At 54.9% G+C, this 69286-nt stretch overlaps 2 protein-coding genes and 1 long non-coding RNA gene across 3 annotated transcripts in view; 1 reads left to right on the forward strand and 2 right to left on the reverse strand.

The window, feature by feature from the left end:
- The first annotated feature begins 22184 nt into the window (after nt 1-22184).
- LOC132334840 (bolA-like protein 3) lies at nt 22185-24273 on the forward strand. The gene is given in 5 exon segments (XM_059861024.1): nt 22185-22253; nt 22714-22736; nt 22738-22814; nt 23019-23107; nt 23384-24273. Coding segments are annotated over 5 exon segments (285 nt in total). The 5' UTR covers nt 22185-22223; the 3' UTR covers nt 23450-24273.
- A 19093-nt stretch (nt 24274-43366) lies between these two features.
- On the reverse strand, nt 43367-44372 carry LOC132334762 (olfactory receptor 14A16-like). Its single transcript, XM_059860876.1, has one exon. The coding sequence runs from the start codon at nt 44357-44359 to the stop codon at nt 43427-43429; it is 933 nt and encodes a 310-aa protein (XP_059716859.1). The 5' UTR covers nt 44360-44372; the 3' UTR covers nt 43367-43426.
- Nucleotides 44373-68700: 24328 nt separating this feature from the next.
- The window catches only part of LOC132334896 (uncharacterized), an 819-nt gene continuing 233 nt past the window's right edge, over nt 68701-69286 (reverse strand). The window contains exon 2 of the long non-coding RNA XR_009488543.1: nt 68701-69009. This is a non-coding gene — a long non-coding RNA (uncharacterized LOC132334896). The remainder of the gene's footprint in view (nt 69010-69286) is intronic.

The following is a 69286-nucleotide window of genomic DNA, read 5'->3' on the forward strand; positions in this document are numbered from 1 at the left end:
GTACCTCCCCTGCTCAGCTTCACCCCAAAGCAAACTGAGAACTCCTTGGTCTTTAGGGGCTTGAGAAAGTGAATCCCCTCTAACAGGCAGAGATTTTGGACTCCTGTTGTGCTGGGAGTTGCTGAGTGGAGGAAGGAGGATCCCTGATTCTCCACTCCCATGTGGCTATGCCTGGCTGAAGTTTTATTTGATTCCTGGGCAGTGCTGTAGGTGAGGTCTCCATCAGACTCTCTCCAATGCAGTGGATTTCTTGCACACCTCTGTCCCATGTGTGTCTTCTCCCCTGGCTTGCCACAGACCCTTTTTCTCTGTGGCCCTTACACATAGATGTAGTTTCTGTCTAACAACATTTTCAGGTGCTCTAGTTCTTTTTTTTGTGACAAACCCAAACAAACTTCTCCCTGTCCCCATTTCCCAGGCTGTTCCTGCTGTTGCAAACCTCTCACATCTGTCTCCCATTTGATTTCTAGACTGAGGAATCCCATTCTGTCTTAATGGAGAAGCTGCTCTGTACTTACTCATCTTTCCTTTGTCCCTTTTTTATTTCATTTGCAATGCTGCAGCTTGGTTTTTCAGATCAGAACAATATCAAATATTTCAAGACTGATGAGGCTTTGGCTTTGGCCAGGGAGATGATGATGATGATGATGATGATTTTCATGGTGTTCATTTTGCAGTGGTTTGTCACATTGCAGAGCCAGGCTGGTTGTGTTTCCTCCCCTGTATCCCCTCCTGCTGGGGGCTGTCACTTCACTTGTTCCTCTGGGCCTCCTTTTGCTGCCCACCTGCCCCCAGGCATATTTGCTGGTCAGCAACAAGGGATCCAAGGGATCAGGAGAGACAGAGTCTGGTGGGATGCCCAGGGAGAGTCTGGGCAAGGCAGGACTGAGCAGGGCTCCTCAGCCCTGTCACCTGAAGGACTTGGATGCAGAAATTCTGATGATCTGAGTGGTCACCAGAGCACATGGACCAATCTCCCTGTCCATACTGTCACCTTGGGGCCAAATCTCCACAAACACCCTCAGAAATAAGGTGTTTAAGGAGCTGCCCAGGACATCCCCACACTCTAACACAGAGCTGTCAGGATGGGATAAATGCACTGATTCACAGAACTGCTCATTCAGCTCAAAACTGGGACACTTTCTTCTGTGCCCTGTGGTTTGCTCTGTTCCTTGTGCTTCCATCAGGCAGTGAGCTGAGCAAAGACTCCCCTTTGCTTTGTTCCAGGGGAAGAAATTATCCACACAAAGCTCCACGGAGAAGCTGTGGATGTCAACGTTGGGCTGAGCACAAGTTCCATGGAGCTTGACAAGACTTTCATCACCATGTCAAGCCACAGAACTGTGTTCATTGAGAACAGGAGTAACATCACAGCCCACTTCCAGTGGAAGGCTTTTCCTAGTGAGGAAGAAGAGAATGAAGAGAAGAGGAGGTTGGTTTGAAAGATGCATTTCAGTGAGATCCATGGCCCAAGAGTGAAACTAACGTTTGGCCTCAGGGGGGCGTTGGTGCTTTTGAAGGGTTAAGGCCAAGCAAACCATCCCTGGCACTGGGGTGTGTGTCCCTGGCCTTCAGGAGCTCAGCACTCAGCATTCCAGTTCCATTGATACTCCAGCCAGGGATGGCATTTTGGGAAGGAAAGGTCGATTGTGATGACTGGATTTCCTCAGGTTCTCATTGGGCTCTTGTCTCTCTAATCTTCTTCCTACATGACCTGGCAACATCCCTAAACATTTCCTGAATTGCCAGCCCCTCTTTCCAAAGGTGATACACCCTCTTCTTTCCCTTAGTTCCTTCAAAAGCATGGTCCAGGAGAAGGTGGCAAAGGTGCCAGAAGACCCCATGCTGTTCTCCCATGACATTTTTTCCATCGAGCCAATGGTAAGTGATAGCTGAGAACCTCATTTTCCTCCTCCTCCTCCTCTTCCACTTGCTCCTCCCAAGCACCCTGCCCCCGTCCCCCTTCCCCCGGCTGCAGTCACTGGGCAGATCCTCAGCTGGCCCCATGTGGTGGGAGGGAGGACATGGAGTTTCTGGAGTGGCTGCAGAGCTCCCTGCTCAAAGCATTTGTGCCCTGCAGGCTCAAGGCAGGGCTGGGAGCCTGACAAAGCCGAGCTCTGCTGTCAGGCTCGAGCTGCTCAAGGCACTGTGTGCGTGTCCCTGCAGTGTCACAGGGAGCAGTTATTGCAGGCAGGGGCTCCCCCAACACGTGGGGTTCAGCAGAGGCTGTTGGAGCACTGCCAGCTCACACACTGACCTGCAGCTTGCCATGGTTCCCTGGCAAAAGGAGGTCAAATTCAGCCCAAGGGTAATGCCAGAAATGCCAATCCCCTCCTGTAAGCATGCCTTGCACTATTTCTGAGTCTGCCTTCCAGTGTCATCTGTGAGCCTGGACACCAGGGTGCAAGGTTGAAATGGGCCTTTGGAGTTCTCCTGCACACAGGGACACAAAACCTTTTCCTTTTCTGGTGATGCAAGCAAACTGCCACGTGCTCCCATCAAGCAGAGCCCTGATTCTGAGTGCTGGCATTGTGAGAGATGATGAGTACCTGGTGTGTGCACAGTGCAAAATCCCTTCTCATCTTGGAGTAAAGCCCAGAATAATCCCAACCTCTGCTTTCTTTCAAAACAGCTTAACTAATATTTGCATTTCAAGGAAGGGCATCATGTTCTCTTCTTGATCACTCCTATGGCCCATCTAAGGCCAAGAGCCACCAGTGCACAGGGGCAGTTGCATCCCACTGTGGCTGCCAGCAGCATGATGTGAGCAAGAGCTTGTGTCAGAGCAGCAGGAATCTTGTGGAGAGTGGGAGCTGATCAGCTGAGCATTGAGAGCTTCCAGCGCTGGGTTGAGCTGGGTTTGGAGGGTTTCCTTGGCTCCTTGGGTGGTTCACTCATCACTGATGCTCTAAACAAAGGCTTACAGGAGTGTGGTTGCAAACAAGCAGTGTGAAGTGTGCAGAGCAATGTTTTGCTGTCTCTCTCTGTTGTAGGAGGGAGAAATCGGGCCGAATTGTTCGGCCGAAATCAAGGTGACCTTCAAACCCCTGGAAGCACTGGAGTATGGAGGTGTGGCTTACTGCAGCATCTCAGGTGCAGCTCCTTTGCCCTGCTTCTCTGCCCCTCAGTAAAGCCATGGTGCAAGCCTGAGCCCACTGGGCTCCCATGGAACTGCTGGGAAGAGTCCCTGGTCAGCAGGGACACCTCCCCCTAGACCAGGAAGCTCCAAGCCCCATCCAGCCTAGCTTGGAGCACTTGCAGGGCTGGAACCTCCACAGCTTCCCTGGGGAACCTGCTCCAATCACTCACAGTAAAAAATTCCTTCCCTGATATCTAACCTCAATTTGCTTTCTTTCAATTTCTACCCATTACTCCTTGGCCTGCCACTCCAGGACACCAGAGATGTTTTAAACTCAGCAAAGTGGTGGCTCAAATTGGAAAGCAGCCTGAGGAATGGGTTAGAAATTAGAAGTCAGCCCCAAGGGACACCTCCTGAGGGGAGCGAAGGGTCCAGATCTTCTCCTGCAGCATCAGGAGCTGGTTGCATCCAGCTCATTCAGGCACTAGCACTGAGGCAGCCTGGAAAATGCAGTGTAACAGAGGGAATGATTGCACTGCAATGGACATCTCTCCCCAGGCCGTGAGAGCAGGCTGCCCCTGCAGCTCCGAGGGGAAGGCCAAGGACCCTTGGTTGAACTCAGCTCTCAGACTCTGGACCTTGGGAACGTTTTTGTCAACACCCCCCACGTCTATGAGGTGAGCAGCAGGACTTGGGATGGATCCTGATGGCTCCTGAGGCAGCAGCAAGCATGCTGGAGCTGTGGAATTCCTGCCACCCTGGGCACTTGTGAGCAGGGAATATTTGATGTCCTGCTCAAATCTGGGGGGGGTCAGAAAGGTGTGTCTGTTGTTCCTGAAGCCCCAGTCCCTGCTTTTGGGCAGCCTTCCTTAGGGATCAGCTGGGAGGCTTCCTGCACCACAACCCCTTGGCCCATGAACCCAGCACTGGCTCCAAAAGCTGCATATTCAGAGGCTTTTGTGGCAGTGCAGACACAAGGTTCCTTTGGCCTGGGCTCTGCAGAAGCAGCTGACACAAACTGGCTGCCTTTGAGCTTCAGCCCACTGCAACAGCTTCCAGGCAAGTGTCTCCTGCTGATTGCTGCAAGGCACAGGAAAGCCTTGGGAGTTCTCTCCCTTGCTGACCAGTCCCTCAGCACACTTCAGCCTTGGTGCATCTCTGGCTCTAGAAAGAGAAAAGTGTCCCTGGGAATAAAGCAAAGCATTTTTCTACCTATTTGCCTCTCGCACAATAGTATCAAGCTTGCCAAAAAAAACCATGAGAGATCAACTCTCATGGGTAGAAAGTGAGGCACTGCATCATGCCAGACATTTTCAAAAGCTTGGCTGGGGAAGAGAAAGACACCCTGAGTTTTCTTACCAAAAGATGGTGCTATCTGTACATTTTGATGCTGATGCCTCATTCCCAATGTATTGTTTTCATGGTGTGGGGAAAGGTGAATGAGCAGATGGTGCTGGTGGAGCTGTGCTAACTGGGGCAGCAGCAGCTCTGGGGTGATTCCTTAGGCAGCTGCAATCAGCTCACGTTGCTCTCAGGGCCAGCTCTCAGTGAGCTTGGTGATGCTGAGCAGAGGTGCACAGCTCTGTGTCCATGGGATCACCCCAGGGTGAGTGCAGTTCTGTGGAGTTACCTCTGCTCTGCAGGAAAACCCAAAGGCAGAACTTGTCTTGTTGTATCTTTTGACTTCTGCCACTCAGCAGCACAAAGCATCTTCTGCCTTTTCTGGCTGTTCTTGGCATCATGAGACAATAACTCCCAAGAAGGGAAGGTTCCACATGTATTTCCACTTTGCTTTCTTGCTGCTGCAGGTGAAACTGATGAACCGAGGAGCTCTTGATGCTCCCTTCACCTGCATCCCTTCAGCCACCAAGGTGGGCTCCTGCTTCAAGTTTGCACCCGAGGAGGGCATCATTGCAGCAGGAGGGAGCCAGACTGTGCAGATCTCCTTCAGTGCCACCGTGTTGGGCAGCTTTGAGGAAGAGTTCCAGCTCAGAGTGGCTGGATCTCCTATGCCTGCCATCCTGACCATCAAGTAAGGACCCTAGGAGCTGGGTGGGCACATCTGTAGCTGTCTCTGGGACATCCCCCACCTACCTCATGTTGGGCTGGAGCAGAGAAAAAAGGTGTTTCCTGAGGTCTGAATCTGTGCTCTGATGCTGGCACTGCTTTAGTGTGAGGATGCCTCCTGCCCTTGGTGGTGCCTGGGAGCTGGAATGACTCCTCCCTGCAGAGATCTCCCTGTGCCTTGGGCCATGGCAGGCAGTGGGATGGATCAGACTTGGGCAGCAGCTGCTCTGGGATGTCCCACCTGAATGGGCCAGCCTGGCTGATTCTGCAGCAGCAGCAGTGTTTGTAAAAACTTGTGTTAATAATCCATGCCAGGTGGGCAGCAGCAGCCTCAGCTCACCTCTGCCAGCCCTGCTGGGAGGGACAAGCTGTGCTCCCAGCTGCTGTGCACAGAGTGCTCTGGTGCCTCCTTGGCACAGCCAGGAAAGGGCTGAGGTGGGAGTCAGGGAACTGCAGCAGGAACTGTCCCAAGGACTTGGGCATCCTCCCGTGGGCTGGGGCCATGGCAAGAGATAATCCTGGCCCAGCACAAGGGAGAAGGGCTGATCACAGGGGAAGCAGAGCTCAGTCCTCAGAAGCACAGCAGCATGAGGCCTTGTCCCTGCCAGCCTGAGCCATGTGCTGCTGGGATAATGTAGTGGGAGCAGGAGAGCTGTTCTGGCTGCTCTGCAGCTTTGGAGCTGGGCTGCTGCTGTTGGCAGGCACTGGCTCAAGGCAGTAAAGAAATGGAAGCAATCTGCACTGGATCACACCAATAAGATAAGGGAGAGGGATAAAAAAGAGCAAGGAAGTTCTTACCTAGCAAGAGAAAAGTGGCAAGTAGGTGTGCCCACAGTGGAGAAACAATGATGCTGGCTTTGTTTTTGGAGGAAAAGTGCTGCTTTTGTATTTTGGAAATCAAGAGGGAACCTTTCACCATCAAATAATTGATTCTCCTCTGTCCCTCCCCAAAAGTGATCAGGGGTGTTTCTGCATAAGCAGCTTTCTCCTTGGGCAAGGGCAGGTGTCTCTTGTTGAGATGTGCAGAGCAGAGCCAGGGGCAGTCCTGTGAACACAACACAAGGCCCAGGTCACTGCTCCTTGAGTTTGAACCAAAAGGCAGAGTGGGCATTGATTGGCAGCAATCATGAAATCAACTGGTGAGTGTTGTGCAGCTTCAAGTGCTGATTTCAGTGGATGTTGGTGACTTTTGGAGTTTGTCTGCTGAGTTCAAGAACAGCTGAGGTGCTGTGCTGGATTCAGGACACCCTGGTTTGGTTGCTGAAGCTGTTGCTCTTGGCTGTGCCAGCTGGTGCACTGCTGACAAGCTGGTCCTTTCCTCTAGGATCCATCTGTCCCCGGCTAGAACTGTTGCTGCTCCTTTCAGAGGATGATTGGGCATGGCCTGGATTGATGTCTCAGAATTCTGTCTGTAATGATTGTGTGGGTCAAACTCTGCTGAGAAAGCTCCTCCATGGGAACAGCAGTTCCATCTAAGAAGGAGCAAAGCAGGGAACCTGTGGCTGCAAGGGCTGCTTACAGAAGTGTGTGGGGACACCTTTATGTCCATCCCCTTGCAGACGGGGAAACTGAGGCACAGAGCCATGTCTGGATGTGTGTTCAGGGTCCTTCATGGGACCAGCAACAACCTGGGGGCTTCTCCTGCCTGCCCTGTGCCCAGAGCCCATCAGTGGCTGTTGGCTGCTGGCCACTTGGCTTTAGCTGCCTCCTGTGCACGGGGCCCTGTGCTGAGCACATGGGGCTGTGTTGGTTGGAAACCCAGGGTGCCCTGAGCCCAGGTTTTGTGCCCCCGAGCCAGGACAGCCAGACCTTTGCAATTCCTTTAACCGAGCCATTTCCTCCTCTGTCCTCGCCCTCCAGGGGCAGCGTCAGTGCACTGAGTTTACACTTCGACCTCCCTGAGCTCGACTTCGGGGACATCTCCTTTGGTGAGTGTTCCCTGGGCTGGGACACAGCCTCAGGAATCTGTGCCTTCCAACAGAACAGCATCCCTCACTCACGCTCTGCCCCAGCAGCCTCTCCAGGCTGTGAACTGCAGGGCTGCTGCTGCCTCAGGTGGCATTTTGCCATTGGGAGATCCAACAGAAGCAAGGAATATAAAGTCAGTGTTTTCTGGTGTCTCTGTGCTGCTTTAAAAGACAGATGTCTGTCAAGGAAGGTGGGAATCTTCCTGCAATGGAAAGATGAGCCCATCCCTCCAAATAATTCTACCTTTGAAATGAGAGGGCTCCCAGGCAAAACTATGGGAAAAGGAATAACAGTTCTTTCCTAGACTCGATCAGGAGAGCACAGATAAGAAGGCAAGAACAGACGTTTCCCAGGCGCCAAGTCCCGTTTTTCCCCTTGAGTGGAGTTCGGGTCCCAGCAGGAGGAGCTGTGGGATCCGGCAGGGCAGTGATCCCCTCCCAGCCGGTGCAGGGAGGGAAGGAGGGAAGGGAAGGGAGGAAGGAAGGAAATGCTCCTTTTGCAAACTGCCAAAGGGCAGGGGGATGTCGGCAGTGCGGAGCAGCAGCAGGCAGGAGCAGGGCAGGCAGGCAGGGTCGATGGCAGCGCTGAGCTGCAGCCAGGGCAGTCCCGGGGCCAAGCACACAACCTCCCGCAGCAGCAGCGGCCGAGCTTCGATCCCCGAGCGGGAGGAAGGGAAGCTCCGCTCCCTGCCCGAGCTCAGCTCCGACTGCACAGCCGCCCCCAGTATCACGCCCGAAATCCCAAAAAACCCCGAAGGGAAAAGCCCAGCCCCAGGGCCAAAACACCCCAAAACCCCTCTGCCCCTTCCCAGACCAAGGGCAACATTCACTGCCAAGCCTAAACCCAGAACAATGAAGTTCCTGAACTTTGGAAGGAAACTCATTGCCTTTCCTGAGCTGCTTCTTGCCCAGCCTGCATCGGCATGGAGGCACTTGTCAAGTTGCCTTGTGAAGAAATGAAACAAGCAAGGCAACAGATAGAAATATGGTTCTGAACCAGGAGATTGATCCTGCTGAATCCAATTTCATTCCTAAGGTCTCTCCAGCTGAAGGCAGCTGTTGTATCTTTGCTTCTTTGTGACTGTTGACTGTTGTCTGCATGTGCTGAGCTCAGTCTCATTTGAGGTTTTGACATCTGGGTTTGTCCTTTTTGTGCCTCTCCTACCTCCCTGCTGGAGTCACTGCTGGAGCTGGCAGTGGTCATTTGGATGGGCCCAGAGAAGCTCTGGGCTGCAGCTGCAGTCCCCATCTGTGTTCCAGGGACTCTTGGTGAGCAGGCCTGGGGAGAAGTCTCCTCCCCACAGAGCTGGCCAGCCCAGCCAGGTGTGCCCTGCAGAGCAGGTTGTGGCTGCTCTGCGGGCTCGGCAGGACATCCCCACCATGAGTGGCTGTATCTCTGGCTTTCCAGGATGGAAAGCAAATCTCAGAGCTAAAGTGGGCTAAACCCTTGCAGGCAGCAATCCCAGTGAGCAGCATGGCTGTGATGTCCCTGTTTGTTGGGTGAGGTGGGACCTGATTCCTAATTGCTAATCTCAAAGCAAGGCTTGGGTGTGCCCCCAGCTGAGTGGGCTCTGAGCTGTCCCGTGCTCAGTCTGTTTGGCCCAAACCAAGAGATGCCTCAAGGATGCTGCAGAGAGAAGCTGCATTAGGGTGCTTTGCACCACGTTCTAGTTCCTGATTCCATCCTCACTTTCTTTTGCTGTAGCTTCTTCTCAATGACGACTCCCTGTTTATATCTCTTGAAAACAGTGGGAGTGTTGGCAGGCTTCCCAGGGAATTTGACAGCTTGAATTCTCAGAGTAAATGCTGGGTCTGGATGCACACCCATCACTGAGAGATAAGTGGTGCTGGTTTGGGGCAGGTGAGGGAGCTCCTCCCCATCCCAAAGAGAGAAGCTTGCAGTGTTGAGCAGGGCTAGGAGTGGGCATTTTCAGGGCTGCAGTCTGGAATCTGGAAACTGTGTCAAAGGGAACTAAGTGACGATTAATTCCTCACGCACCTTCTCGGTGAGCTGTAGTTCAGATAATAAAGAGCTGAACTCCAATCCCACTTTGATCCTGCCAGGATATTCACCCCAGGATCATGCCATCATGGGTGCCTGACTGGATATTTGTGTCCTTTGCCAGGCTTTCCCTACACCCAGCGCTGTCGCCTCACCAACAGCTCCGCGGTGCCGCTGACGTTCCAGCTCCGCATGTCGGACGATGGCACGCAGCCGGCTGTTGACAGCGTGGATCAGATCCGCAGGCACAGCGACCCAGCCTGGAGGAAGGGAATCCATTTCTATGTTGAGCCCAGGGAGTTCACCATGAATCCCAGCCGAGGGACCATCCTCCCCCAGGGACACCAGGACATCGAGGTACAGCCAGAGTCCAGCCACAGACGCTGCAGCACCAGGGCTGAAGCTGCACTGGAGTGTGGGAGGGCTTTAGCTCTGGTGCCAGCTTTGAGCATGGTGGGAGGGAGAGATCTGCACTGCTGGGAGGCCTCTGCTAGCTGGCTTACTCGGGATGTTCCTCCAGCAGCACTGTTTGGTTTCCAAAATCATCTGCTGAGGTCACATACCTTATGGTCAAGGCCTGAAGCCATTCTTGTGTTTTTGAGAGCAATTGATTTGATTGCAAGTGGGCAGAGCAAGGATGATGGCAGAAGGTGGCTGTTAGAGAGATGTCATTGTATAAAGCAGTTAGCTTTTCTTCTTGGTCTCATTTCCCCCCTCCTGGGGAGCAGAATGATTTGTGTTCACTGCAGGAATCTCTAGAGGGGACAGAAAACTTTGCAGCCATGTGTAGTGGTTCAAATTTATTTTATTGATTTCTTCTTAAGTGGTTTGTTCTGTTGTACCCCCATGTTCTCCCCGAGTTGTTTTACCCCTGGGTTTCACCCTCCCTCAAAGCTGTCCCTCATGCCATTCCTTGCCCCTTGTTCCAGCTCTTTCCCTGCCTTTCAAGGCAACCCACCCCCTTTTGTTCCCCAGCCTTCTTTGCCAATTTGACCTCGAGCCATTCCCTGTCTGCAACACTCCTTTGGAATTCCCCTATTCCTGGAGGTCCCATTGGCCCTTGTGAGCCATCCTCTCCACCCTCCTACCCCAAGTGGCCCCAGATGTACACTTGATGTAATCCCCTCCCTGCTCCCCTGAGGATTCCCTCTTGGTTTGCTGTTTGTATCCCCCCCCCCCATTTGTGTCTGTACAAAAGCCATTTCACAGGAGTGCCCAGGGCTCTTTTGCCTCTGATCCCCTTGCTTGGAATAAACCCTTCCTTGTGGAACTTCAAGACAGGGAGCCTCCTCCTTTCTTCTCTGCCTGCTCCCTGTCATGGCTTGTCTCTTGCACCATAGAGCAAGTGGCTCTGAGGGTTCTGCCTCTGGTAAGTGCCCATCCTGAGGCAGTTCCCCACTCCTGGCATGGGGCCAGAGTTCTGAGAGCCAGCCCGGGCTCCGGGTCCCACGGCAGCCATGAAGTGCCCAGCACCTGCTGGGCCACGCTTTGCCCTCAGCTTGCTGCTGTAAAGCTGAACTCATTTTGTTCAAGTCAGATTTCCTCTGCATGGATGTCATTGTAGTCAGATGAGAAATTGGACCCCTAATTTGAATTCAGTATTGCAAAGAGCTTTAGTCTAATGTCTGAATGTAGCTGACCTATGCCCTGATAGCAAGGTGTGTTTAACAATCTGGTATTGCCAGAAGGCTTTTGTTCCTCTGAGACTGTGCTCTACACATGGAGCTGCAGAAGAATGAAGGCCAAATCCTCCTCAAGAACTGGAGGATATCACAGGTGGGTAATGAGCTTTTGTAAGGAAGAATTTCCTGTTCTTCTCTTCCACCAGGTGACCCTGTGTTCCAACACGGTGATGGAGTTCCGCCGGAGGATGCTGGTGGACCTGGAGGGCATTGGCAAGGGAGTGACAAAACTGTTCATCACAGCCAGGTACCAGCCCTTGCCTGGCCTCCCCCAGGCACTGCCTTGCACAGGCTTTGCTGGCTGCAGCTGCCAAGGAGAAGTGCTGCTTAATGGCCTCATGTTGTGCCAGCTGGACATGAGAACAGCAGGGCTTGGGCAGCAGCCTGTGGTGAAAAGCAGCCCTGCTCACAGCCCAGCACGGTCCTGGGCCCTCTTCTAAAGGGACCAGGAATGATATCATTTCTTGGCCTGGGTTTTGGTGCTTGAGGTGGAACAAATTTCCCGAGGGCCTCCTCTCCTTCTTGCTGCAAGAGGTGGAGTTGTGCTGGTTGTGACCAGCGTGCATTGGTTTGGGCCACAGCAAGCAGCCTGCTGAGAGTCAGGCTCTGCTTCTGTTCATGAGGGCACCTGGCAGGGGGGAAGTGGCTCTCAGCAAGAGTGGCGAGGGCAAGGTCTTAGGAGGGGAAAGCAGCCCTGGATGTGGCAGCTCAGTCCAGTTTTTCTCCTTCCCTCTCCTTCCCATTTTGAGCTTTAATATTCTCAGAGTTGAGACTAAAGGCCGTTGTTGCTGCAGCAGAATTGCATCCTGCAGTGCTGCTGTGGGTGCCAGTTGAATGCCCAGAGGGATGCAGCTCCCTGGTGCTGTTCCCTGTCCCAGGCAGAGCCATCCAGTCAGTGCCTGGGCTGCCATTCTGTAAAGCAGGTGGAGCTGGGGCCATTCAGTGCCTGGAGCTGTGCAGGGAAGGAGGGAGGGAGCTGCAGGGCCTGGGAGGGGGTGATCAGCCACTCTGGAGGGCAGCTGGTGTCTCGTGCCCTCCAGGGCTGGGGCAAAGAGCTGAGTTCTCAGGCAGGGCAACAGCACCATGGCAGAGAAGGGAGTCATTTTTCCTGAGACACTGGAGCTGTGTGTTCCTTGAGCCTTAGTGAGCCCTGATCCTTGTTGGGAAGGCTCCCCCAGAGCTCGTGGATCACTGGGACTGTGACAGGAGTCCTTGCAAGGCTTCTTGGGCAAAGGAGGGGCTGAGGCAGCTGTGGCACAAAGTGCTCTGCCTGGGGCACTTGGCAGCCTCTGGGTGCTGCCTCAGGGTTTGCCCCTCCTTGACAGGACCTGTTTGGGTGGGAAGAGGCAGAAGGCAATTTATCCCTGTAGGGCTGTTAAATGTCCATTTGACAGTGACCAATGTGTTCTGCTCCATTGCACAATCTTTGGGGGTAAACGTTCTCCATTCTCTCAGTATCTCTGATTCCCCTGGGGTCATCTCTTTGCCCAGATGTCTCGTTCCTGAGCTCCAAGTGTCCCCCTATGTGCTCCAGTACGATGAGTGCCACCTGAAGGTGCCCTATGAGAAGAAGCTCGTCATCAGGAATCCCAGCCACCTCCCTGGCTGCTACGGGCTTATTCCCCAGGTTTGGCATCACATCCACCTCCTCCTGTCAAATATTATTGAGGAGATTATTAGGGGAAAAAAATGGTTTGGATAAGACTTTGCTGCTTTCTATTCAGTCTTAAAGATCGTCTGAGAACAGGATCCTACCCGAATGTAAACTTGAGGAGGCAGTGTAAGCTGCTGAGGGAACAGTTGATGTTCTAGTCTTCAGGGTGTTTTCTTGTGGGAGATCTTAGAGGGTTGTGAAAAGCTGCTGCATCCAGAGACACCAGTGCCTGTGCTGGCAGCCTCCTTGCAGGATCCCCTGCGAATGTTAAGCCTCCAATTCTTGCATCTTGTTTGTGCCTTTTACCTTTGTCCTGGGGAGTTTTAAACGTGTGTGTAAGTTGCTGTTGCGGTGGATGTTAAGGAGTCTAAAGTTTCTTCAGAGGTGCCTCTGAAGCTGCATTTCATTCTGTCCCTTCCAGAAACGCAAGGAGGACTCTGCTGTGTTCTACTGCAGCCCCCAGCCCTGTGGGATTGTCCAGCCCCAGAGCACAGCAGAGATCCCAGTTGTGGTGGAGGTGCAGGCGCTGGGCGAGCATCGCACCAACGTTCTCATCGGCGTGTTCGGGGATGAGAGAAACCCCCTGGTGAGGGCAAGGGGAGCTGTGTGCCTGTGGGCAACTGCTCCTGGCAGGGGCACAGGGACAGGGATTCTTCTGGGGAAAACAGGCACAGGCTGCTGTGGAGAAGGACAGGAGGGATGGGTGGCACAAACAGTTCGTGCCTTAGAGGTGGGAATCTCAGTGTCTGACACAGAATGGAGTTGGGCTAAGCTGGGATCCAGGGTCATTTTAGTTCATTGTTCTTTAAAATGCTGTTCACTTTGGAAACATCTGGTTTAAATGCCATCTCTCTGAGCACAAAAGAGGAGGTCGGAAGACTTCTAAGAACCTTGAGCTTTCTATAAAAGAAAGGAAAGCTGGCATTTGAAGTGTGGATGCAAAGATTGAAACTTATCTTAAGACATATGGAAATGGTGATGCCAAATTCCCTGGATGGCAGCAAACATCTGAACCTGGGCCATTGTGGCACTGCCTGTAAATCAGTGAACAGGAAGGACAGGCAGTGCAGGCTGTGCCAGGGAGCCTGAAGTTTGACAAAACAGTTGCTTTCAACTCTCAGGCTGCTTCCCTTAAAGAGGAGGGTTTCTCCCCACCAGAACCAGTTGTTAACTGTCAGCATGGTCTTAACTAGAGATTTCTGGCAAATCTTTTACCTTTGGGCCAATAATTTGTACTTTGAAAGGTTCTCTTACCTTAATCCTTTTCAATTTGGAGGTGAACATGTAATTTTCTTTTTCCCCAAAAGCCCAGCATTTCAGCTGGAGAGTGCTAGGTGTCCCTAAAGAAATAACGTGAGCAGGGTTGAGCTGTTGAAGGTTTTTTAGGTTTCCCTGTTGTAGTTTGGTTTGGGTTTTTTTAAAAATCTTTCTTGCTTGCTTCCTGGCACAGAGAGCACAGTTACGGAGCTCAGGACGGCTGGCAGAAACCTCCCCAAGCCCAAGGCTGACAGAGCTTGGCAGGATCCCAGCACCACAGCCTGTGTATGTATGGATGGGGAATGTGACCTGAGTCACCTGGGAGTGCTGGAAAATGTCAACCAAGGCCCCAGCAGTGTCAGGGGAACATTCCTGATAAATCCCTGGTGGAGCTGCAGAGTTTCTGGCCTTGGGCACTGGGGGGGGCTGTGCTGGCTGGGCACTGGCTGGGTCTGCCCCTGGGTGCCTCAGATCTCACCTTTTTGCTTGCCTTCTCTGTCCTTTCCTCTCCCACTGTGCTTTTGGCATCCCCACAAGGTGTTCATGCCTGTCCTCTGGAGCTGCTCAGTGCAAGCAGTTGCAGCTGCTGCAGCAGCTCAGTGTCATCCCTGGGCTGCCTTTAGAGCAGAGCTGCTCCAGCCTGGATTGGGAAGGGCTGGATCAAACCATTTCTCAGTTCAAGGTGCCAGCACCCAGCCAGGGGCTGCATCCTGACCAGGAGCTGCTGGTGCAGGTGTCCCTCCCTCCCACTGCAGGTCCCTGTTCATAGTTCTCTTATTTTCCAGAGATGAGCTTCACCCACCTAAATTCAAGCCCCAACCACCCAAGGAGAAGAGAACCGGCTTGGACTCCTCAGCATCTCGATGGCGGAACTTCAAGATCAGAAGGGAGGAGCCAGTCCCAGCCCTGAGAGAAGTGCAGGATCTTGCCCAGTCTTCAGGAGCAGAGGTAGATTTTCTTGTCCACCCAGTGCTTGTGTTGCCTCCCCAGCCTGCCAGCACCAAGTCATGCTCGTGCTGACCTCCCTTTTTGCTGCCCTGCTGTCCTGTGCCCTGGCAGTGGGCTGGGCAGCAGGGCCAGTGGCTGGACATGGGGTGAGTGGGAGGGAGAAAGAGGAGAGTTTTCCTTGGAGAAGCTGACTCAGATCCTACAGGCCTGTGCTGAGTGTGGGGTGTTTTGCCTTGTTTCCTTCCCAATGTAAGATGAGACTTTTATCTGCATCATCATGCTCAGAGCTCCAGCTTCCTTCCCAGAGCAAGCTGGGATGAGTCCTGATCTCCATGGAGCCTCTTCCCAAGCCAGCCAGACTCCCTGTGTGCAGGGCTCTGCTTTCACCCCAGAGCTGCTGTTGCACTGCTGGCCCTGAAGCTCTCTTACAAAGGGAGACTTTGCAGAGTGGCTGTCTCTTCCTCCCAGCACAGAAAATGGCTTGTTTTTCAGGTGCCAGCACAAACTCCTGAAAACCCTCCCCTCCCACGAGGCTTGGAGGGATTCAGGTGCTCCCTGGACGTAGTGCACACTCCCCTGGAAGGCAAGAGGGAATCTGTCTCACTTGCCCATTGTCAGTGTGGCCAGCAGGGCTGGAGCTCCCAGTGCCACTGGGGGCCCTCAGCATTGGCCACAGAGGGGCCTCCCCTCCCTCCAGGCCCAGCACAAAGTGCTGCTGAAGCAGCTGCTTGTTGGAGAGGCCGTGCAGGACACGTTGTGGGGCTGCCCAAGGACGCTGTGCAGCACCTGTGGAGGGCACTGCTCCCCCTGGAACTCCTCAGGTGGTCCATAGGAAATTTTTGCAGGAGCTTTTGCTGTAGCACCTTGAGAAAGCAGCATTTCAATCAGAGAGGGAGGGGAGGAGCCTCAGGAGTCAGATGAGCTGGGCTGGACTCCTTCCCTCAGCTGCAAGAGCTTTCACTCTGAGTCTTCTCCTTCTCTAAAAGCAGGAAGTTTTTAAACTTTTTCAAGGCAAGTTGTGCATCAGAGAGAATTTCTACTGCCGGGAGACATCCCAGTTCCCTTTCATGTAATGTACTAATTAATGCATTGACCCGTGAGCATGGGAGAAGATTTTCCCCATGGTCCCTGCCCTGGTCAGTGGCATGGATGCAGGATGAGGTGAGGGTGATTCTGGCAGTGTTTGGAGAATAGGCCCCTCCAGGTCCAGCTGCACTTTGCTCCAAGATGCTCTTCTGCATCCATTTCCATGCTCAACACCTCAATCTCTCCTGTCTTCCATCCAGGCTTTCAGTATCCTGCCACTCTCAGGTGTGCTGCAGCCAGGACAGAGCCAGCAGGTCTCCTCCACCTTCTCTGGCCACCTCAGCAGCACCTCCAATGTCACGGAGCTGTGCCACATGGAGGGAGGCCCCACCTGCGAGGTGCTGGTGACCGGGGAGGCCTCAGGTGTCAGCTCCTCCCTGAGCCCCCGGGAGATCAACTGTGGCTCTCAGGCACCTCTCAGGGACAGGTGAGTGAGCCTTGCATGGGTTACTGCTCTGCCATGGGTTCTTGTCCCTGCAGGGCTTCCCTGCTCCAAGGACTCTGAGCTCAGAGGTGCTGCATGGCAAAGGCCAGAAGCAACACAGGGATGGCCACTCTGAGCTCCCTGGCTCCCAAGAGAGGAAGGACCTTCTTCTGTTGAGAGAGAACATCATCTGCTCTATTGGAGTGCTGAGCCCTCCTGGCTTAGCTGCTGCCTGCAGGGAGCTGGGCTCTGGGCTTGCCTTGGCACTGCCTCTGGAGGTGTCTTGAAGTCCATGGTGTTGAGTGGCATCTTCTTCATCATCTCCCTTCTTCACCAAAGCAGTGGGATTGTGGGATGGGCAGGCATGGGGCACAGACCAAACCTTGCTTTGGGTCCTGCTCCTGCCCCAGATGAAGTCCTTGCAATGCTGATCTGCCAGGTTCTCCTTGTGGTGGGACAGCACCCAGAAAAGCTCATGTCCTTGAGGCTCCCCTTCAGCTGCAGCAGTAGGCAAGCACAGGAGAAGCTCAGCTCCAGCAAGGCAGCCCAGCTCAGGACACACAGGCCAAGTGTGGAGCTGGGAGGGGAGGCTGCTCAAAGCAAGCCTGTGCATCAGGACTTCTTCAGGCCAGGCTGAAGTTGGTTTCATGGGGAGGAGATGGATGAGGCTGCTTCCAATGGTTTCCACGGCAGCCAGCCCTGGTTTGCTTGGTCACAGCTGGGTTCCAGCAGGAAATCTGGCTGCCAAGAGCCTGTCTGGCAGGAGAGGAGTTCCTGCAGCCTTTGCTTTCTGACTGACAGGATTGTTCTCATTAAGGAGCAGGCTAGGAGTCCTTAAAACCGAAGATGAGGGACAGAGACTCTCTAACTAATTGAAGTCAGACAGTGGTGTGTTTATTAACACCGGCGGGCGGCACCAGAGCCGTCCCTAAAAGGCGTGACCACGCTGCCCAAGGTTCTTTGCCCTCTCTTTATTTCCCAAGATCTTACATACAATACATCTGCACAGCCCCAGCCCCTCCCATCCCTGCTCTGTATTCAAATGAGGCCATTGGTCCTTCACACCTGTGCAATTCTTCTCTTGAATTGGGTCGGTGGTCTGAAATTGGTCAGTGGTTTTAAGGGATGAAGTCAGGAATGTCTTCATCAGGTCTCTGTGACCCTCTGGCATGATCCAAGGTCCCCTGCTTAGTGATTGATTGACATCAAGCCCAGGTGCTAACCATTGTTCTACTGGTTTCAATTTGTTCTTGGAACAGTTCACTTACTCCCCTTCCTTCTAGAAAGAAGCTCCTAATGGTAAACAATGGAACAATCAGCTCCAGCTTAAGCATCTCATAATCATTAACCTATGGTCTGCCTATCTACCTTACATCCTGATCCATGGGAATTGCTTCTAACCCTCAGCTGAAATCTTAACCCTTTAAAATCATGCTTCAGCTGTGCCCGGGGAGAAGGGGCTGAATGAGCTGAGTAAGAATGGTAGGAGAGAGAAGCAGATGTGAGCAATCTGTGCTCTGCTCTAACCTGGGAAGCCAAGAGACAAAGGGCGTTTTCAGCACCAGCACAGAGAGCTGGTGGATCAGCCTTTGGCACTGGGCTGGAGGGCTCTGGCTGAGCCTTAAGAGGGAGCTTGCACAGTCAAGAGCTGATGATGGCAAAGCTCAGGTTTGGCTGGTCCTGGAGGTCCCCTTCCACCAGTGCCCTCACTTGGGATGTTCCCAGCCTCTGTGGGTTGAGGAGAATTCACGGAAATGGCCTCAGGGTGAAGGAATGAAGTGCAGGGCCAGCCAGGACTGGTGAGCCCAAGTTTCTGGTGGGACTCTCAGCCATGTTTTCTGTTTTGTCTGCAGAAGGGAACTGAAGCAGCCCGCTCAAAAGCTTCAGGAGGAGGCCAAAACCTTAGAGGAAGAAAAGAGGCAGAAGGAGGAAGAGAGGTGGAAGAAGGGAAAGAAGGGAGTTTGTGTGGGGAAGCAGCCTCCAAAAGCAGAGAAGGGGAAAAGCAAACCACCAGAGATGAAGGAAACCAAAATCCCAAAAAAAAAAACAAAATCCCCTGAGAAGAAGGAAAAGAAAGGCCCAGAGAAGAAAGAAACCAACGCCCCAGAGAAGAAGGTCACCAAAGCCCCACAGAAGGGGAAAGCCAAAGTCCAAAAGAAGGGGGGGAACTGAAATTCCAGAAAAACCACATGGGATGGAGAAGGACTCCTAATTTTTTTATTCACACAACTAATTATACTCAGTTTATTAGACATCTTGTTTAATTTTAGCTAGTTAACAAATTTCTTAGCAGTTTTTCTATTATTGTTTAATAAATAGATTTTAGTTGTGCATCAAATCTCTCTATTGTATTGTTTTTCTGTTCTCTTCACTGATTCTCATGGCACAAATCCCTTGTTCTTGCAGGTGCATTTGTTTCTCACCCTCAGAATAGATTGTTCACAAAGTCTCATTCTCAAAATCGCTTCACTTGGGAACTTGTAACTGCTTAGCTGCACTCAGAGGAGATGACAGGCCAGCTGTTAATAGAGCAGAGCAAGGCCTGATTTCATAGGGCCTTTCTTTTATCAATTTTCTACCTGTCTATGGCATCTCCCCCTTTTTGTTCATTTAAAAAAGGCTCCTCTGTTCTGACGTTGAAACTGCTCACTCTTGTGAGGGTATTATCAAGGTTATCACTGGTTATCTATTAGATATGGGATAAGATAGATAAAGAGCAATTACAATCAACAAAACTGACCAAATTCTATCAAGTCATTGACACAGGGTTTGGCAGCCTGAGAAAACAGAAGAATAATGTCCAGTGTCTCTTGGGGAAATGGAAAGAAAGGACCATTGTTTCCAATTAGTTGAGAAGGATGAGAAAGTCCATTAGCTGGAAATGTTGATCTTTGCCATCCCTGAATGTCCTCCTGGGAGCTGGAACAGAGAATAACTGGAGAAGGTCAGTAGGAGCACTGTACCATGAGGGTGCCATGAGGCTTTTGTTGGCAAAGTGCCTCTGTCAGTTTCCAGACCCAGCCATGTCTTGGCAGTCCTCCTCCTGCTCCTACTCTGGCCACAGAGGCTGCAAGGTGATGAGGTTATTTCTCTTTGCACTGGGCCTCATTTTTTCAGAGCTGATCAGTGTCTGATGGAATGAACAGGTGACAGCTTTGAGCTGCTGATGATAAAACACAGGCACATCTTCTCCTGAAGGTAATGAATCAATTGGGCTTCACTGTGGTGCACTCAGTTGGGATTTAGATGTGGTGAGCTTTTTTCCAAATTTCTCATGTAAATATTGCATTATTAAGAATGATTAGTTGTCCAAATTTCTCATGTCCATATTGCAATATTTGAACGTTCTTAAGGCGTTCATTCCTCTTCTTTTTTGTTTTCAAGAATGAGATGCATGTCTTTTGTTATGAGTATGAAGCAACATCACAGTAAAATAATACATGCAGTGGACAAGAAACTTACAGCAATTAGGAATAATTTGGATACAACAATCAGGAATATTTCAAATAGCAGGCAAAGCTAACAACATAGGTGGAATTAGGTAAATAGCAATCTCTGAAATAATGTACCATCATCCCAGAGTCTGCAAACAGCTGACAAACCTCCATGCAGGGGGGACTTGGATCATTATTTCCAGACAATAATTCCCAAGCTCCCTTTAAAAATAGTTCAACAGTCATGTCTAGAGGGTCAGATTGCCAAGTGCAAGCCACTCAAATCTAGTTTTGATGCAGAAAACATCTGGCTCTGTTGGCAAATTCCTGTCCAGGCAGAGCTGAGGCCTGGCCACCACCCAAGCTCTAAGTGGGAGAGAATTCCCTAAAGGTAATTTAAAACAAGGCTCTAGAGAATGGCACTTAGGAGTGAAGGTCTGGGGGTGACAGACTAATGAACCATCCAATAGCTGTCTCCTCCAAAATTCCCCCAGCACAGAGATGCTTTAAACCCAGCAAACTGTTGGAGTGGTTCTGTAATAATAATTGGGGCTGCATCTGATTCCTTAGAGGAGATCTCACAACACCATCAGTTTAGAGGAGGCTTCCCACAGAGCTGAGAGATCATTTCTTGGAACTCTGAAAAATCCTTAAAAATGCTGAGACAGCCCTGGGTCAAACCATGGAGGATTTTGGTGGGATTTGGGGCAGATTGTTTGCTGTGTATCCAGAGTGACTTTGGGCAGATTTGGGGCCTGCTTGGGGCAGGTTTGGGGCAGGTTTGTTGCTGATGTTGGGGTTTTTCTCCCGTTTGCCCAGCTGTGGGCAAAGCCCTGAAGCACATCCTGTTCCTGCCCCAGCTCCTGAGGAGCCCAAGGAGCTGATGCTCTCCATGCTCTGCCCCCAGGGAGATCTGTTTGGTGGGTATTCTGGTGTTATTTGGGATTTATTTTGGGTTTTTTTGGGGGGGATTTTTCTTGGGGTATTCCAGCGTGATTTGGGATTTATTTATGGATTTTTTTTTTTGTGTGTGATTTATTTTGGGATTTTTTGGGACTGTTCCGGCGTTATTTGGGATTTTTTTGGGGTTTTTTTAGGGATTTTTTTTGGGTGTTCTGGCACATTTTGGGATTTAGTTTGGGATTTTTTTGGGATTTTTTTGGGTTGTTCCAGATTTTTTTGGGATTTGTTTTGGCATTTTTTGATTGATTTTTTTTTGGCGGTGTTCTGGCACTTTCTGGGATTTATTTTGGGATTTTTTTGGGGATTTTTTCTGAGGTGTTCCAGCATTATTTGAAAATCCCAAATAATGGGATTTTTATTTTGGGAATTCTTTGGGGCTGTTCCTGCGCTTTTTGGCATGTTCTGGGGATGGCGGCAGCTGCGGGGGAGGCACCAGGGGGTCCCAAATCCTTTGGGGTTCCTGGCTGGGCTCGGCTCTGGGGTTACTTGAAATGAAGTTTCGGGGTGGATCAAGGAGCGGTAGAATTTTTTCCCACGTCTCAAGGCAATAAGAATAATTAATTAAAGAATTAATTAACATGTAATCAAACTGTAGATACTCCTAGGACAGGAAATCTATGCCGATAATTTTATTTTGTATCATTTTCCCTTTCTCTCTGTGTTGTTTTTCACCCTTTTCCCTCTTTTTCTTTCCACCCATGTTTCAATAAATTTATTTTTTAGGATTCCTAAAAATTGCAAGTTTGGATCCTCCCCTCCGGTTTTGGTTTTGTTTTTTGTTTTTTTTTTTTGTTCTGTTGTTGTTTATTTTTAATTTGTATTTTATTCTGAGTTGGGCTGTGTTATTATTCCCGATACCTTTAAAATATTGTGGGTGTTTTAATAAATTTTATATTTATTTTTTGCACTCAACACCAGGCTCGGCTGCAATTCCTGAGGGATTGGGGTTTTGGGATGGGAGTTTTTGGGGTTGGGGGGGTCTGGGAGTGGGAATTTGGGACAGGATTGGGGTTTTTGTGGTTGGGGTTTTTGGAGTTGGGATTTTTAGGATTGGGGGTCTGGTAGTGGGAATTGGGGGCAGGATTGGGGTTTTGGGATTGGGATTTTTGGGGTATTTGGGATTGGGGTTTGTGGGGTTTTTGGGGTTGGGGATTTTGGGGTTGGGGTTTTTAGGATTGGGGGTCTGGTAGCGGGAATTTGAGGCAGGATTGGGGTTTTGGGATTGGGATTTTTGGGGTTTTTGGGATAGGGATTTGTGGGGTTTTTGGGGTTGGGGTTTTTTGGACTGGGGGGTCTGGATGGAGTTCTGGGCATGGGAATTGGGGGTCCTTTGGGGGGGAGATCAGGATGAGGGCCCATCTATGGGATGAGAGGGGGGATGGGATCATTTTGGGATCCTTTTGGGGGTCGGGATGGGACCCTGGATATGGGAATGGAGTGGGGGGAGGATGGAACTTTTGTGGGGTCAGGAGGGGAACCTTTATGGGGGCAGGAGGGGACCCTTGGTGGGGACCCTTTGGGGGGCGTCGGGGGGGCGGGCCCTCTCCTGGTCCTCCGAACCACCAGGGGGCGCTCGTGGGGTGCAGCGCTGGCCCCGCCCCTTTTGTCACCGGCGCGCTCTGATTGGCTGAGCCGGAGGTGACCCCGGCGCGCCCCCGGGATGGCGGCGGCGGGGCTGAGCCGGGGCCCGGTGAGTGTCCGTCAGTCCCCTGTCCCTCTGTCCTTGTCCCCGTCTCCCTCCCCCTGCTCGTGCTGCCCTCCCGGCCCGTTTCCCCCTGTGTCCCCCCGGTGCCGGTAACCGCGGCCCGCGCTCCCTCCTGGTGTCCGTCCCCGGGCCCCGTTCCCCACCGTCTCCCGGTGTTCCCCCGTTCCTTGTACCGCTCCCGGTGCTGCCGCTCCTCACAATGTCCCCCCAGCACAGGTAACCCCCCCGCCCCTCCGCAGGCCCCGTTCCCACCGCCCGATCCTCCGGTGATGGCAGCTCCCATTCCCACCCCTCCTTCTCCCGGTTCGCCCGCATCTCCCGGGGTTCCGCAGCTTCTTGTGCCCCTCTCCGGTGCCGGCAGCTTCTATTTCCCTTTCCCCTCCCCTCCGCTCCCGGGGCTGTTTTTAGGGGTCCCCCCGGGGCTCTCAGGACCGTTTCCCCCCAGCTGTTCCTGCGCTGCCGCTCCTGGCGGGGAGTCGCGCCTGGCGCGGCTGCTGCGGGAGAAATTCCCGCGGGCTTCGGCCATCAAGGTGGTGGGCATCTCAGGTAGGGACCCGCTCCTGCTGGGCCTAAACCCGCTCTTGGTTACCCCAAACCCAGTTTTTTTTAAACCCAGTCAGTCTCCATCCCCCCCAGGCTGCGGGGACCCCCAGACAGGGCAGGAGTGTGAGGGTGCTCAAGCCTTGACTTGAACTGACTTTAATTGATTTTAATTGACGTTAATTGGTGTTAATTGTCCCGGGTTCCCAGGAGGCTGCGGTGACATGTATGAGATCCACGTGGAGTCGGAGTTGTTCCGGGAGAAGCGCCCGGTGCAGCAGCACAGGATGGTGACCCAGGTGTGGGGAAGGGGGAGAGGGAATGGGAGAGAACAGGGGAGCGAGGATGAAGAGAGGGAAAGGGAACAGCTGGAATTGGGGAGAGGGAATGGGGAGAGGGGATGGGAAAGAGGGAACGGGGGAGAGGGAATGGGAGAGGGAGCAGAGGAGAGGGAATGGGTGTGAGGGAATGGGAGAGAGGGGCTGAGGGTGCAGCAGCCCTGGCTGTGGGGCTGTGGCTGCCGGCTGAGGCTGCTCCAAGGCCAGAGCCGGCCCTGAACCGCGCTTGCCCCGCAGACGCTGAGCGAGGAGATCACGCACGTGCACGGCCTGCGCATCTTCACCTCGGCCCCCAAGGGCTGAGCCTGCCCCGAGCTCCAGGAGGGGCCCAGGGCTGCACTCCTGGGCGTGAACCCCACCCCGTGCTGTGTGCTCAGTCCTGGGGACGGTTGTTGTTATTATTATTATTAGCCTTGGAGCCCAAAAGGGCCCTTGAAGGAGGGTTTTGGAGCCCACGTTCTCAGAAGGGTCCTTGCAGAGGGCTTTATTCCCCAGCGGGAAGGGCTGAGGGGAGTGGAGAGACCTGAGGGAAAGGACTGAGGGGAGCATACAGGGCTGAGGGAACGGGAAGGAATAAGGGAGAGGACTGAGGGAGCGGGGAGGGCTGAGGGGAGCAGGAGATTGAGGGAACGGACTGAGGGAGCAGGGAGGGCTGAGGGGAGCAGGAGATTGAGGGAGTGGGGAGGGCTGAGGGGAGCGCGGCCAGGCCGAGCCGGGCTGCTCTGAGGGAGCCCCACCCGCGCCGCCAAGTCTCGCGAGAGCTGCGGGAAATGGCGGGAATTTTGTGAAGGGGGCGTGGCCCTGTATTGGGCGTTGCTGCACTGCCACGCCCACTCGGGGGCGGGGCAAGAAATGAGCGCGGGAACCCCAAAAGTGGGAGTGGGACCCCAAAAAAATGAGCCCAGGCAGACCAGAAGTGGGGCTGAGACCCCCAGGGACCCCTCCCCATGGGCCTGGGAGCCCCAAAAGTGGGGCTGGCTTAGGGTTAACCCCGACCTCAAACCCAGCCCCAACTGCAGCCCCTTCCTAAACCCACAGCCCTAAACCAAACCCCACCTTTAAGCCTGACCTTACATTCAGCCCCCAATTTTTATTATTATTAGCCATTAAACAAAATCCATAATAAATGTCACATTTTTATATAAGGAATAGTAATTAATATAAATAGTATATATCATGTATATAAAGTTAATATAAATTATAAATACTATAAAAATAATAAATGATATAATAAATTGTAATAAATAATCAGTCCACGCCTGGTTTGTGCTGTCAGATTTTACTGAATTTTATTTATTTCAGAGCCTGGGGGCACTCGAGAGGTCTCCATCCATGTCACACTGGGGGCACTGAGAGGGACTGGGGGGGGCCTGTGCCTCTAAATCCACAGAACAATTAAATAATTAAATAATTAATCACTTGGAAAGCCCCTGGGTGTGACAAGGATGGAATCTCTGGCTGCCCTGTGCTCCCAAGCCCAGGGGTTTGGGATTTGTTTGCATTTTTATCTCAAGTGCTACTTGGGAGAGCAAATAGCAGCTAAATAAGTAGCTAAAGTATCAGCCAAACTAACAGTCAGCCAGATAAACAGCCAAATAATCAGCCAAAATATAAATCAAATTATCAGCCAAATTACGAGCTGTTAGAATTCATTTCTGCCCTTTTTCTTTGCCTGGTGCCCCCAGACGCTCCAGGTCCATCCCCTCTGCCTCTGGGGGGTCGGAGGGGGCCCGGGGGGTTCCCCTCCCTAAATTCACTTTTCATTTCTGTCCCCTCCCTTAAGTAGGGGGGGGTCCAATGGTCCCCCAGTTCAGGGGTGGGGACCCCCAGCAGCCCCCAGGTGTGACAAGGATGGGCACAGCCCCGGGGGGGGGGCTGGGGCTTTGTGATTTGTTCGTGTTTTCACCTCAAGTGACTCCTTGGGGGCGTCAATATCAGCCAAAACTTCCCACAACTTGTAAAATTTGATTTTTGTAAAATTGGATTTTTTTTTTCCATGCGTTGTAAAATTGATTTTTGTAAATTCTAGTTTGGTTTTTTTTTTCCCCATCTGTTGTAAAATTTGATTTCTGTAAATTCTGGTTTCCATTGCCCAGAGCCTGGGGGATGCTCAGGGGCTCTCTCTGGGCCCAGGGCTGCCTGGAGGGGCTCTGGGGATGCTGCCCTGCCCCTCTCACCCCGCAGGATGCTCGGGGGGGTCTCCACCCTTCTCACCCTTGAAGGACACCGGGGGGGGGGGGGTCTCCATCCTCCCGCCATTTACAGGGGGTGGGGGTCTCTGGCTGTCTTTTTTGGGGTCTCCATTTCTACATTTAGGGGCACTGGGGGTCTCAGCCCTCCTCACCTCCCTCAGGTGGGACAGGCTTGTCTCTGGCTCCGGTCTCAGTCCTCTCCCGTTGAGGAGAGCCCGGTGGGCTTGGTCCTCCCCCATGATGGAGGGCCCGGTGGTCCCGGTTCTCCTCTGTTAAGGAAGGGCCCGGTTGGTCTCGGTTGTCCCCCGTTTAGGAGGGCCTGGTTCGGGGTTCAGCTCCACCCCGGTCCCGTGCGGGGATGAACGGGGGGGGGTCAGATCATCTCCGTCCTTCCCCATTACCGGGAGGGGCCGGCTCGTCTCAGTTTGTGTTTAATTTAATGAGGGGGGGGAAGGGGGGTGGGGGTCTCCGCAGCCCCGCTGCTCCCCAGTTCCCGGGACTGTCTGTGCCCACTGTGGAGATAAGAGGGAGTCAGGTTATATCCAGCCGCTTCCCGTTACCGGGAGGGGGCCGGATCCTCTCCGTTCGTGCTTACCGTGATGTGATGTGGGCGGGGGGTGGTCTCTGGAGCGGAGTGTCCGGTGGGGTCTCCGGACCCTTATCGCTCCTCCGCTGTTGGGGGGTGGGGTGGGTGTCAGATCATTTCCGTCCTCCTTCCCTTACTGGGAGGGAGTCGGATCCTCTCCGCTCGTGTTTACCGTAATGTGTGCGGAGGTGGTCTCTGGAGCGGAGTGCCCGGTGGGGTCTCCGGACCCTTGCTGCTCCTCCGCTGTGGGGGGCCGGGACCGTCTTCACCTGAGCAGGGGGGTGAGTCAGATCATCTCCGTCCTCCTTCCCGTTACTGGGAGGGGGCGGATCGGCTCCGTTCGTGCTCACCGTAATGTGCGTGGGGGCGGTCTGTGGACCAGTGTTCATCGCTGTGGTTCCCCCGACGTCCAACGCCGCGATCCTCCGGTGTTCGGCCGCCCCAGTGTCCACCGCTGCGATCCTCCGGTGTCCGGCCGCTCCGGTCCAGGGGCTCTGGCCGTTCCAGTGTCCACCGCTGGGATCCTCCAGGCTCTGGCCACTGCAGTGTCCACCGCTGGGATCCTCCGCTGTCCGCCTGCCCTGCTCCAGGGGTCTCCGCCCACTCCGGTCCGCCGCCGATCCTGATCCCGAACTCAGCCCCCTGCTCCCGCCACCCGTTTTATATACCCAGCCTGAGCCACGCCCCCACACAGGACAGCCAATGGGAATTGAGAAAACAGCATGGGGGCGGAGCAACCAACAGTCCGCATTGTGAGCAAACAGAGGGGAGGCGTGACCAAAATGCAGACGAGCGATCTGATTGGTCGAGAGGCGGAGGGTTCCAAAGGGGCGTGGCCCAGGGGCAGGGGTGAAGGCGGGGTGGGGGCGGGGCCACGCTAAATTCGGGATTTTGGGAGCATTTCCTGCTTGTTAATAAAAGATATTGGTATTTTTTCGCTTTCAGATCTTCATTTCTTCCCGATGAAAAGTGGAATTATTGGAAACTGGAATTGGTTTATTGGAAATTGGGATAACCGGAATCCTAAAGGAGGATTCCAGGACATTAAATTCAATTTTTAAATTTCTCTGACACCCGAATGAGGACAGATTCCATTAATTCCATAAAATTCCAATAAATTCTTTACTTCTTTTTTCTACATGTTGCGTCCCTGCTTGTTAATAAAAGACTGTTATTTTTTCACTTTCATCTCTTCATTTCTTCCCAGTGGAAATTGGAATTGGGAAATTGGGATTATTGGAAGTTGGAATTGGATCCTTGGAAATGGGGATAATTGGAATCCTAGCGGAGGGTAACTCACGCCATTAAGTCCAATTTTCATTTCAGTTTTCTCTGACACCAGGACGAGGACAGACTCCATAAATTCCATGACGTCACAGCACCAGGAATGACGAAACCGAGGCTCTATTGTGACACGGCAGGCGTTCCACACCTGGTGGCACCCAGGGCAGAGTCGTGACAACGGAACCTCATGGGACTGAGGGGTCCCAGCCCCATGGGAAGGGTCTCTGGGGGTCCCAGCCCCATTTTGGGGGAGCTTGGGTTTATGAGGAGGAGTCTCTGGGGGTCCCTCTCCCATTTCTGGTGGTCCCAGGCCCACAGGGAGGGGTCTTTGGGGGTCCCAGCCCCATTTCTGGGGTGCCCAGGTTTATGGGGAGGGGTCTATGAGTGTCCCATGGCCACAGGGAGGGGTCTCTGGGGATCCCAAGCCCATTTTTGGGGTGGTTGGGTTTATGGGGTGGGGGTCTTTGGTGGTTGCTACCCCATTTCTGGTGGTCCCAGGCCCACGGGGAGGGATCTCTGAGGGTCCCAGCCCCACTCTTGGGGGTCCAAGCCCCACTCCTGGGAGTGCTCTGTGATTTGTGCGAGTGGCGAGTGACGCATGGAGCTATCAAAGAACAGCCACGGCACGTAATGTGTTTTTTGCCAATTTTATTTTGTCCCTTACCTTTGGCAGGCCGGGGTGGTGGCCAGACCCCTCCGGTTTGGGGGGCCCGGCGTGGTCCCTCGGTGCCCCGGGTTGTTGGTCCTTACCTTTGCTGAGCCGGGGTTGCTGTCTGACCCCCCCCAGTTTGGGGGCGCTGCCGCGTTCTCCATCCCCTTACCTTGGGCAGGCCGGGGCGGTGGCCGAGCCCCCGATCTGGGAGCCCGGCGTGGTCCCTCGGTGCCCCGGCGGTTCTCGGCCCTTACCTTTGCTGAGCCGGGGTGGTGCCGCTGCTGGTGCCGCTCCCATTCGGAGGGGCTGGTACCGAGAAGGCGGCAGTGAGAAGAGGCGCAAGGACGGCGAGAGCGGCGCATCGGTGGGTCCCCGTCCCTCCCAGCCTCCCCCCAACGACCACCCCGTGCTGGAGCTCCGGGCTGGCAACACCGAGGGTCCGGCCAGTGCCAAAGCTCCAGGGCTGCTGGTTCTGCGGGCTCGGCTGGTGCTGCGGCTCTGGTGTTGGCAGCTCCGCTCTCCTCTGCCTCCTCTGCTTCCTCTGCTCTGCTGCCTCCGCTGAACCCGAACTGATCCCACAGCACCTGCTCCTGCTTTATATAGGCAGGTTTAGCTCCGCCCCCTCACCCGCAGCCAATGGGAGCAGAGTGCAAACAATGGGGGGTGGGGAATAGAGCAGGACAGAGCAATGTGATTGGCTAAGAGGGTCCCGGGAGGGGCAGGGCCTGGGTGCACTGGGCCTGGTCACCAGGAGCCTTCACATTGCCTTGGGGCAGGGCCAGGCCAGGGCATCTCGGCCCTCCTGGCCCCGGGGGATGCTCCGGCCGGTGCCCTCCTTCCCCAGGGTCCGGCGCGGAGTGGGCATGGCTGCCAGTGTCCGTTGTCGTTGCCCTGGGGGATGATCCGGCCAGTGTCTGTCCCTCCTCCTTCCCTGAGCTGGGCCCCACGGTCAGGGCACCCGGCTGGCTCTCTCCTTCCACATCCCACCGTGATCCGGGACCAGGCACAGAGGAGCCCGTGCTGCTCCCACCTCCCTCGCAGCCACACTCCCCAGGGGTGTCCCCGTCCTGCCCAGGGGCCTGGGGCTGGCACTCGGGTGGGGGCTGATGACGCCGTTGGGATTAAGGCAGGAATTGGGGCTGAGTTTGGGAGCTGGAGCTGAGCCTAGGCTGGAGTTAGGGCTGAATTTGGGATCAGGGCTGGGGTTAGAGCGTCCATGCCCTCCCCGAGCCACCAGAGACAGGGACGATGCTTTGGTGCTGCTTGGACACGGCTTTGTTCAGGAGGGAACATCCATGGGCAGCTCCCCCAGCGTTCCGGATGGGACAACCCCCTCCTGGCTGCAGAATGCACCGAGGACATCCAGAGCAGCTTGGGAGGGGGGTTCAGAGCCAGGAAATTGGGGAGCCGGGCAGCTCCTCCTCAGCGCTCCGTCAGGGGAGGCTTCGTGCCCGGCTGCTCCTTGGCCGGCAGGAGCTGGCGTGGGTCAGCCACCTTCACCTTGAGGGTGCCCTGCAGGGGGACACGGGGCAGTCAGGGCATGTTCAGGGGTGCCAGCGGGGTATTTGTGGGGCGGCGCTGACCGGGAAGAAGGAATGGAGCAGCAGGAGCAGCAGGAGTGCCACCAGCCCCAGGCCGAGCCACAGCAGGTAGCGCCAGCGGACGCCGTGGCGGACAAGGCTCAGTGGAGATGTCAGCCACAGGAACGAGGACTTGGGGTGCCTGCGGGGACACCGGGCTCAGCCACCGCCTGTCACCTGCCCACCAGCCCCTCCTGGCTTGCCCCGGGCTCACCTGGGCTCAGGCAGGGTCGGGTGCTTTTTGGGCTCCTCCCGGCCCTTCCCCACCGGCCGCTCCTCGGCCTCCTGCGCCAACAGCAGCTCCAGGCTGAGCTCCAGCTTCCCCTGCGGGGCGGTTGGACCTGTCCCTGCTGTCCCCCAGCCCCGTGTGGGTGTCCCCAATCCGTTCCCAACCTACCAAGAGCCGCTGGCCACCGTCCTTGTGCACGGTGCAGGGCCACCAGCCCCGCGCCCTCCTTCTGCAGAACAGGTTCAGGGGCGAGCGCTGCCGCGCCGGGGCACGGCACCAGCACCAGGAGAGCCAGGTCAGGGGGAGCCAGAGCCAGGAGAAGCAGGCCAGGGAGAGCCAGGCCCGGGAAAGCTGGGCCCGGAAGAACCGGGGCAGGGAGAGCCAGGCCCAGGAGAACCAGGGCAGGTCCTGCAGTGTGGCCCGGCCCAGGCAGGCGCTGCAGGCCGGGTGGGGCAGCTGCATCAGCTCCAGCTCCAGGATCCCTGCAGGACAGGGCAGGGGACAGCTCTGTCACTGGGGGGAGCTCCTTGTCACCTGGGGGAGCTCCTTATCACCAATGGGTGCTCCCTGTCCCCACTGGCTGTCCCCTGTCCCCTGCGGTGTCCCCCCGGTGGTGACACGGGCTCTCACCCAGCAGATCGTCCACCTTGAACTTGTCATTGTCCCACACCTGCAGGATGAGCTTGGGCAGCACCTTCAGCAGCATCTCGTCCAAACCCCACACGTGCTCCTGCCCGAGGACACGGCAAGGTCGCACGTGTCCCTGGGCTGTGTCCCCACTCTGTCCCCTCTCTGGCTGTCTCTGACCTTGCGGCGGATGGCGCAGAGCTTCTCGGCCACCAGGAACTCGAAGGGGAACACGAAGCGCCAGTTGAAGGCACCGCGGCCGTTCAGGGAGCGATAGTGGATGTCAGTGTGCTGCTGCTGCTCGGAGAGCCCATCCAGCCACCTGCAGGGACACCGCTGTCACCTCTGTGCCACCCCCCAGGGGACACTGCTGTCACCACTGTGCCCACATGGATGGGGACACCCTGGGGTGACAGGGACCCTGGGGATGGCTGATAGGGACCCTCTGGTGACAAAGGACCTGCAAGGGGCTCTGGAGTGAGCAGGACAGAAGCTGGGGGGTGACAGGGGACATGATGGGGACACACCCGGACACGTAGATGTCACTCATGCGCTGGCCCAGCAGGTTGATGTCCCCAGGATCCATGTCCCGCATGTTCCACACCACGCAGCGCAGCTCGTACCTCGGGAGGGGACAGGGACGGGTCACCTTCCACCCGGGGTGGCCCTGTCCCCACGGGGGGTGGCCCTGTCCCCACAGGGTGTCCTGTCCCTCACTCACCCTTTCGCCTTGTGGGGGTCGATGTTCACAGGGGGCCCAGGGGGGCCAAGGCTGGTGGGGAAAATGTCCACCCACATCTGCACCTTGCCCTGGGGACAGCAGGACAGGGTGGCACCAGCCCCATGTCCCCGGGTGTCCCCCAGTGTCCCCTCTCTGTCCCCACGGCCCCAGGCTCCTCATCACCGCGGGGTTCCTTTGTCCCCCCAGCACCTGTCCTTGTCACCCCCTGGCCCCATCACCCACTCCTGGGGTCCCTGGCATCCACCCCAGCGTCGCTGTCCCTGCGATGTCCTCATCCCCACGTTCTCTGTCACCCCAATGTCCCCATCACCCCTCCCCGCCAGGTGTCGCTGTCACCCCCAGCCCGATGTCTCTGTCCCCGGCGTCGCTGTCACCTGCTCCAGGCCGGGCTGGGCGCGGCTCTGCAGCCCGCGGGTCTCCAAGTGCTCCGGGACGAGCTCGCACAGGTTCAGCACGTGCAGGGCCAGGCGCTCCCGGGGGGCCCGGCGTGTCGCGGCGGGGGGTGGCCCCGCTCAGTGACACCGACCCACCTGTCACCCACCCGACAGCCACCTCACAGACCCCCCCCAACACCCCCAAATTACCCCAGACACCCCAGACCCACCCAGATACCCCAAACCCCCCCCCCGATCCCTGGAAAACACCCCAGACCCCCCCCAAACCCCCCCAAACCCCCACCAGACCCACCCCACATGCTCCCAAACCCCACCAGATCCCCCCAAACCCCCCACACCCCCCCAAGCTCCCCCAGTCCCTCCCCTCACCCAAGTGGCGCAGCTCGAAGCGCTGCCCGCTCAGGCTCAGGGCGGTGCCCCCGCGGCTGAAGCGGGGCCCGGGCAGCCCCCGGGTGCCCGCCAGGAGCTCCAGGGCCCGGCTGGGGCACAGCTGGTCCCGCCAGCACGCGGGGCCCGCGCTGGGGACAGGGCAGTGGCACCTCTGCTGGGAGTTACCCCTGTGCCCGCCCCTGGCCCTCTGTGCCATCTTCCTGTGCCCCCCAAACCCTTCTGTGCCCTCCAAACCTTCCTGTGCCCCCCATCCTGCCCCTCTTCGTGTCCCAATTCCCCCTCTGTGCCCGCTCCGTGCCATCCTCCTGTGCCCACCATGTCCCCTCCTGGCCCCCCTCCCAGCCCCCCGTGTCCCCTCCCTGTCCCTCAGGACAGGGAATGGTTCAGCTGGTGGCACAGGGAGTGGGACAGGTGAGGACACAGGGACATGGCAGGACAGGGAGTGGGACAGGTGGTGGCACAGGGAATGGCACAGGGATCTGGTGGCACAACAGCACTGGGAATGGTGACCTGGTGAGCGACCCCAGTGCCCCCTGGAGGTGACAGTGACACGGGCCACCCGCCCCGGGGGTGACAGTACCGCACCTGCCAAAGACGGGCTCCAGGGTGTTGGGCACGTACTGGTCCCGCTGTCCCAGCGTCTTCTTGCCCAGCGCCACCCGCACGTAGCGATCGCTCTGGGGCACGGAGGGGACACCGCGGTGACACGGCCGCTCCGCCCCGCCCGGCCCGGCCCCGCGGGCGTCCCCGCTGTCCTCACCAGCCCGGTGACATCGCGGGGGGACAGGTCGAAGGCTCGCACGACGTAGACGCGCAGCAGGCACGGCTGCGGCTGGCGGGGCGGCAGGCGCTGGAAGCAGCGCGGCGCGGGGGCGGCTCCGCCCTCCTGGGGCACGGGGTAGGTGCGGAACAGCCCCTGAGAGACCCTCGGTGCCCTCCGGGGGTCCCGCCCCGCGGCCACGGTGTCCCACGGGGAGGAGGGCTTCACCCACCTTGAAGCTGCCCACGGGCTCGGGGGCACGGCCGGGTTTGGAGAGGGGGAAGGTCTGGCAGAAATCCTGCAGCCCCTCGAACTCGGGCACCGCCTCCAGCTCGCAGCCGTAGATCTGCGGGGCAGGGCTGGCCTTGGATCAGACCCGGGGCTGCTCCCCACCGCGGGCCCGGCCCTTTCTTCATCCTTGTCCCATTCCCTCCTCATCCTCATCCTTGTCCCCTCCCCACCTTCATCCCTATCCCTGTCCTCACCCACTCCCTTTATCCTCCCTGTCTCTGTCCCCATCCCTGTCCCCAGCTGTCCCTGTCCCAGTGCAGGTCCCAGGCTCTGGCTCACATTCAGTCTGTCCTCGTTGGTTCCCCACGGGAATTTGGGGTCCTTGTCCTTCATGGACGCATAGAATTTGCTCCACCAGTCCTCCTCCATGTCCTCATTCTGATGAAATTTCTGGCAAAAGACTAAGGAAAGAATCCTGTGCCTTGCCCCCAGCAGGCACTGATCCCCCGAGCCCCAGCAGAGAGCTGCAGCAGGGCTGGCATCAGCCCCGGGGCAGATGCAGGAGCACGTGCACTGCTCTGGCTCTGGGGCTGCTGGGGCCTTGTCTTTCCTCCCCTCCCTCCAAAGTCTCACGTCCAGCCCATAAACATTGCTGGCCCAAGGCTTCTCCACCAGCCAGCAGTGATGTTCTCCCCAGTGGCAATGGGAACAGCTCAGCCCATCACTGCAGCCAGAGGTCCTTCATGAGCAGAACCTGAAGCAAGTTCATCAGCTGTCACTGCTGACATGAACAAAGCTCAGCTTGCCAGATGTTCTCTTTGTTTTTGTGTGTGATGCATTCATCACCAAAGTCCCCAGAAGACACTTTGAAGTGACAGATTGACCAGCAGCAAAGCACCAAGGCCAGGAACTTTTGTTTGCTCAGTGGGGCTGTAGAAGAGCACAAAGCCCAGCAGCTGCTGGGCAGAAGCACTTTTCCTCTGGGCTGTCCCTGAGCACCAAAGCACAGAGTCTTGTGTTTGTCAGGCAAGAGCTCTTTACCTGGTGACCAATGCTGATTGCTCCTTTTGAATCCAAAGCATGCACAAACACAGCTGCATAATTATTTCCAGCACATTGCACAGAGTTTGTCTGGTGGGCCAAGCAAGCAGTTACCAGTCTGCATGACCACCCAGAGTCCCAGACTGCATTGCTGGTAAATACACAGAAACCTCCTGTTCTGTTTCCTTGATGTGCTCCTGCTGATGGTGCTTCATTGAGCTGGGATTGGACCCTTCAGACTGTAAATGGCATCCTCCTTTTGGGTCTTGTTTCCAGGTCACTGTATTGCTCTAATCTGCATTTTCACTCTTTCAGAATTTTAATTGCTCCTTTTCTTAGAGCAGCTCTCATTGAAATGCTAATGAAATGTGTCCTTTTTGGGCTAAATCAGAATGTTTTCAATGGAAAAGAAACCGAAGAACCACACAGCAAATTCAACAGTAACTATTCCTTGGTCTTCAAGAACTGCTCATTCAGCTCAAAACTGGGACACTTTCTTCTGTGCCCTGTGGTTTGCTCCGTTCCTTGTGCTTCCATCAGGCAGTGAGCTGAGCAAAGACTCCCCTTTGCTTTGTTCCAGGGGAAGAAATTATCCACACAAAGCTCCACGGAGAAGCTGTGGATGTCAACGTTGGGCTGAGCACAAGTTCCGTGGAGCTTGACAAGACTTTCATCACCATGTCAAGCCACAGAACTGTGTTCATTGAGAACAGGACTAACATCACAGCCCACTTCCAGTGGAAGGCTTTTCCTAGTGAGGAAGAAGAGAATGAAGAGAAGAGGAGGTTGGTTTGAAAGATGCATTTCAGTGAGATCCATGGCCCAAGAGTGAAACTAATGTTTGGCCTCAGGGGGGTGTTGGTGCATTTGAAGGGTTTAGGCCAAGCAAACCATCCCTGGCACTGGGGTGTGTGTCCCTGGCCTTCAGGAGCTCAGCACTCAGCATTCCAGTTCCATTGATACTCCAGCCAGGGATGGCATTTTGGGAAGGAAAGGTCGATTGTGATGACTGGATTTCCTCAGGTTCTCACTGGGCTCTTGTCTCTCTAATCTTCTTCCTACATGACCTGGCAACATCCCTAAACATTTCCTGAATTGCCAGCCCCTCTTTCCAAAGGTGATACACCCTCTTCTTTCCCTTAGTTCCTTCAAAAGCATGGTCCAGGAGAAGATGGCAAAGGTGCCAGAAGACCCCATGCTGTTCTCCCATGACATTTTTTCCATGGAGCCAATGGTAAGTGATAGCTGAGAACCTCATTTTCCTCCTCCTCCTCCTCTTCTATTTGCTCCTCCCAAGCACCCTGCCCCCGTCCCCCTTCCCCCGGCTGCAGTCACTGGGCAGATCCTCAGCTGGCCCCATGTGGTGGGAGGGAGGACATGGAGTTTCTGGAGTGGCTGCAGAGCTCCCTGCTCAAAGCATTTGTGCCCTGCAGGCTCAAGGCAGGGCTGGGAGCCTGACAAAGCCGAGCTCTGCTGTCAGGCTCGAGCTGCTCAAGGCACTGTGTGCGTGTCCCTGCAGTGTCACAGGGAGCAGTTATTGCAGGCAGGGGCTCCCCCAACACGTGGGGTTCAGCAGAGGCTGTTGGAGCACTGCCAGCTCACACACTGACCTTAAGCTTGCCATGGTTCCCTGGCAAAAGGAGGCCAAATTCAGCCCAAGGGTAATGCCAGAAATGCCAATCCCCTCCTGTAAGCATGCCTTGCACTATTTCTGAGTCTGCCTTCCAGTGTCATCTGTGAGCCTGGACACCAGGATGCAAGGTTGAAATGGGCCTTTGGAGTTCTCCTGCACACAGGGACACAAAACCTTTTCCTTTTCTGGTGATGCAAGCAAACTGCCACGTGCTCCCATCAAGCAGAGCCCTGATTCTGAGTGCTGGCATTGTGAGAGATGATGAGTACCTGGTGTGTGCACAGTGCAAAATCCCTTCTCATCTTGGAGTAAAGCCCAGAATAATCCCAACCTCTGCTTTCTTTCAAAACAGCTTAACTAATATTTGCATTTCAAGGAAGGGCATCATGTTCTCTTCTTGATCACTCCTATGGCCCATCTAAGGCCAAGAGCCACCAGTGCACAGGGGCAGTTGCATCCCACTGTGGCTGCCAGCAGCATGATGGGACCAAGAGCTTGTGTCAGAGCAGCAGGAATCTTGTGGAGAGTGGGAGCTGATCAGCTGAGCATTGAGAGCTTCCAGCGCTGGGTTGAGCTGGGTTTGGAGGGTTTCCTTGGCTCCTTGGGTGGTTCACTCATCACTGATGCTCTGAACAAAGGCTTACAGGAGTGTGGTTGCAAACAAGCAGTGTGAAGTGTGCAGAGCAATGTTTTGCTGTCTCTCTCTGTTGTAGGAGGGAGAAATCGGGCCGAATTGTTCGGCTGAAATCAAGGTGACCTTCAAACCCTTGGAAGCACTGGAGTATGGAAGTGTGGCTTACTGCAGCATCTCAGGTGCAGCTCCTTTGCCCTGCTTCTCTGCCCCTCAGTGAAGCCATGGTGCAAGCCTGAGCCCACTGGGCTCCCATGGAACTGCTGGGAAGAGTCCCTGGTCAGCAGGGCAGTGCTGGCACATCCCCCCTGGCCCTGCAGCTTCCAGGGAGTCTCCCGTGCCAGGCCAGGACTCAGAATGCTGGGTCTGCCTTACTGATCCCAGAACAGCCCAGGCAGTGCAGGGAGAGGTTTTCATGCCGTGGCTTTGCCAGCATTTCCTCAAAGGCCAGAGAGCTCCAGAGCAGAAGAGCTTTAGTGAACAATCACTGAGCCCCTCCAGGCCCCTGGCCTCCAGGATGGGTCCATTTGACATGGATCCATCATCAGGTGGTCGGAGCTGAGTTAGAAATGGGCTCCCTGAGCCTGGACCACCTCCCAGTGCCCAGACAGCAGCAGAGCAGAGGTGGCTGAGCCCCACTGAGCCCAGGCTGTTTGTAGAAGGAGCAGCCTTGGCCAGCACCTGCTCCTCTCCCTGTGTGGCAGTTGTCACTTTGCAGCTCTCAGTCTGTGCAAATAGAACACAGTGCTGAGTGTCACAAGGGGAGGACTTGGGCAACAAAGTCCTGTGCTGCTGGGCCAGGGAGTTTGGTCATTGCCAAACTCTGTGTGAGCTTTGTGTCTTCACTGAATGGATTTCAAAGCTGCTCTGGGTGCATGGGAAGGAAACCACAGAATCACAGTATGGTAAGGATGGAATGGACCCTAAAGATCATCTAGTCCCAAGGCCCCTGCCATGGGCAGGGACACCTCCCCGTCCTGGTTCTGGGCAAATCTGGGAGAGAACCCCCAAAGGGGCTCCTCTAGGAAATCGGATTCTATCGCCCCTCCCCCAACCGGTCCGGGAGAAAATACCTCCTTGGAGAAAAGTGGAAAAAACTGTTTATTAAACAAGAAAACCTAAACAATATTAAACAACAAAACCCCTTGCTGCTCCAAAAGAGATGACAAACCCAGAAAGTCCCCTCCCCAGATTCCAGTTCAGCTCATTCAGTCCCTTATCAGTCCCTCTGGCGCTGGAAATGCCGTGGCCCAAGCCTCGGCCCGGCCCACTGATGCGAGCTGCTGGTGCTCTTATGGTTGTTCAGTCCAGAGCAGGTGTGAACAGGTCCAAAGAAAGGGAAAAAAAAGGAAAAAAAAAACCTAAAACCTACAGTCCTGGGAACTTCTTTGCCTCAGCTAGCTAAACTAACTAAAAGCAAAAAAAAAAAAAAAAAAAGAGAGCCCTGTCCTGCCGTCTGTTCATCTGCAGGCAATGCAGTCCAGGAGCAGGAATGTGTAGGAGTGAGTTCAGTGTCTGAAAAACAAACTGCGCGCCTCCTCTCCCCCCCTCAATCCTTGGAGCAAGTCTTAAAGGTGCAAAACTTACCATTCAGCATAAACGGAACAAGATGATTGGGGATAAAAGTATCATACAGTCAACCTAGGACATGTCCCCTTGGTTCCCATGGGTCCCAAAGTGTCAGAAGAGTCTCCATTGTTCCATAAGGCCCCCAAAGTCACTGTGCTCCCCTTGGTTCCACAGGGCCCCACAGTGTAACAATGGACTCTTGGCTCCATGAGGTTCTTCTGTCACAATGGTCTCCTTGGATCCACAGTGTCACCATGGTCCCTTTGTTCCATGAGGTTCTGCAGTAGAACACGGTCACCTTGGTTCCATGAGGTTCTGCTGTGTCACAATGGACCCATGGTTCCATGAGGTTCTGCAGTAGAACACAGTCACCTTGGTTCCATGAGGTTCTGCTGTGTCACCATGGTCCCTTTGTTCCATGAGGTTCTGCAGTAGAACACGGTCACCTTGGTTCCACAAGGCCTTGCTGTGTCACAATGGCCCCTTGGTTCCAAGAGGTTTCTCCGGGTCACAATGATCTCCTTGGATCCGCAGTTTCACCATGGGCCATTGGTTCAGTGTGGCCCAGTGTGCCAAAATGGATTTTGTTTCCAGGGGGTTCTGCAGTGTCACAATGGACCCTTTGGTCCAGGAGTTGGCACAGTGTCACAGCTGACTCCTTGGTTCCGTGAGGCCCTGCCATCACCACATCTCCAAAATATCAGAATAAGACTCCTTAACACTAATTTGCTATTTAAGAGGGGATCATTTATTCAGGCCTGAGGTCTAGTGAGGGATAACTCCTAACCTTATGTGGACATGTAATTCTCCAGTGTGTTGCTTATATAGAGTTGCTAAATGTGTATTACAATTTACCCATTACCATAAAACCCACCCCAAGTTCCCAGATTTAGTCCTGCTTTTATCTATCACTGCATTCTTTAGCCAGATGTCTTCTTCTTCTCTTCCAACCATCCTTCTTGGGAAAGCAGCCCCTGCATGCCTTGGTCCTGTGCTAAAAGTTCACTGGCATGGTAAAAATTGAATTAACCCTTTTGGTATCAAGGCTGAGGCTTTGTGTGGGCAGGCAGAGGCAGGCAGGAGGCAGAGCTGTCAGCAAAGGAAGGGGCCAGCCAGGTGGGGCAGCCGGGGGATGAGCACAGCCTGCAGGGACAGAGGCCAGGGCAGGGACACCGTAGGACAGCCTGGGCTGCACAGGGCACAGCCATGGGCAGCAGCTGCCAGGCCCTGACAGAGCCAACCTTGGCAGCACTTTGGCCATGGCTGCTGGCCCTGGGCCTGAGGCCACGAGGGGACAAGTGACCCTGGCAGCCCTGGGGCCTCATTGCCTCCTTGTCCCTGCTCAGCAGCCTGGCAGAGGCCGCTCCATGGTCCTGCCCCTGGCATTGCCCATCCCCACATCCCAGTGCCCATCCCGGGAAGAGCCCTGAGCAAGGAGGGAGGGACAGGATCTGCCTTGCCAGGGGCTGGGGCTCAGGCCTTGGCCCTTTGCATTCCTGAAACACATCCCCACCATTTCCCTCATCCAGGCCCTGGCACTCAGAGCAGCTGAGGAATGGAGTCACATCCAGGGCTGTCCCCAGGGCTCAGGACCGGGGCCAGGTCAGTGAAATCTTTTTATTGCTGATCTGGATGAGGCCATTGAGGGCACCCTCAGTCAGTTCCCAGGTGAGCCCAAGCTGGGTGGGAGTGTGGCTTTGCTGGAGGGCAGGAAGCTCTGCAGAGGGATCTGGACAGGCTGGAGCCATGGGCCCAGGACAATGGGATGAGGTTCACCAGGGCCAAGGGCCGGGTCCTGCCCTGGGCTCACAACCACCCCAAATCCCTGACTGCCCTGCCCCTGATCCCCACAGCCTGTTCTGTTTCCTTCATCCCTGCATTGCCAGGGACTTTCTGGGACAGGGGAGCTCTGCTCTGGCTATGGAGGGAGGTGCAAGTGCCACCACTGGAGTGGGAACCACAACTCATCAGGTTTGTGTCCTTTGGGGGTCAGGAACTGGTGAGACTCGGAGGCACAGAAAGTTTCTCTTCATGGCCAACAGACCATGGTTGGACAGGACACAATTTAATAACAGTCATGCTCTTCCCTGAGCCATGTGCAATGTCCCAGCAGTGTCTGATGAGTGCACCATCCACAGGTGATTTCCATACCAAAATTAATTTTAGACAAACATGGTTCTGAGATAGATATAAACACAATTAAGTTCTTGTATCAGGATGCTCATCCTGGAGTGAGGGCAAAACAGCTCAAACAATCCTGATTTGCAAAGCTGTCAGTGGTGGATGGAGAAGAGAGGTCAGGCTGCTCTTGGTGTTGAGGAAATGCTGAAACCAGCCTGACTCATTTCATCTCCTCCTGTCCTGGCTGCTCTCCCCTTTTTCCCCTCCCACCCATTGGTTTTTCTCTCCCACCAGGCCCCCCGGTGAAGAGCCTGGCTCTGTGTTCTCCATCACCTCCTTGGTGGCACTGCCAGGCTGGGATGAGGAGCCCCTCAGCCTTCCCTGCTCCGGGCTGGACAAGCCCAGCTCCCTCTGCCTCTGCTCACAGCCCAAGGGCTCCAGCCCCACCTTGGAGGCCCTTCCCAGACCCTGCTCCAGCTGCCAGACATCTTTCCTGCCCTGGGGAACCCAACCCAGGCCACAGTGACCTGGATAATCCATGAACTTTGTGTCCTGGTCACACAGCCCTGGCCCCTTGTCCCCATGTCAGGCTCTGGAGTGGATCCTGTGGAACATCCTTGGGTGGAGGCTGTGGCTCCAGGTGGGCCGGGGGGATCCCGGGGGACAGGGACCCCGCTGGGCATGGACAGCCTTGGACTTGTTGGGAGAAACTGTGAGGGGGATCTGGGGCAGAGTGACCAACCCAGTGACCTCACACAGCCCTGCTGGGATGTCACACAGCCCCTCTGTGATGTCACAGCCTGCCCTGTGATGTCACAGCCCATTCTCTGATGTCACACAGTTGGTCTCTGATGTCACAGCAGAGTCTGTGATGTCATAGTCTGCTCTGTGATGTCAGACCTCTGCCCTGTGATGTCACAGTCTTCTCTGTGATGTCACAGACCATTCTCTAATGTCACAGAGCTGGTCTCTGATGTCACACCAGAGTCTGTGATGTCATAGTCTGCACTGTGATGTCAGACCTCTGCCCTGTGATGTCACAGAGGCAGTCTATGATGTCATAGCTGCTCAATGACCTCACATAACCCACTCTGTGATGTCATAGCCCACTCTATGACCTCATGTTACCAGATGATAAATTGTCTCCACCAGGTGAGCTGACACCTGGAGCTTGTTCTCCAAAACCCCAGGCCTATGGAAACCACACAATGCCCATTGTGTGAGAAGGGGATCTGGAAGTTAACCAGCCTCAGTGTCCTGCCAGCTCAGCCAGGCCCACTGGAACATTGGGGTCCACGACCACCAGGGACCACCAGAGACACCCCCAGGACTAAAGGGCATGGGTAAAGGGGAGGGGAAATATGTTAATGATTTTGGGGAAATGATTATCACATGTGTGAAATAGAAGAGGAAAATCACCAGATTTGCAGATGACACCAAGCTGGGTGAGAGTGTGGATCTGCTGGAGGGTAGGAGGGCTCTGCACAGGGCCCTGGACAGGCTGGATCCGGGGCCCAAATCCAACAAGGTGAGGTTTAACAAGTCCAAGTGCTGGGTCCTGCACTTTGGCCACAACAACCCCTGCAGCACTACAGGCTGGGGACAGAGTGGCTGGACAGCAGCCAGGCAGAGAGAGACCTGCAGGGACTGATGGACAGCAGGCTGGACATGAGCCAGCAGTGTGCCCAGGTGGCCAAAAAGGCCAATGGCTCCTGGCCTGGCTCAGGAATGGTGTGGCCAGCAGGAGCAGGGCAGTGATTCTTCCCCTGTGCTCAGCACTGCTTGGGCAGTGCCTCGAGTGCTGTGTCCAGTTCTGGCCCCCAGTTCAGGAAGGACATGGAGGGGCTGGAGTGTGTCCAGAGAAGGGCAACAAGGCTGGGGAGGGGTCTGGAGCACAAGTCCTGTGAGGAGTGGCTGAGGGAGCTGGGGTTGTTTATCCTGGAGAAGAGGAGGCTCAAGGGAGACAAGGCAGTGTCAGGGCACAGGTTGGATTGGATGATCTCCAAGGTCTTTTCCAACACTGCTGATTCTGTGATTCTCTGAAACCACCCTTGGAGCAGTTGCAGGATGAGCCCTGGGCCTCCTCTTCAGAAGCTCCAGCAGCCCAGGTCCCTCAGCTTCTCCTGCCAGCCCCAAAGCCCATCCTGTCAGTCCTGAAGAGCCTCTGCAGCTCCTCCTCATTGCCCAGAACAGGGAGCCCCAGAGCCAGACACAGCAGCCCAGATGTGCCCCCCTGGCCTGGGGTGCCTCTGGCAGGGGAGCAGCAGGAGGCACTGCTGGAGCCTGCAGACAATTCCTGCAGCACTTGTGGGATGATCCTGCTCCCCAAGGGACGTTCCCATGGTGCCAAGTCAGGAACTGCAATGGGGAGTGGGGCCAGAGAGGAAGAGGCAAACAGGGATGGGCTGTTTGCAGGGGAGGGAAGAGGAGTGGGCAAACGGAAGAAATTTGTAGCAGGAAGAGTAAGGAAAGCAAAGGTGAAGCCAAGGAAATGCTCAGGGCAGTTTGGGGTTGCCTGCCAGGCAGCCCTGGCTCTGAGTAACAGCATCTGCAGTGGGACAGGACACTCCCAGCTGATGGGAACAAACTTTCTGGCTGACTGCAGAGGCCAGGACAAAGCTGAGGGGTTTCCCTGCCATTCCCAGCCCTTGCTGGCCCCAGGGGCTGATGGCATTTGTGCTCCCTCAGGTTCATGTCCCCACACCAACAGCATGGGGGTGCTCCCCCTGCTCTGTGCAATGCAAACAGGGGCTCCTGAGCCAGTGCTGCCGTGTCTGTGCCTGCAAGGATGGGGCACCTGTGTGAGCTGGGGGAGAGGCCAGGGCTGCAGAGGGGGGATGTTGTTGGCAGCTCCATGAGGACGCTCTGGGACGCTGCCCTGGGCTGTCCAGTGCACTGGGGATGGATCAGCCCCTGCTCTGCTGCTCCTTCCCATCTCCCCCAGGGCCCTTGCAGAGCACCAGCCATGCTGTTTGCCCCCAGCCTGCCCATGGCCACCCTGGGGCTGCTCACGGGGGTTTTCTGTGCTCAGCATTGGCCTGGCTGTGTTCTTGAGAGAGCCTGGGCAAGGAGCCTGGAGCCCCCAGGGCCTGGCCTGAGGTGTCAGCGCTGCCCCAGCAGTGCCCATGGCCTGTCCCTGCTGCAGCCCTGGCACTGCCACCCCCAGGGCTGTGCCCGGCCCCGAGAGCACTCAGGCCCTACAGCAACACCAGGGCCACCAGGGCAGCGGGGCAGGGCCACGGGAGCAGCACTGGCAACACCAAGTGCTGCTGCTGCTGGGCACAGCTGCTGGGCCAGCACTGATCTGCCCCCAGCTCTGCACACAGACATTGCTACTGCAGCTCCAGAGAAGGGAACAAAAGGGCATCTCTGCAGAAAACTTTGCTGGGAGATCCTTTAGTTCCATTAAAGCCACCGAGAGCACAGCCCCTCATTGACACAGTCTGTGGCCACAGGGAAGGTGGAGTAACACAAAATGAGAAATGGCACAAAGAGTAACATTTTTTTTTGGACCATATGAATAGCTAAACCAAAGAAAAAATACCACCACAACCTAATTACAAGAAGCTTGAAAGATTACTTTTATTACAAGTGATTTGCAGAAATTGGCCAGCAGTTTAATGTTTCTGAAACCATCCAGTCATCATTTTCCACAGTGAAGCCTTGAGCTCCTGGTTCCTCAGGCTGTACATGAGGGGGTTCAGGGCTGGAGGCACCACTGAGTACAGAACTGACAGGGCCAGATCCAGGGATGGAGAGGACATGGAGGAGGGCTTCAGGTAGGTAAATGTGCCAGTGCTGAGGAACAGAGAGACCACGGCCAGGTGAGGGAGGCAGGTGGAAAAGGCTTTGTGCTGTCCCTGCTCAGAGGGGATCCTCAGCACAGCCCTGAAGATCTGCACATAGGAGAAAACAATGAACGCAAAACAGCCAAGTCCTAAACAGGCACTGACTGCAATGAGCCCAAGTTCCCTGAGGCTGGATTGGGAGCAGGAGAGCTTGAGGATTGCAGGCACTTCACAGAAGAACTGGCCCAGGGCATTGCCATGGCACAGGGGCAGGGAAAATGTATTGGCTGTGTGCAGCAGTGAATAGAGAAAGGCACTGGCCCAGGCAGCTGCTGCCATGTGGGCACAAGCTCTGCTGCCCAGGAGGGTCCTGTGGTGCAGGGGTTTGCAGATGGACACGTAGCGGTCGTAGCACATGATGGTCAGGAGGGAAAACTCTGCTGAGATGAAGAACATAAAGAAAAAGAGCTGAGCAGCACATCCTGTGTAGGAGATGGTCCTGGTGTCCCAGAGGGAATTGTGCATGGCTTTGGGCACAGTGGTGCAGATGGAGCCCAGGTCGCTGAGGGCCAGGTTGAGCAGGAAGAAGAACATGGGCGTGTGCAGGTGGTGGCCGCAGGCTACGGCGCTGATGATGAGGCCGTTGCCCAGGAGGGCAGCCAGGGAGATGCCCAGCAAGAGGCAGAAGTGCAGGAGCTGCAGCTGCCGCGTGTCTGCCAAGGCCAGCAGGAGGAAGTGGCTGATGGAGCTGCTGTTGGACATTTGCTGTGGCTGCACTTGGGGTCCTGATCATGGAGAAAGGACAGTGACAAGTCAGGAGAGGCTGCTTTGAGCCAAACCTGGGCCATTCCCTGCAGACTGTCCTGCTGGGACTCACCCATCCTTGTTCCTGCTCTGGGAAAACCTTCACCCAGGTCCCTGCCTGAGCTCCAGTTGTTCTGGCTGAGTGTGCCAGGAGCAGCCAGGTATGTGTGTGGGGGCTCTTGAGGAGCCATCCCTGCCCCACTGCCCTGGGTTTGTGGCCATGTGGAAAAGGGACAAGGCTGGTATTCAGGATTTGTCAGGGGAATCACTCCTAATGCAGACAGGCTTGGTGGCATCTGCACTCCCATTTCTAAAGGGAGGAGTTGGTTTTAGGAATTGTTTTCCTACCAATATATCTTTCCTGGGGCTTTTTGAGGTCAGAAATCCCCAGCATTTCTGCTGTACTCCAAGTTTGCCACTGAGAGATGTGAGAGCCAAAGAATTCCCTGTGGCTCAGGGAAGGTGAGGGGCTGGATGGGCTTGTTCCCAGCTGCCCTGGCTTTGCACCTTTGCCTGCAGTCAGAGCACAATCACACTCTGCGGTCATCCTGGGATAAACCAGACCCTGCCCAGAGCAGAGGGATCCCTGAATATCTCACTCTCTCTCAAGGTCTCTGGGCAAGATCTCAGCACCCCCTTGTGCCAAGGACACTCATGGCTCCCTTGGCAAACCCAGCAGCATTTCCTCAGCTGTGGCAGCTCTGCCCTTCCCTGTGGGACATTCAGGGAAGTCCCAGAGGCTCTGGCACAGATTTGCACCCAGGAGGGCAGCTCAGAGCATGGAAGGGAACAGCAAGGAGATCCCTGGCTGTGCCCATGATGGGATCTCAGGGAGTGGGCTCAGCTCATTCCCCTTTCCCATGGACTGCTTTGCCCTCAGCCCCACAGGTGCCAGGGAAGCTTGGACACCCCATTCCCATGGATCCCCCTGCCTGGCAGGAATGCCAGGGGCAGTGCCTGACCCAGCTGCTGCAAATGCCAGAGCCTCCCTGAGAGCAGCAGATAACAGTGACAATATCAGGGCAGTGCAGAAACAAGGGAAGGTGTTGTGGTGCTGTGCCTGAGAGGGCAGGGCAGAGACAGCCGGGCACTCAGGACAGTGTTCCCGTGCCCAGCTGTGCCCGGCACCTCCCACACACCAGCAGTGCCCTCCTGCCCCCAGCACTGCTCTCCTCAGCCCCCTCTCCCTCCCTGAGCATCTCCATGGGCCTGGACATTCCCTCCTGAGAGGAGCCTTGTCCCACCCTGTGTGCCCTGGCCCTGGCCCTACAGAAACCTGCCTGTGTGCAGGGCCCTGGCTGGGGCAGGCTCTGTGTGCAGGTGGGCAAGGGCAGCTCAGGAGAGCCCTGCTGGGCCCTGCAGAGGTGATGCTGCTGCTGTCCAGGGCTGAGGAGTGGCTGAGGGCCCTTTGGGAGGCTCCCAGCAGAGAGACTGACCACCCAAAGTTACAGTTCTGGAGTCTCTGTAAATGTTCAAACATTCCTTGGATGATCATCTCTGTCCCTTTTAACTCAGAATGTTCTGTGATTCTGGGATTACAATTCCTGTTCTTCTTCTCTCATCCCCTTGTGGTCTATAATCAAAAGAGAAAAAACCCCTTGCAACCGTGTTAGAACAATAAAGTAAAAACCAGACATTTATTGGAAGCTTCCAGGTGTCCCAGTGGGGATGGGGCACACCTGGGGCCTGGTTTTACCAATTTATTAGGGTTGATAAATCAGGATATTTAACAGGAACATCCAATAGGAGATTCAGTTGCCCCAGTTACGCACCCCTGGCTCAACTCATTGGAGTAGGTCCAAGGGCTTCTTTGCCTCTACTTTTTGTTGTGACTGCTCACATTCTGGTCAAAAAACAAAATTTTCTTGTAGGCTCTCTTCCTAATAATAAGGCTATTTGATAATAACACAGATAATAAGACAGTATTTCAGGAATGTATTTAGACAGTCAGCCCGTTGTTCTAAAATCTAAGAGAAAGGTTAGGAAATGTACCAGAGTTAATTAAGGATTCTAGTTATAGAAGTATATAATAGCAGCTTAATAAGAGTAAAAAAAAAGAGTTTAATAGAAAAAAATAATGATTATAGATTTACGACTATATAATTGTATTTTACAGAGGCATGAATATATGAAAAATATAGAAAAAGCAAAAATGTTTTGGCACCACCCCAACATTCCCATCCTTCTCCAAGAAGGAAATTGAAAACACTCTCAGGAAACCTCCTGATCCTTACAGCAATCCCAGTTTACCTTCTTTGAGAAGTGCCCTCCAGAGCTGTGCCCAGGCTGGTCTGGAGCTGGGAGCAGCCCTGCCCCACCCAGCCCCTCTCAGCAGCAGCACCTGCCCTGCTCAGGGGGGCTCCTTCCCCCCAGAGCTTCTCCCCAGCGCTGGGGGCAGCTCCCGGGCTGGCTGAGAGCTGTCCCTGGCAGGCAGCAGAGTCCCTGCCCCAGCACAGCGCCCTGGGCTGCAGGACCCTGCTCTGCAGGACAGCCCTGGGCACCCCTGGCTGCTCTGCACAAGAGAGAATCAGAGAATGTACTCACAGAGTCTGCAGGCATTGGGAGGTTCCAGCTTTAGGAGATGGCTCCAGGAGCTGCAGCTGCATTGTCCTGCAGCCAGAGGTTCCTGTGCCAAGGGCTGGCAGTGATTGTGCCCCAGGCACTTCTCAGCACCTTCCCAGCCCTGACTGATTGAAGCTCTCTGTGTCTCTGTGCTGTGCCCGGGGTGGCTGCAGGCAGTGCCCCAGCTCTGCTGGGCTGGGAGAAAAGCTGCTCATCAAGAGAAATGTGCTTTTGAAGCTCTTCTTGGTTACCAGGAGCTGCCTCTGTGCCAGGAGCCCAGCCCAGCTCAGCAGCACAGACACAGCACAAGGACTTTAATGACCCTCTGGGGCTTTATGCTGAGGACCTGAACATCAGTCCTTTAGAGGGAGCTGAAGAAACCTCTCCAGAACTCCAAGTCAGAATCCAACTCCAATGTTTCTTTCACTTTTAATGGGTCCCACTGAGGGACACAACAGAGAAAGTGTCCCCAGGCCCCAGGCAGAGCAGAGAACTGGAGGCACTGATGACAGCTGGGGACAAAGAGAAGCCAATCTTGGTGCCCTGGGGTAGAGCAGGGTCTGTGCCACCAAGGGCTGGGAGGAGACACCTTGTCCTGAGGCTCTGGGGCCTCCTGGCACAGCCCCAGCCAGGCTGGGCACTGTCAGCCCCTTGTCCTGCCCTCAGCATCCCCCCCTAGCCCACATCCCAGTGGCCTCAAGGATCTGCTGGAAGGAGTCCCTGGGGAGCCTTGCTCAGCAATGGCCCTGGGGGCTCCTGAATGCTCCCAGGGACTGCAGGGTTTTCAAAGGACTTTGGGTTTGGCTTTTGCCTGGGAGTCTCTGAGAGGTGTGAGCAATCATGGCCTCCAATTACCTGCTGTAATTAGTCCCTGGAGAGGCTTTGTCAGTAACAACACTCAGTGGGGCTCATTAATGCTTCAAGGTACTTCAGTTCTTTTAAGGTACTTGGTGTTTCCCTTTGGATACAGACTGTGTGAGAGGTTTGTGCAATCATGGCCCCAATTATCTGCTTTAATGAGTCCCTGGAGAGCTTTGTACTGACACTCAGTGGGGCTCATTAATGCTTTGAGATACTCAAGGTGTTTAAGGTACTTTGGAATTTCCTTCCCACACTGAATCTCTGAGAAGTTTTTGTGTCATCCTGGCCTCCAATTTTCTCCTCCAAGGAGTCCATGAGGAGCCACTTTTGGGATGGACCTCAGTGGGACCCATTCATGCCTTGAGATGCTTTGGGGTTTTCTTCTGCCTTTGGCTCCTGGAAAGGTTTGTGCAATCTCCTCTCAGGCCCTGATGTTGCAGGGCTCAGCTCCAAATGCACAGTGAGGCTCATTAGGATCAAGCAAGTCCTGACAAACCATGGCTCTGCCTTGATTTCCCTCTGGTCTAGTTCATGTCAGCAGGAAGTTTTCCTTTTACAGTTATGGATTCCTATTTCAATGAGCTTCTAAGAAATATTTAATTCTATTTTAAAGAATGTATTTTATTAAATTCTATTTTAAAGAATGTATTTTATTACTGTTCTCTTTAGGGAAGAGGTGATTGCAGCACTCTGTGTTTGATATTGATGTTGGACCACTCCCAAGGAGGTCGGGCCAGGTCAGAGAAGTTGTACCTTGAGAGCTGACTCAGCATGGACAACCTTCCCTCACATTCCCCAACTTCATGTGAGAAACCATTATCACTTTCAAAAATTTAAATTATTAAGATCTTATCAAAACACAACAGAAGACTGAATAAAGAGAAGGACACAGCACTGGGAGCAAAGGATTCAGTCACCGTGTCCTTATTTACTAAATGGATGTTCTGTCTTTTATACTTCCAGCCCCTCCCAAAGCTTTGTCAATCGACTCCTGTCCAGTGGTGCAGATCACTTTATTACACCTTGATTGGAGGTCAGGTGCTGCCATAGTAACAAGCTGACCCTCCCAAATGCCCCAACTACTGAGGCCATCCCATGATAACAAGGCAAGGGGGAGGGGAAAGATAATTATACATCCACAAAACTTCTCTTAACATATATTTAATATTCACCCCTTGATTGTGAGAGTCAACCATAGCATTACTCATCTATAACAAACCCCCCTTTTCTTTTTCTATTAGTCATTTGGCTCAAACAGTTAAGTAAAAAATTTCCTCTCTCTCTTGAATGAGTCATACCAGCATCTGTTGATGTGGGCAAGGACAGCGGGAAGAGGAGAAAAAGTCTCAGGTTTTCCTTGGACACACTTATTTGGAATGGACAAAAGGGCATCACAGAGGTCCAGTATGGCTTTGACTCCCATCTACCATGCCTATGTGGTTGCTACCCATAGTCAGTGTATCTTAGGGGTGAGTACAGAGGCCAGCTCGGCCCTGCCCTCCAGTCCCTGTTGTATTAAAAGACAACTGAGGAGAGGAATGACAGAGGTCTGGTCTGGCCTTTTGTCCCTACCTTACCATGCCTACGGGGTTGCCGCCTGCAGCAGGGCTATGGAGCCTTCTTGGTAGTGAGCAAAGCGGCCAACCCGGTCTTGCTCTCCTCCCTTTATCTTATTTTCTTGATGAAGCTGTCCCATTACCTTTTACAGTCCCTTGTGTACTTCTCCTCAACAGATGCTGGTAATTCTCACCCATTAAAACAGGAAGACAGTTCTCGAGTTGGTTGGTGGAAGCTTGACTCTACTTTTTGGGCATCTTGGTGTTTTTCTGGTTTTCTTTCAGTCTCTGCTTGAGAGTCAATCTCATTTCCCCTTTTTCTATATCCACAAGCAGATAGAAGGGTTTGTCTAAGGCAGGAAGACTCAGTGCCGGTACACTGACTAATTTTTGCTTTAAAGCTTCAAACTTTTGTTCATCATCTTTTTCCCACCTAATCTCTTCTTCAACCAACTTTTCATACAAGATCTGGATGGCCTGCATGTATCCTTCAATCCATAGCCTACAATATCCCCACAAGCCTAAAACCTGCTGACTTCCCTCTTAGTTTTTGGCCCTGGGAGTGAGACTATCCCCATAATTCTCTCAGGGTCAGCTGCCAGCTCCCTTGACAAATCACATGTCCTAGGTACTTTACTTCCATTTTTACAAATTGTAGAATCCATTTTGAGATCCAAAAACTTAGTTCCCCAGAAAATTTAACAACACTATGGTGGATTCCCAAACTTCTTTTTCTTCCAGTCCTGAGAGAAGCAAATAATTTACATATTGGATGAGCTTTATCCCAGGTTTAATGGAGAAGTGTTTTTAGTACTTCTCCTCCTAGGGTTTGACCAAACAGGTTTGGGGATTCAGAAAACCCTTTGGGATTACCCAGTCAACTGAAGCTGTTGCTTCCCCCAGAATCAGGGTTCTCCCATTCAAAGGCAAATATAACCCACTTTCCTCTGCCAGAGAGCACACCCAAAAAGCATCTTTTAGGTCTATCACACTGGACCACTGGGATGTTACTCAGTAGTCTATAGGGATTGGGCACCACTGGGTACCGATTCACTGTTCTTTTGTTCACTTCTCTCAACTCTTGGACAAGCCTGTAAGTCCCTTCTGACTTCTTTCCTGGTAATATGGGTGTATTATGGGGGGACATACATGGCTTTAAGGGCCTGTCCTCAAGTAGGTCCTGGATCACCGGCCGTAGTCCTTGTCTCCCCTCCAGGGAGAGTGGATGTTGCCATACCCAAACTGGATGGTTTTCATTAACTATTTTTATTACTATAGGTTTGATGTTTAATTTACGTCCATTTTTTAGTTTTGCCCACATCATCTCATGAATTTTCTCCTCATTTCCTTCCCTTAACTGGAGAAGCTTAACTACCATCTTCCCTTTCTCTGGGAGCACTCCATCCTAATAAATTTCACCCTGCATTTGGAACTAACAGAACATCCCCAATTCCTATTTTATTTGTTCCTTCAAACTTTATTGGCATTATAACTGAGGCTTTGAACCTTTCCCCTTGTCTTGGTTGGAAAAGACAGGTGTCTGCTAATGAAGGCAGGAGCCGCCCCTGAAATGGAAAATGTAAATCCCCTCCCTCCGAATTGTTATAATTTTGAAATTGAGGGGGCTCTCAGGCACAGATATGGGAGCAGGAATAAGGGAAGAAAATAAAAATTAGGGAAGAAAATAAAAGAAACGATGCAGTAATACAAAACAGCACTGACAGAATCAGAATATGACCTGACACCCTGTGGGTCCGGGTGTTGGTAGCAGTGCAATTGAAATGGTGGCTGCAGTCCTCCTGCAGTCTTCCTGCAGACAGATGTAGTTCTGTTGGAGCAGTGATCCTGTAGAAGGGTGTAGTCTTCCTCTGAAGATCCAGTGGTGGTATAGATGGGCCTGGTCTTCCTCTGGGAATCCAGTGGAAAAGGCTGCTCCTCCTTTGGGAATCCAGTGGAAAGGCTATTCGGTTGTCCCAAAATCTCAGATTCTATCCAGGTAGGAATGCTTGGCCCCTCCCTCTGGGCGGAGCATCTCACAATGGGATGATGTAACTGTTATCCGTCATGCAGTGACATTCATTAGCCCATTAACAGCAGATGTCTCCCAGAGGGAGGACTGGTGTGGAAGAGATAAAGAAAAACTGCCCAATTCACAGAAGATAACTGCCACACCTCTAACAGATGGCAAATAGAACACACACATTGCCTTGCAATCTAGGACATTATCCATCCCTTATTCTATTTCCATCTGCATCACAATAAACCTTACACACTGTTCTCATTTAAGACTAGGTTTCCCTGTGGTACACAGCGGCTTTCTCCATCTTTCTGCATTACCCACCAAGTGTAACCAGGTCCTCGAGCAAAAACAATTCCACAGATGGGTTTGTCTTTGCCTGAGGTGGGATTAATCCAAACAGTCTTTCCTGAAATACCTTTCATGTGTACAACAGGGACTTTATCTCCATCCACTGTGTGCAAGGGTTCAGACTGGGCAGGACCAGCTCGATTGATGGACCCTCAGGTGTTGACCATCCAGGCGACTTTTGCTAAGTTCATTTCCCGAGTTCTAAATGTTCCCCCCCCAGGTGCCTTCAGGGTAGTCCTAAGCAGTCCATTGCACCGTTCAACTTTCCCGGCAGCTGGTGCATGATAGGGGATATGATATATCCATTTAATACCATGTTCCCTGGCCCAGGTGTTGATAAGGCTGTTCTTGAAATGGGTCCCGTTGTTTGATTCAGTTTTCTCAGGGGTTCCATGTCTCCACAGGACTTGCTTTTCAAGGCCCCGGATCGTGTTACAGGCAGTGGCATGAGGCACAGGGCAGGTTTCCAACCACCCAGTGGTGGCTTCCACCATGGTCAGCATGTAGCACTTGCCTTGGCATGTCTGGGGCAGTGTGATGTAGTCAATCTGCCAGGCCTCCCCATACTTGTACTTGGACCACCGCCCACCATACCACAGGGGCTTCACCCGCTGGGCCTGTTTGATGTCAGCACACGTCTCACAGTCATGAATAACCTGAGAAATACTGTCCATGGTTAGATCCACCCCTCAGTCTCGTGCCCTCGTGGCATCTCTACCCTGATGACCTGAGGCATCGTGGGCCCATCGAGCTAGGAACAGCTCCCCCTTGTGTTGCCAATCTTGGTCTATCTTGGACACCTCTTTTTTTGCTGCCTGATTTACCTGTTCATTGTTTCAATGTTGCTCATTAGCCTGACTCTTGGGGACATGGGCATCTACATGGCGGACTTTCACAGGTAGCTTCTCCAACGGAGTTGCAATGTCTTTCCACTCATCAGCAGCCCAGATTGGTTTTCCCCTACGCTGCCAGTTGGCCTTTTTCACCTTTCCAGCCATCCCCACAGAGCATTGGCTACCATCCACAAGTCAGTATAAAGGTAGAGCTTTAGCCACTTCTCTCTCTTAGCAATGCCCAGGGCGAGCTGAAAAGTCTTGAGTTCAGTGAGTTGGCTCGATCCACGACCTGTCGTGTGGGGCTCCATACAGCTGCTTTCCACTTACGGTTCATCTCTACAATGCTACAGGAACCGTCCGTGAAAAGAGCATAGCGTGTTTCCTCTGCTGGCAGATGGTTGTATGGTGGAGCTTCTTCAGCATGTGTCACTTGCTCTTGTTCCTCTTAATCAGTGAGATCAAAGTTTTCACCTTCCGGCCAGTTTGTAATTATCTCCAAAATCCCAGGGCGATTCAGGTTTCCAATATGGGTGCGCTGTGTGATCAGAGCAATCCATTTACTCCATGTAGCATCAGTGGCGTGGTGGGTGGTGGGACCCTTTCTCTTAAACATCCACCCCAGCACCGGTAGTCGGGGTGCCTGGAGGAGTTGTGCTTCCCTGCCAATCACCTCTGAGGCAGCTTGAACTCCTTCATAGGCAGCCAAGATTTCCTTCTCTGTGGGAGTGTAGTTGGCTTCGGACCCTCTGAAGCTTCAACTCCAGAATCCCAGTGGTCAGCCTTGAGTCTCCCCAGGCATCTTCTGCCAAAGGCTCCAGGACAAGCCATTGTTCCTGGCTGCAGAGTAGAGCACGCGCTTCACCTCTGGTCCCGTCCTGACTGGGCCAAGGGCAACTGCATGAGCGATCTCCTGCTTGATCTGAACAAAAGCTTGTTGCTATTCAGGGCCCCAGTGGAACTCGTTCTTCTTGCGGGTGACCAGGAAAAGAGGGCTCACGATCTGCACAATCTGGCTGTACTCAGGAGTATGCATTCTCCAAAAACCCATGGCACTGAAGAAAGTTTGTGTTTCCTTCTTGCTAGTTGGTGGAGACATTGCGGTGATCTTGTTGATTACCTCAGTGGGAATCTGATGCCGTCTGTCTTGCCACTTTACTCCCAGGAACTGGATCTCTTGGGCAGGTTCTTTGACTTTGCTCTTCTTGATGGTGAAACTGGCTTCTAGCAGAATCTGGATGATCCTCTCTGCTTTCTCAAATACTTCCACTGCCGTGTTCCCCCACACAATGATGTCATTGATATACTGCAGGTGTTCTGGAGCCTCACCCTTTTCCAGTGCAGTCTGGATCAGTCCATGGCAGATGGTGGGGCTGTGCTCCCACCCCTGGGGCAGTCGGTTCCAGGTGTACTGCACGCCCCTCCAGGTGAAAGCAAACTGAGCCCTGCATTCTGCTGCCAGAGGAATCGAGAAAAACACACTGGCAATATCAACAGTGGCGTACCACTTTGCTGCCTTGGACTCCAGCTCGTACTGGAGTTCCAGCACGTCTGGCACAGCAGCACTCAGCAGTGGAGTCACTTCATTTAAGACCTGGTAGTCCACAGTCAATTTCCATTCTCTGTCAGACTTGTGCACAGGCCTGATGGGGCTGTTAAAGGGTGAGTGGGTTTTGCTGACCACCCCTTGGCTCTCTAGCTCACGGATCATTTTGTGGATGGGGATCACAGCAGCTCGATTTGTCCGATACTGCCAGCGGTGCACCGTCGAGCTGGCGATTGGCACTCATTGCTCTTCCACCTTCAGGATTTCTTCTGCAGATGGGTTTTCTGATAGTCCAGGCAAGGTGTTTAACTGCTTAATGTTCTCTGCCTCTACAGCAGCTATTCCAAAATCCCATCTGAGTCCCTTTAGGTCTTTGTAATACCCATTCCAGAGAAAGTCTATGCCCAGAACACACAGGGCCACTGGGCCAGTCACAATAGGATGTTTCTTTCACTCTTTCCCAGTCAGGCTCACCTCGGCTTCCAACAGGGTCAATTGCTGTGATCCCCCTGCCATCCCGGCAATGGAAACAGGTTCTGCCCCCACATATCCCAATGGTATCAGGGTACACTGCACACCAGTATGAACTAAGGCATCGTATTTTTGCGGTTCTGATGTGCCAGGCCATTGGATCCACACCATCAGAAGATCCACTTCTCCCGTGCCTCTCCCTGGCTAGAGGCAGAGCCCCTCTAACCCTGGGTATTATTTCTTTCCTGGGCATACATGGCAGAGGTTCCTTCAAGGGGATCAGACAGATCATACTCAGCAGCTCGGTCATGGGAGGTTGAGGCTACCTTCACTCTACTGGAGTTCCCTTGATTAGTGTTTCCCTCCTTGAGTTGACACACTCGTGCTGCCAGGACAGAAGTGGGTTTCTCATTCCACCTTCCCATGTCTCTGCCCCATCGTCCTGCAGAAAGAACCACAGGTCAGCCCGTGGGGTGTACCCTCTCTCTCTAGCTGGGGAATGTTGGGCTCTGACTTTGGGGCCTGTGACTCACACTGCTGCAATGTGGGAACTGTTCCTCCTCACCTCCTCCTTCATCTCCTCTCTGAGTTCTTGGAGCACAGCAGAGACATGAGCCTGCATCGGGCCATTGATCATACTTGCATAATTTCTAAGCTTGTTGGCAACAGAGCCCACTGTCTCTCGGCTGGTATCGGCATTAATTGTTGCAATGAAGGTGATGTATTGAGATGGCCCCAGATTTGCCAGACTCTACCATATTTGCCCTGGGCACCTAACCCTGTTGGGGTCATTATCATGCTGTCCATCCCTCCCAAAGAGTACCTCCAATACTGCCACTTCTCTCAGCTGTTGGATGCCTTCCTCCCCTGTCAGAGGGTCTTCCAGCACATTCTATGGCGGTGATCCTGCATTCTCTCCCTGTGGACAAACCTCCCTCTGGCACTCATGAAATCTACTCCCAGAGGGAAAGGGAGCCTAACTCCCTTACAAAAATCTGATTCATACCTGAGTCCTGGGTAGGGGGTCCCAATTTCCTTGCCTCACCGCCATCCAGTTGCAGAGCTGGACCCATAAGGTCCCAGACCCAGAGTAACCAGATTGTACAAGCCTCATATCCCCGCTGTACATAGTCTTTGTGCAGATTACAGAGATTTTCATACATCAGGGATTCAGTGATGATCTCCACTGTTGTCTGTCCTGCGGGTTGTGAGGGTCCTCCTTTCTTATCTTCATCTGGGTGCTCTGGCTTCATCTCAGACCTCCTTGTTTCCACTGGGGCAACTGCTGCTGGCTGTGATTGCCTTTGCAGTTCAGCTGGAACCTGGACAGTTGTAACATCTGTGGGTTCCACTGCTGCACTATCAGACTCTCCCTCTTTGAGGCAGGGGAAGGGTTTTTCACCAGCTGTGGAAATGTACTCCTTCAGCATCTGGCCCATCTCTTTCACTAGAATCCCCACCCAACCTGGGTGGTTCATTTCTGAGATGGGCTCTGGGGCAGGGTCAGGCTCTGGGGCAGCAGCATCCCTTGTCTCTGGGGTAGGTGTCAGTGTGGTTATCCAGGTTAATCTTCTTTTATCTCTGAATGCTAAATAGAAGAGGCCTATCAGCAACACCAACCACTGTATGGTATCTTTAGCATTTAGAGTGGATCTGAACCCTTTGAAAACTGGTGGGGCAGACCCAAAGAGCTGGGTGAATGGCTGGGAGAAAATTTCCCCCAGTGTCATTTCCTCACAGTAAGTACCATTATTAAAGTAACCCAAAAACATACACTTAGTGTCTGATAGCTCTGAATCCATGTGCCTGCCTTCCAGAGGAAGTTAAAAATCCATTAATTCCTCACCTTATTAAGCCATAAATCAAACTGGATAATAGCCACAGCAGCCTTAGTTATGATTACCCTGTGTTCCCAGGGATGGCCAGGCTGCTCCTGATGGGGCAGAAGGAAGAGCTCCAGGCCCTCTGTGAGGGTGACTGAGGGCAGTGGGCTGTCAGCAGGGGCTGGCTGGGTGAGCTGCAATCCCTGGGCAGGGAGCTGCAATCCCTGCCCTGGCTGTGGTGGGCTTTGCTCCTTGTGTGGACGAGGGGTGCTGTGGGCAGAGCACACAGAGATTTCAGGGATGTGGGCAGGGGGATTCATGGCCAGCACCTTGCAGCTGATCCCCTTGGCCCCTCCTCTCTTGTGGCCATGGCAAGAGCTGGGTGGGATGGCTCTGGCAGAAAGGTCTCCTTGGATTCCTGCACATCCAGGTTCTGACTGTGGCTCTGTTCCTGTCTCTTTCAGCCCTTCAAGGCCTGAGTGAAGACAACAGCCCCTCCTGCATAAGCATATTTGTTCAGGTGATGTTTGAGGGAAGAGCTGAACTACTTTCATCTGCTGGCTCAGAAGAACCAGTATCTCTTTAAGACCTCCAGATCTCTTGGAAGGTGAGACCACCTGGAGACCTGAGGAGATCAGCTGGAGCTCCAGGCACAGATGATGACTGGCATAGCTGAGCCTGTGGGAAGCTCCCATAGCTCCTGCCTTCTCTCTTGCTGTTGACAGCCCTCAGAACCTGCCCATCCCCTTTCTTCCCTCCCAGCTCATCCCTTTGCTTTGCCTTCCATTAATAAACAGTTTGGCTTCTTTGCTTTACCTGCATCTCTGTGGAGCTGGAACGATGCAAATCCAGAGCCCTGGGACACACAGGCCCCTCCTGCCATTCTCTTCCACACCGTGTTTTGTGCACAGACACAGAGGAACGAGGGCAGATCAGGCTGGAAAGGTCCCTGTGCTAAAAGTCCAGTTCCACAACGCTGTGGAGTTACAGATCTTGCTGAGCACCCTGGAGCCCCTGGACTTTGGAAGAGCAAACCTGAGAATGCTCTGAACCCAGCTGTGAGGGATTCCATGGCAAGCATCCATGGAGGGCAAAGGAGCTTGGAATGCTGGAAGGTTTCAAGAACAGCTTCCTGAAAGCACAGCAGTGCTCCATCCCTGCACAGGATCAGGAAGAGGGCAGAACCAGAGACCATCTGGGCTTAACAGAGAGCTTTGGGTGTGCCTAAGGGCAAATGAAGCAGCAGCACGGTGCCTGAGACTCGGAGGCGCGACCGTGCCAGTGCCCAGAGCGCTGTCAGGCAGTGCTGGGATCCCAGGTGTGGTTCTGGTCCCCACAACCGAGGAATGGCAGCCCCAGGCTCAGAGCCAGTCAGAAAGCCAACCAAGTGAGACCAGAGGGAGGGCACCCTTCCTGTTTCTCTTGGGCATGGCTGCAAAACAGCCCCTGCTGCTTCATCCTCCACCTGTGTTTGGGGTGTGCTGGTGGCAGAGCCAGCCAGGTTGTGCTCTGCCTTCCAGAGCCTGTTGGGAGCCAGCATGAAAAGCTCTGCGTGCACAGCCAAGAGTCCTGGAAGGTGCTGGCAAGAGCATCCTGCAGGAACAGGGCTCTGGGCTCTGGCTGGGAACAGCCTGGTTTTGCTGCTGTGACCGCAGGCAGGAGTTGAGGCAGGTGAAGAGGCAGCAGGCAGCTTGTGTTTGTAGAGGGCCTGGGGCTGCACCTCTGAACCTCCACCTGGAAACACACTTGGGGGAATACAAGCTAGAGCTGGAGTGCCTGTCCTGAAAGGACCTGAAGTTATTCAGCCTTGCCAGCTTTTCTTAAGAGTGTATTGGTGTTCCCCAGGAAAGCAAAACATTTGGGGAAATGCCTTTGGAGGAAAGGGGCTTGCTTCTCAAGGAAAGTGCTTCCCAGGGAGCTCCCAGTGAGGTGGGAAGGGTGATCCAGGAACCATAGGCCTGGCAGCCTGAGCTTGCCACAGAAGAAGGTATTGGGGCAGATCCTTCTGAGTGCCATCCCCTGGCATGTGCAGGGAACCAGGGGGTCTGCTGGAGGGTGGGAAAGCTCTGCAGAGGGACAGGGACAGCTGGGGGTCCTGCTGAGGTGTTGAGGGCTTCTGTGTTGGAGTTTGGGGGTGTTGGTGTTGGTGGGGTGTCGGGAAGGAGTTATCTGCAAGGTGAGAGGTCTAGGCTGGAATCTGAGTCAGTTTGAAGGCAGCATCTGTGGTTAGGCACGACTTTGGTTACTGAGGACAGAAAGAATATCTGTGACTATTCTTGTTCATGGTCCTGATTCTCCTGCAGGGAACAAAAGGGGAGAGCTGTTCTTTACTGGCCACTTAGATATCTGTACCAGGGGGAGGATTAGCCCTTTTGCCATCTACTCATTTGTTTGGGCTACTTTTGTAACACTGAGTGGACTTTAATTTTTTGAGAGCTTTTATTCTTTAAGAGAATTAGGATAATATCATCTCTTCACAGAAAACCATTTGCAAACCAAAGAATGGCTGTTTTTTTACCTCTGTACAGTGTTATTTTAAGTGACTCTCAGTGGATGATGTTAAGGCAAATGAGTTGCTGCTTTGAGACAGAAAGCAGAATTCCAACTCTTCACCTTCTCAGGCCATCCCAATGAAGTTGGGAAGCTGCAAATTTTTGGAACTACTTGAGTTGAGCAACGGGAAGTAAAGCTTTCCTGAAGTGAGGATTCTTAAATGCCAGATTCTTCTGTGCCTTTGCCACTAAGGTGTTTTTGTGCTGAAGGAAATTACTTCAATGAGAAAATAATTTCAGCATGGAGTGAGAACTTCTGACCCAGACCAAGTGTTGCCAGCAGTTGCTCCAGGTGCTCCTGCCAACAGCCCCTACAGGAAGGAGCACAGTCCCTAGTGCACGTGGGCTTTGGCTCCCTCTGGCACAGAAGCCCCCCAGGGGCAGAGGTCTCTGGGGCAGGAGATGGGCACCAGCGCTGCCAGGGCTCGGGGGCGGGGGACAGGTCTGCTTGGGCAGGGACTCAGCCACACCTGCTGATTGCAGCGCTCCCCGGGCCCCAGGGCTCAGAGCAGCACTCGTGCCCTGGCCCACACGTTCCATGTCCATGCCACACCCGTGGGTTTAGGATGGCCACCAGCCAGGACGTGTCCCAAGGAGGCCGAGCCAGCTTCCCTGGAAGGCCCCGTGCCCTTCCCAGTGCAGCTGTGTTGGCAGCCCTGGAGGCTCCTTCTGCTGCCCTGAGCCCACAGAGCAGGGCAGCATTTGCTGATGGTTTGAGCTGTTCCTAAAAACCCTGTCGGGCTGTCTTAGACACTTGGGGTGAGAGATTCCTTCAACCTGGGCCACTTTGGGTGGGCTGGGGGTGGCCCCAGGGCAAGGGGCAGTGTGTGCAGGGGCCCTTTGTGACACAGTGCAGCATGGGCACCGTGGCATAGAACAGGTGTCCAAGGGCCCTTTGTGACACGTGGTGACATAGGAGCTGGCAGTGACAAGAGCACACCTCAGGTCTCAGAGCACACAACGGGACAGGACGGGACAGAGCGGTGCCGTGAGGAGCCCCCACACAGCGCGCTCGTTCCTGTCCAAACCGGAGCCTTTCCAAGGTGTTATTCCTGCAGCTGAGCTCGAGGCCTGACCACAGGACTTGCCAACCCGTGGTCTCCCTTCTCTTCTGCAGGTGCCCTTGAGGGCAGAGTGTGGGACTTGGTGCCCCAGAGGCATCTCCCATCCCTGCTGCCAGTGCCCTCGAGGCCAGACCACAATCCTTGACAGGAGTCTCCTGTCCTTGTGGCAGGAGCCCTCGAGACCAGAGTGCAGGACTTGCTGTCCTGTTGCCTTCCTGAGGCTTCTTACTTGAAGGTGCCTTCCAGGCACCACTGCAGGACTTGCTGACTCTGAGCTTTTCTGAGGCATCTCTCCAGCAAGTAGCCACAAATCCACTCAGAGACATGGAGCAGAGACCCCTAAGAGTGCCCAAGCTGGCGTGGGTGGAGGAGGAGGAGGAGGAGGAAAAAGGCGCTGGAGCTGCTCCAGCACAGGAGACCAAAGAGGTGGTGCTGTTTGAGCTGCTGCAGGAGGGTGAGTGGCAGAGCTGGGCCACAGGGATGGTGCCTGCAGCCAGCCTGGAAACATCCCATCCCATCCCATCCCATCCCATCCCATCCCATCCCATCACATCCCATCCCCTGGGCCATGCCCATGGACAGGGGCCAGGCAGACACCCCGCAGTGGCCGTGCTCCATCCCCTCAGGCATCCCAGGGCTGTCCCCACCTGGGGAGCCCAGGGCTGGGCTGTGTTCTCCGGCCTCTCCCGCAGCCCCTCAGCTCTGGCTGCGCTCGTTCTTTGCCAGGTGCAGCCCTGGAGCGCACAAAAGAGCAGGACCCCGCCCGTGGCCTCTTCCGCCGAACAGCGCAGGTACCTGCAGCCACCCCTACCTGGGCTGGGCCTGCTGTCACCGCACTTGGAGAATTCCATGCAACATCCCTGGCTTCTTGCCCTTCTCCTACAGCTGGTTTGCAAATTCATCAAGAGAATTCGGGAGGAAGAGACCAGCACCATGGGAACTGGGCTCAGAGCATACACGCATATCTTCAAAACCAAGACCAGTGCTGCCCTGCTGGATATGCTTGTAGAGGAGGGCTTTTCCAACCCAAAGCAAGTAAGCAGCCTGTGGCCAGGGTTTGATCCTCCCAGGAACTGCTTGGCTTCTCAAGCCACACCCACTGGTCACTGAAAGGCTTTGAGGCCATGGCAGTGTGGTGGGAAGGGAAGAACTTCTCTGGGGACACTGGGGACATTCCTCCTTCTGGCAGCTTTCCAAGTCTTCCTGTGCCTTCTCCAGGTGCCCGCCCTGGTCAGGTACATCCACCAGTGGCTCCTGGCCAATCAGTTTGCTGAGCACAGGCTGAACAGGACCCTGCTGGATCTCACAGAAGCACAGCCTGCTGACGTACTAATGACGCTGCTGCGTGTGGCCCCATCCTGTGACAGGTATGGGGCCCACCTGCCCAGAGAGCTCAGGGCTCCCCAGCCCATCAGCCTGTACAGCCTGTCCCAGGTGTCTGACCAACAGAGAGTTCCAGGGCCCTCTGGCTGCTCCCTTTCCCAGCCCTGGCATGTCACCTCCCATGCCTGCTGCCATGCTCCCTCCCTGCCCCTCAGGGGTCTGTCCCCACAGGGCTGGGCTGCCTGGGTGCTGCCAGTGAGGGACAATGGGCAGAGGCAGAGCTGGCAGCTGGCTCAGATCCCCACTGCTGCCCAGGCCACCGTGCTGTGTCTGAGACCTCCCTGAGACGGAGCTCTAACCCCACAGAGCTGCCATGGCCATGTGGAAGACCATCATGTGCTCGCCCAGGACTGCGGAACCAGTGCTGCTGATCCTCCTGGATGTGCTGGGGAGCTGGCCAGAGCACAGCATGTGCACCTCTGATGGGGACGAAACGGGTGTCTTTGCCCTGGCTGTGAGTTTGTGTAACTGGCCTTTGCTGGCCCCAAGGCCACCTCTCCAGCAGCTCTCCATCCTCCTTCCCCCACTGCATCTCCCTGCCTCAGGCGCTGGCCTCAAACCTGGCCCAGGGGCAGCTTCAGGCCTGCCAGGCCCCATGCTCCCCCTGTGTCTCTCTGGGCCTCTTCCTGCCAAGCTCGGGCCCTGCCACACGGACACCTCAGCACTGAGCACTGTCTCGGGTGGCTTTGTCCTTTGCAGGCAGCTGTGGTGATGTGGAAGATCCTCCAGGTGCCCTGTGTCCCACATATGGTGACGGTGTATTTCCCCCGCCTCTTTGTGCATCTGCTCCTCCAAGTGCTCTTCAGCACTCTGGATATGCCAGAGGAGGTCATTACCTTCTGGAAGGGATGCCAGGAGCAACATGGCCTTGCCACCAGCCCCAGGAGGTGCTCCATCCTACTCCTCCTGTCCCTGCCACGTGACCTGGGAAGGAGCCAGTGCTCCCAGCGTGACCTGGGCTTTGGTCTGCACGCAGGTTTGCAGTGCAGACCCTGAAGTCCCTGCTCTGCCGAACGCAGCACGAGGATGTGGTGGTGGCAATGGAACACAATTGTGGCTGGGACATGCTGCTGTGTGCTGACACCCACCACTGTGCCGTGAGTCTGCTGGCCAGGTGAGACCCCCTTCTCCCCACTGCCTCTGACATTTGTGCTCTGTGCCCAGGGAGCTCCACACAGATCCTGTGGTTGTGGGCCAGAGGGTCTTGTCACCGAGGGACGGCCAAGCAGACTGGAAAAGGCTGGGAGAGGAGGGTGCCCACAAGGAGCCGCCTCCCAAGTAGTCCAGGGCCACTTGCACAATGCTGGGGAAAGACCAGACCTGTGTGTGTCAGTCCTGGCGGAGGTTTGTGGCCCTGGCCCACAGTCTTGGTTACTTTTTCTCCTGCCAGGGAGATGTCCTGTGTCTCCATCCCCTTGTGTTCCCGGATCGCTCGCTACCTGCTCCGGCTGCTCAGCACACAGGAGCCACGCTGGGAGCTGCCTGCCCTGGCGTTCCTTGTGGAGGTGAGCCTGATGGCCAGCGCTGCCTTGCTCAGCTGCCTCCCAGTTCTCTGCCCTTTCAGAGCCACAGCTGCCTGGGATGGAGCCCGTGCCCTGCGCTGCGGCCTGGGCCCGGCCCTGTGCGGTTCTGAGCTCCTGCCGGCCGGGTCCGCTGTCACTGCCCTGTGCCTTTCAGGTCCTCGAGTGCCTGGACTTGAGTGAACGCAGTGCTAACAGAGTCCTGCAAATCTTGTCAAGGCAGCTGCAGAGGGAGTGCAGAGAGAGGCGTAGCCTGGCGCTCAGGGCCCTTCTTGATCTCACTGACAAGCCCTCAATGGTGAGAAGGGGGCAGTGGCTGAGGCTGAGCTAGGGAATGCAGTTGCTTGGGCTTGGCTGGCCTTTGGGAGCTGGGGCAGCTGCTCCCAGCTCTCCTGCCTCCTGCTTCAGCTGCCCAAGTGCTTCGGGACAGGCCTTTGGCCTTCAGGCCCTGCGGCAGGAGGATGGCATTTCACAAATTTGTGTTCTGCACAGACCAAAAAAATGTGGAGCCTGACTGAAAGTCTTGTGGAGTTCCTGTGGGACACAGATGGAGAGATAGTTATCATGACAGTCATGCTACTCAGCTTTATCATCTTGGACAATGACATGCTGATGCCCAGCCCCATCACACTGCAGCTGGTTGAGGCGCTCCTGCCACTCTTTGACCACGTAAGGCTCGCTGCCCCCAGCCACAGCCACTGGGTGCTACCCGGACAATTCGTGCCCTGAGGATTTGCAGGCCTGCGTCAAGCTGAGCCCCATGCAGCCGATTCTGAGGTCTTTTTTCCTTCCTTTCAAACAGGACAATAGCCAGGTGCAGGTAATCTCCATACTGCTCTTCCGAACACTGGTGACTCATCCAGCAGAAAAGGCAAAAAAGGCCCTGAAGACACCCCTGCGCCAGAGCCTGCTGCCACTCTTCTTCCACTGCCATGATGAGAATCGTCTTGTGGCACAGGTGAGGACTTGTGGGCTGCTGCTGTCGCCCTGGCAGGGGGCTCGGCTGCCTCCTGCCCTGGTGCCTGCCAGGCTGCAGCCTCCTCCAGGCCTTGGCAAAGGGACACGGGTCCTGCGCCCTGGGCTGTGGGGTCATCTCCTCGTCTCTGCTGCTCTCCAGGCTTCACAGGAAACGCTGCTTTGTGTGGCCAAGTTTCTGAAGAGGAGGGATCTTGAAAGACTGCTGAAGAACAAGAAGCTGTGGAAATTCACCGAGTGCCTGGTAAGGATGGCCTGGAAGTCCCAGCATCAGCCTGGAGAAGGCCCCCGAGGGCGGTGCTGAGAGTGCGGGGCGGGCAGCTGTGCCCCTGCCCGCTGCTGCACGCTGAGGCCGCGCGGGCTCCTCTCAAGGCTCCCGTGGGCCCAAGCCAGGTGCCCGTGGAGCCCCGTCCCGGCGGAGCTGCGGGGCGGGCCGGCACCGCGGCTCCCCGGGCAGCAGCCGGCCCTCTGGCCCCTCCCCTCGGGAGCCCAGCGCCAGCGGCTGCTGGCCGCGCCTCAGGGCTGTGCGGGCAGGGGAGGCTGGGGCTGGGCGCAGGCAGCGCCCGGCCGAGGGGCTGAGCCCGCGCCAACCCTTCCTTCCCTCCCGCCGCTCTCTCCAGCTGGCAGAGGACAGGAGCGGAGCGGCCGAGCACCTGCGCCGGGCCCTGCGCTACCTGCAGAGCCCACAGGAGCCCCTGCGAGAGGCGGCCATCAGGTTCATGGGTGAGCCACGAGCCCGGGCTCCCTCCCCGGCCCGCCGCAGCTCGGCCCCAGCCCCGCCTGCTGCCCCAGCAGTGCCGGCCGGGCCCGGCGCCGTGGAGCCCCGGCTGGCCTCGGCGCTGCTGCCGCCCTCTGGCAGCCGTGCCCTTGGGCGGCAGCGTGCGGCCAGGGCCCGGGCTGAGCCCTGCCGGGCCAGCAGGCCGTGTGGCCACAGCGCCGGCAGCGCCGCTGGCAGGGAGCTGTGCCACTGGGGCCGTGACAGGCTCTGTGTTCACAGGGATGGCTGGGCAGTACCTGAGGGGGAAGAAGGAAGAGCTCCAGCTCATCTGCACTGGTGAGTGAGGGCAGCGGGCTGGCAGTGGGGGCTGGTGGGGGCAGCTGCAAGCCCTGCCCCGGCTGCAGAGGGCTCTGCTCCCTGTGCGGACGAGGGGCAGTGTGGGCAGAGCACACAGAGATTTCAGGACCACGTGGAGGATTCGTGGCCAGCAGCTTTGGGCTGGTCCCGTTGTTCCCTGCTTCCTCCTGGCTATGCCTAGAGCCGGCTGGGACGGCCCTGGCAGGGGGCTCTCCTCGCGTCCCCAAAGATTTGGGATCTGACCATGGCTCTGTTCCTCTCTCTTTCAGCCCTTGAACACCTGACAGAGGACATCAGCAGTGCTGTGTCAGACATGGCACTTCAAACATTGTATGTCCTCCGGGCACTGCAGAGTGAGCGATATACCCTCTTCCAGAGGCTGCAAGATCAATTCTGCAGGGCATGGAGGACACGGCCTCGTCTGTCGGGGCTCGACTGGCTGCGCTGCTGGAGCTCTGCAGAGAGCTGAGCCCACAGGCTGTGTCTGCTGGAGCAACCTGAGCCAGCGGGAATTTTCTGTTTCTTTAAAATTGTTCTTTTATTCTTTTTGTTTTTTTTCTTTAGTCTATGAATATAGAATGTGTTATAATACACAGACTCCCAGGAGTTTTCTTTTGCTGGCAAGGGTTAGCAGGGCATAGGGGAAGAGGGGGAAAAGGGTGCCTGGGCTCAGCCAACTGCCCAGACGTGCAGTGTAGCAGGGAAAATGGTCAGAAGGCCCTTGCCCTTTTTCTGGTTCTTCTGAAGCCTTTGTGCAGGTGACAGAGCGGCTGGGCAGGGGCCGGAGCTGCAGGGATCCCTGCGAGAGCGGTGCCTGGAGATGGCCACAAGCCCTGTGCCAGCCAGGGAGGGCCATCTGTGTCCTCCTGCCCGTGTGCTGCTGGCTGGATTGCTGAGGGCTCCGAGGTGCCTCTGGCTGGGGCTCCTCTGGAGCTGCTGTGGGGCTGTGGTGCTGCTGCCGGGCAGGTTGGCTGGGATGGGGGAGACCCTGAGGGGACAGAGCCACGAAGGGATGAGGGGCTGGAGAAGCCCTGACAGGACACGGCAGTGGGAAGGCACGAGGGGGGATGTGTGAGGGAGTGGGTGGCTGTAACATTGGCAGGGGGAGGGAATGGGTTGGAGACAAAGAGACCACTCACCCCAATGTCCATGTGGCAAACAGAGAATGTTTATTCTCAAGCCCTTCCTTCTAAAGGGCCTTTGAAAAACCCAGTCTGGATAATTTCATTACTCTGATCTCTATGCCCTGTCAGATTCTGACCAGTGAAATGCTGCAGCCTTGGCAGAGATGTGACTGGGTGAGGCCCCTCTCAGTCAAACCAGGGGCTGGTGCATTCACACAGCACTAGCCAGCCTGCACTGTGACACACGGCAACAGAGTGCAAGGCACCGCTCCGGGTGCTCCCCAGGAACCTCAGCTCTGGGAGCACTGTCTGCCCCAAGCTCCAGGGGCTGCAATGGGAGCCAGGCTGGGCTCTGCCCTGGGGCCATCCTGCAGGGACAGCTGGAAACAGGGAGCATTCCCTTGCCACAAAGAGCCAAGCCAGGCCTGCAGGGCAGCTGCTCCAGCCTGGACTGCACTGTTGGTGCTGTGCTCTGGGCTGGGGCTCCCCGCACAGGGCACTGGACTGGTGTGCCAGAGGAGACAGAGAAGCTTCAGCTTCAGCCAAACTGAGGGGGGTGCGTGGGCTGGGAAGAGTGGGCTGGGGAGGCTCAAGGGGATTCACAGAGCTCATCCTGCTGAAAGGATGAGGAAAAGGGAATAGGAACTCAGCAGTGAGCAGAGCTGAGGGCTGGAGAGTGGCTCTGAATGACACTAAAATCCCACTGGACCTCTGAGACATTGCTGCTCCTCAGCCAGTCCCAGGATGAATTCCTAAGTCTGGGGCTCCCTCTTCCTTGTGGTGAGGGGGCACCAAGGAAGGCAACAGTGTGATAGAGACTGCGATGGGCTGGGAGCTCACTGCGGGAAGAGAGCAGTTGGGAAGTAAAAGGCAGGCAGTGGAGAGAACTGTTCAGAGAAGGGCTGAGCTTCAGCTAGAGCAGGCTGCGAAATGTAATTTGGGGTCACCCCAGATTGATTTCATTTCAGAAGTTATTGAACAAGTTTTTTTTTTTTGGGGGGGTGTCATGTTTTCCCTTGGAGGTGTACACTCTGCAAACTTGAGCTGTGTTGCCGAAATGCTCAAGCAAGTCTGTGCTACAGGTCACACCATTTCTTCTTTGGCTGATTCCAGCCCAGTGCTGAGCTCCAGCAGAGCCCTGGCAGAGCCCAGAGCAGCCTCAGCACCCACAGAGCCCAGCTGCAAGGAGAGACACCAGAAACTGCCTGTCACCTGAGGGCTCCTGTCCCCTTGTGCCAAGGCCTGCGGTGCCCAGGCCATGCTGGCTGTGCCCAGAGCTGCCCATCCCTGCTGCCTTTGGGAGCAGAGCAGGAGGACAGGACATGTGCCCAGCCTGCAGCCAGCCACGGCACATCCAGCCTTCAGCAGCTGCCCAGAGCCAAAAAGCAGCTGGGCAGCCAACTGAAGAATTCATTGCATCTGCCCCAGCAAAGGGGGAACCCTTTGTGCCTGGCCAGGCCATGCCATGCTCAGATCTGGGAGCATCCCCATGGCTGTGGACTCACCTGCAATTTGGGCATGGAGCCTGGCTTTGAAGAAGGTGCCAGAATCAAAGTCCATCATCTTCAGCTGGCCAGGCTGAGGAAGAGATTGTCATCCTTGAGGTTTTCCTTGGTGTCTCCAGCAGCAGCCCCACCAGGTACAGCTTCTCCAGGGGCTCCTTCTCTTTCCCTGGGGCCAGACCAGGCTGTCAGGGCTCTGCCCAGGGCCCCAGCCATCCATGAACCAGACAAACACAACCAGCGGGGATGGTGGCCACCAGTGCTTGCCACACCAGGTCTCCAGCTCAGCTCCAGCCCAAGAGCTGCGTATTCCCTTCTGCTGACCCCTGCTCAGAGCTACAGGCAGGACAAAACCAGTCTGGTATGCTTTGCCACTGATTGCCAAGAGATGTGTGGAGCTGTTATCTGCCAGGCCCCTGGATCCAACTGTGCACATGGATCTCTCCCATCTTCTAGGGCAGAGGAACACCCTGCACCCAAGGATGACAGAAAAGCTCTTCTAAGGATGGCCTGTCCAAGGGTTGCATGGACAAACACCCCTTAATGATGTCCTGGCACTCTGGGGAGAGAAACCAGAAATCACCAGCCAGCCCAGCGTCTGATGGCCAATGCTGCAAGCGCTGCCCGTCTGGCTGTGGCCAGCAGCTCGGGTCCAAACACAAGCAGGTACCTTCTGGGCAAGGGAATGGACTGGCATGGGCAGCGATTTTCCCTGGTGAACCTGGGAGGAAGCTGGGCAAGTGCAGAAGATTGGGATAACTCCGGCATGAGAGAACTTGAGGTGTGTCCCTGATGATGCTGCCAGCACTGAGAAGGAACAGCCAAGGCAAGCGCTGGGAGCAGACACATCCTGCCGCTTTCTGCTCTTCGACGGACACGGAACTCACTTGTTCCCCCAGCTCCAGAAGACTTGATGCAGAAACAAAAACGTTCCTGCAGGACCACCAAAGGCCAAGGGGCTTTTGGCCACTTTCCCTTCCACACCACTTCTGGGCAACTTGCTCAGAGGAAGAACTCTTTCTTCCCCTCTTCCCTATTGGCCTGAAGACACTCTGCACCAAGAGAAAGCTCCCGGACATTGGCGTATGACAACAGCAATTTAATGTTCCTATAGAGGGTGGGAAAGGAAGTGCTTGCAGAGGAGAGGTGTTCCCCGCAGGTTCAGGTGGCCCCAGCAGACGCAGCCTCCCGGATCACTTCTCCACGGCGCCGCAGCAGGACACTCAGCCACGGTGAAACAGGAAAGGCCGCGACTTCCAGAGCTGGCGGAGTTGGTCTCGCATCTTCTGGAGTCGGGAGGAGGGAATGCTCTGTACAGCTAAATTGATGTACAGAGTTTGAAGTGCCAGGCATGAGACGGTAGGGCTGGTGTCATCCGTCATGTCCTGAAGGGCTGCAAGAGAGAGAAACAGAGCCACAGTCAGAGGGTGGATCTGCGGGGACCTGGGCAGAGCCTCCTGCCACGTCCATCCCACACAGCTCCTGCCAGGGCCTGGAAGAAGCAGGACAGAAGAAGGACGAGCTGGCAGCTGCTGGCCAGGAATGTCCCCCAGGCCCCTGAAGAGTGTCTGTGTTGTGGACATGCTGCCCTTGGTGCGCGCAGGTAGCGGAGCCGCCCACGGGCAGGCCAGGGAATGCAGCTGCCGATGGCAGCCCCCGCTGAGAGCCTG

The sequence above is a fragment of the Haemorhous mexicanus genome, chromosome 16, assembly GCF_027477595.1.
Source record: "Haemorhous mexicanus isolate bHaeMex1 chromosome 16, bHaeMex1.pri, whole genome shotgun sequence".
Taxonomy (NCBI): Eukaryota; Metazoa; Chordata; class Aves; order Passeriformes; family Fringillidae; genus Haemorhous; species Haemorhous mexicanus.

What these genes read in the sequence shown, in the direction of transcription:
- LOC132334762 (XM_059860876.1), bottom strand. Translation starts at nt 44,359, where the DNA reads ATGTCCAACAGCAGCTCCATCAGCCACTTCCTCCTGCTGGCCTTGGCA.